The sequence below is a fragment of the Tasmannia lanceolata genome, unplaced genomic scaffold (assembly GCF_043159265.1).
Source record: "Tasmannia lanceolata isolate RefF3 unplaced genomic scaffold, GAP_Taslan_0.1 ptg000008l, whole genome shotgun sequence".
Lineage (NCBI taxonomy): Eukaryota > Viridiplantae > Streptophyta > Magnoliopsida > Canellales > Winteraceae > Tasmannia > Tasmannia lanceolata.
The window spans coordinates 12664820-12726800 of NW_027518685.1; the positions used below are offsets into that span (position 1 = coordinate 12664820).

The 61981-nt window shown below is 37.9% G+C and overlaps 6 protein-coding genes across 40 annotated transcripts in view; 2 read left to right on the forward strand and 4 right to left on the reverse strand.

Annotated features, from left to right (window-relative positions):
• The window catches only part of LOC143884396 (uncharacterized), an 8481-nt gene extending 7547 nt beyond the window's left edge, over positions 1-934 (reverse strand). Inside the window, exon 1 of the mRNA XM_077387932.1 lies at positions 763-934. Within this exon, the coding sequence (XP_077244047.1) occupies positions 763-930 (168 nt within the window). The 5' untranslated portion in view covers positions 931-934. The remainder of the gene's footprint in view (positions 1-762) is intronic.
• A 2987-nt stretch (positions 935-3921) lies between these two features.
• On the reverse strand, positions 3922-12662 carry LOC143884397 (cinnamoyl-CoA reductase-like SNL6). Its single transcript, XM_077387935.1, has 6 exons — positions 11694-12662; positions 10996-11162; positions 8858-9046; positions 7463-7616; positions 5856-6164; positions 3922-4401 (listed from the first exon to the last, which is right to left on the reverse strand). Exons 1-6 carry the CDS (start codon positions 11893-11895, stop codon positions 4031-4033), a joined length of 1392 nt encoding a protein of 463 aa, XP_077244050.1. The 5' UTR covers positions 11896-12662; the 3' UTR covers positions 3922-4030.
• Positions 12663-13165: 503 nt separating this feature from the next.
• Positions 13166-21576, reverse strand: LOC143884398 (proline-rich receptor-like protein kinase PERK8). 5 transcript variants are annotated; one of them, XM_077387939.1, is made up of 10 exons: positions 21371-21576; positions 19546-21237; positions 18873-19289; positions 18578-18664; positions 18383-18453; positions 18181-18257; positions 17881-18028; positions 14549-14710; positions 14266-14461; positions 13166-13775 (listed from the first exon to the last, which is right to left on the reverse strand). In XM_077387939.1, the coding sequence occupies exons 2-9, from the start codon at positions 20750-20752 to the stop codon at positions 14270-14272; spliced, it is 2361 nt and encodes a 786-aa protein (XP_077244054.1). In that variant the 5' UTR covers positions 20753-21237; positions 21371-21576; the 3' UTR covers positions 13166-13775; positions 14266-14269. The 5 variants fall into 5 exon arrangements, with proteins under 5 accessions (XP_077244054.1, XP_077244053.1, XP_077244055.1 ...); XM_077387938.1 differs by lacking the exon at positions 13166-13775 and adding an exon at positions 13793-14066; XM_077387940.1 differs by lacking the exon at positions 13166-13775 and having other exon boundaries at positions 14134-14461; positions 19546-21067; positions 21155-21237.
• A 12341-nt stretch (positions 21577-33917) lies between these two features.
• LOC143883045 (bidirectional sugar transporter SWEET6b-like) lies at positions 33918-38086 on the forward strand. Its single transcript, XM_077386411.1, has 6 exons — positions 33918-34158; positions 34499-34535; positions 35874-36090; positions 36418-36579; positions 36857-36976; positions 37692-38086. The coding sequence occupies exons 1-6, from the start codon at positions 34116-34118 to the stop codon at positions 37866-37868; spliced, it is 756 nt and encodes a 251-aa protein (XP_077242526.1). The 5' UTR covers positions 33918-34115; the 3' UTR covers positions 37869-38086.
• Positions 38087-40639: 2553 nt separating this feature from the next.
• On the reverse strand, positions 40640-51960 carry LOC143884401 (uncharacterized). 30 transcript variants are annotated; one of them, XR_013252841.1, is made up of 9 exons: positions 51181-51960; positions 50803-50864; positions 49975-50565; positions 47691-48973; positions 47312-47373; positions 46859-46955; positions 42805-46762; positions 41850-42708; positions 40640-40858 (listed from the first exon to the last, which is right to left on the reverse strand). XR_013252841.1 is itself a non-coding variant. In XM_077387943.1 (6 exons), exons 2-6 carry the CDS (start codon positions 50809-50811, stop codon positions 40835-40837), a joined length of 528 nt encoding a protein of 175 aa, XP_077244058.1. In that variant the 5' UTR covers positions 50812-50864; positions 50955-51729; the 3' UTR covers positions 40640-40834. The 30 variants fall into 30 exon arrangements, 2 of the variants coding, with proteins under 2 accessions (XP_077244058.1, XP_077244059.1); XR_013252850.1 differs by lacking the exon at positions 47691-48973 and having other exon boundaries at positions 49975-50150; positions 51181-51958; XR_013252847.1 differs by lacking the exon at positions 47691-48973 and having other exon boundaries at positions 49975-50150; positions 50955-51957.
• SWEET4 (Nodulin MtN3 family protein) lies at positions 51873-60708 on the forward strand. 2 transcript variants are annotated; one of them, XM_077387941.1, is made up of 6 exons: positions 51874-52021; positions 54799-54835; positions 55325-55541; positions 56868-57029; positions 59133-59252; positions 60250-60708. In XM_077387941.1, exons 1-6 carry the CDS (start codon positions 51979-51981, stop codon positions 60376-60378), a joined length of 708 nt encoding a protein of 235 aa, XP_077244056.1. In that variant the 5' UTR covers positions 51874-51978; the 3' UTR covers positions 60379-60708. The 2 variants fall into 2 exon arrangements, with proteins under 2 accessions (XP_077244057.1, XP_077244056.1); XM_077387942.1 differs by lacking the exon at positions 59133-59252 and having other exon boundaries at positions 51873-52021.
• The last annotated feature ends 1273 nt before the right edge of the window (positions 60709-61981 follow it).

The window sequence follows — 61981 nt, forward strand, 5'->3', positions numbered from 1 at the left end:
TTGAAGAGAGGCTCATAATTTCAACCAACATTCCTCTCAGTAGTGTTGGGTATATAATATAACCATGGTTTTAAATTTCGACCGAAATCTAAAATTTCGGACCGAAAGATTTCGGTGGGGACCGAAACCGAAATTTGATTTTTTGCCGTTTACCAAAGTTCAGACCGAAATTTCGGTCTGAAATGCCAAAAAGTGTCAAGGCCGAAATTTTGGTCCGGAATTTCGAACCAAATTACCAAATTTCGGACCGAAATTTTGGTTTCAGTGCGGTCCGAAACGGTTACCGAAACCAAAATTTTAAACCATGAATATAACCCATGTATGTTCTCGTATAAGCCCAATAAGATAATGGACAGGTGTAGTGGGCCTACATGGGCTTTAGTTCATTAACCAGTCATTAATCCTAGTGTATCTCTATATACAGGGCTAGAGGCAACAAACTTGGTATTCCAAACTAGATACCTTGGGTGAGCAACATCTTGCTTGACCTAATTACCTCTAACAAGTAGAGCACATAAAAAAGACCTCTTAGGTTGAAAATTAAAACCCCAAAAGCAAAACCAAAAAAATAACACTACAAAAACTCTGACCAATCCAAATTCCCAGAATTCGTTTGATCACAGACCAAGATGCATAGTAGAGGCCTAAAACTAAAATAACTTAAGCCAAACTCACAAACAACTATTGGGTTTTACTTATATCTCAATGATAAAACATAAAAAACAAAAAACAAAAGAACCCAAGAGAGAGATGACGGATTACAATGTAGCGCTGGTAAAACTTGTGCTTGAAATGATGAATGACATCTGGTCGAGAGGGGATGTGAGGAGGAATTAGAATGTTGGACCAATAACCTGCCCATCGAGGGTCGCTCTCGTAGTCGTATGAAGACGCAACGATCTTCTTTATGTGCTCAGGATCTTCTCCCATTTCACATCTTTCTTTCTAGAGAAATGATATCAACGCAACCATGTTTTAACAATTGATGTGCAACAGACCAGCTGCGAAAACCCTTTTGCGATGGACGCTAGCAATTCCCTTGCACAAAACTAGCTTGTCTTTTCTTATTTTAATTGGCTTGTCATAGCTTTTTGGCTCAACTCGGTCAGGTTCAACCCAAACCCGTTGGGTTCAACCCAAACGTGTTGGGTTTAACCTGAAAAACAGTCGCTTCGAGTTGAGTTCAGCTTGGGGTCGGGTTCAAGGTTGACTTTTCCTAACTTGGGTTGAGTTCAGGTCGGGTTCGGTTTGAGGGATTTGGCAACTCGACCCCAGAAACTCAAATTGGGTCAGTTTGAACTAGGGTTAGGTCGGGTTGAACCTCGTCAGGTTGGAAATCAGGTTAGGTTGGGTTTAGGTTGAGTAAATAGTTCCTCTAGTTGGGTTCAGGTTGGCCTCATCCCAACCCAAGTTGTAACCCTAATATTTGGGAATTGCCATAACAGTTTGACAGCTCTTTAAATAATAAAAGACGAGATGGGTTCTCTTATTCACGGAGGAAAAGAGATCGTTAACCCAATCTCAAGTGAATAACTAACATAGCAGGCCTGCTGCAGACGTATTTCGCACTGACTGGGCAATCATATCCGTCCGATCAGTCGACTATTTTGTCTTATTGAATGGGAACCTTATTGAAAAGTTCAAGGGGCCATTTGGATAAGCAAATTTTAGATTCCATGTTTTAGTTTGAAAACAGTGTAAAAGAGGGTTCATGATCAAGCTACTGTATGGTGTCCTGACAGCGTTTCTTGGATTTTGAGTAAGAAATCTCTCTCCTATCCTGAGATTTCTAAAACCTGGAAAAATATTACGATCTCCTGCTCTCTTGTTACCGGAAAGAAGGGCGAGAAATCCGAAAACGACAGCTGGTCTCTTTCTTCTCTAGTCTCCCATCTACAATTTTGAGAAAATCTAAAATTATAAAATCCGCATAGCCAAACGGCCCCTAAGAGTCTGTATATACCAGAAATTTCCAGGATTGTCTGGTCTGTTAGATTTGCACACAATCAGGGCCCACCATTTGATGTACATCCAAAAGTGAAAGTGAATAGTCTATAATATACACACGGGCAGTGATAAATCGACCCCCATATAGGGCAGTGCTGAGAGAGAGAGAGAGAGAGAGAGAGAGAGAGAGAGAGAGAGAGAGAGAGAGAGAGAGAGATGGGGCTGATTTTAGATATTAGGAGGTCAATTTATCACTGGCCTATACACAAGTGCTTTGTATTCACTATTGAGAATAAGGTAAAGTTTATTTAACTATTAAAAACCTTGTGAATGGAAATTTCTTTATAACTAATGAATACCTTTTCATTTGCAAGTTTAGCTCTAATTTTTCATCATAAACATTTAGTCATAAGAAAAGGTATCTTTGGAATGAATAATGTTTGTGCATAAGCACATGCTATGCACAAACATGTAAATTTCTGTCCAACTTTTTTTTTTTTTTTTTTTTGAATTGGTGACGGCAGCCATGGCCCCTTAAATTTCTCTATAGTTATTAACTGCCTTGTAGATATAATTAAATTTATTTGTAGCTAACTTTCAACAGTGAAAATAATATTTCATGAAATATTAGTATGACCAATTGTGGGAGACAGACTAAGAGAGCATGAAGAGCCCCTAAAAATAGGGGGGAAACCCTTCTGAAGTAATGCATTTTTTCACTATTTTTAAATGATTTCTCATGCTCTCTCAACTCATGCCCTCTCAAGTCTCTCCCCCTCCCACCTTCACAGCCCCTCTTTTACAATTGTGCCCACCAATATTTCATAGAATAATTTTTCATGGTTGCCAAACATACCCTCAGTCTATCTTTTGCATGAATAACTATTAAATACATGTAAATTTCTTTATGATATTGAATAACTTCTAAACCTATGTTAAATAACTACATCCTTGGTCTCTGTTTCATCAATCCTTGTTTAGGGTTCTTCCAAGAAAAGATAAACCATTGATTGTTGTAGTCTTTCATCTTATATGTGGGCTGTTTGTTTGGGATGTGACCAAGATCATGTTGGTTATCTCATGATATTCTACAAGATCAACAGTTATGATCTCACATACATGCCCTCTTTGGGCTCCATTGCACACCTGAAAATTTCCTTTTTACCATCGATTGTAAAAGGGACTTTCTGCATAGACATTCTCATACAAATAATTTTACAAATAGCTTCAAAATCTCCTAAAAGGTAAGACTCAGACAGAAAAAAAATGGAAAACCTAACCATCCAATAGTCCTAATCTACCAATTTTTTGTCAAATTAAAGAAAGAAACAATCCCACTATGATTGGATGATTTTAGAACCATGATCAATGAAGTGCCTTCAGGAGTCTGGCAAAAGAATATAAACCATTGATTTTCATCGGCATTGATCTTACAGATGAGGCGTTCAGATGGCATGGGGCCAAGATCATGTAGGTCGGCTATTGGAGATGCTCAATGGTCTTGATCACACATTTATATTACATGGGACCGAAGGTTAATCACTAGGGTTGTTTTTATTTATTTTGAGAACTGATTGTGAATCCAAAACTGATTATTGGACTAAGTTAAGCCCCTCTTCATTGGGGTTTTGAGAACCGAGTCCAAAACTGATTATGGGAGTCTAAATTGCATTCAATTTTGAGTTCAATAATCAGTTTTGGACTCAAAATCTGTTCTCAAAATCCAAAACGAAGAGGCCCTTAGGCCATGTTTGTTTTAGATTTTAAATTTTGAGTTCAATAATCAATATTGGACTCACAATCGATTATCAAAATCCTAAGGCCCTGTTTGTTTGAGATTATGACAACTGATTGTGAGTGCCAAACCCATTATTGGACTCAGAATTATGTTTAAATTGGGGTCAAATAATCGGTTTGGCACTCACAATCGGTTGTCATAATCTTAAATGAACAGGGCCTAAATGTAATTTTGAGTCCACTAATCAGTTTTGAATTAACAATCGATTCTCAAAATCCGAAACAGAGCACATTTTTCGGTTCAATCATGTTAGCCCATAGAGCGTCCAAATTGAGATGATCATAATTACAAAGATGAAATTCGCTCTAGAGAAATTCTGTAGGAAGCTTCATGATCCATCCCATTCCTTCCCCAAAAGCTTCCGAACACGAGCTCTCCCCTTTCCGACAATTCGAGCCACACTTTCTCAGCTTCCTCTATAGGACATGTACAACCACGACAAGCATCTGAAAGAATCCCTCCTATTTGAATCTCTACAAGATCGCTGTTATATACATCTTTCCTCTCTTTTATCTCACGTGTCTTCTTTCTCTTACTGAATTTCTTCAAGATGAGGATCTTAAATTTTCTCATCAATTTGTGAGGGAATTCGAGCAAGACGAGAAGAAGGATCTGGATGATGAGGCATGGACAACAACAACATACCACGATGCAATCTGCAGCCAATAAGTTGGGGTCTTCCATGGAACTTAAAATGTTATGAAAATGAGGAGATGAAGAGGGAGGCAAAAGAATAAAAGATGATGCTGTATACTTGTATCTTTGAGAAAGCCCTTTCTTGGAGTATGAAGAGGTTTCTTGTTTTGGAAGGAAATATTAAGGGTGACGGAAGAAGCATAGACTTCAAACTTTGGAAGGGAAAAACTTCAAAGAGGAGTATGACTTGTAACTGCAACCATAAATGAGGAGTAGACCTTTTGTGATACCCGGATAATCAGAAGAAGAATGATATATCCGGGTAAATCATCTAAATAGAATGATCCTAACCCTCTTATATAAAGATGTTTCTCTAATGTGCAGTCCCTCCACCGATCGAAGGGTTAGGATCACCCTATGGAAATGATTTTCAGGTTACAGCATATTTACATTGTGGCCCAACAAATGAACGGTTTGGATCATCCTATGAAGTGGGCCCAATGTACTTCTTGAAAAGGGATTTGCTAGTGTCCATCGCAGAAGGCATTTCACGGATGGGCTGTTGCATGTGAGAGCAGCATCTGGCTCACTTTATAGCAGATTTTGTTTTTTTTGTTGCGGTCGGAACAAGCAGAAGTTTCAATCCTATTGACATAGTAACTGGAAGTGGAATAATAGGTATGATCCATGCATATTAATATATGGGTTGCATAAACAAATCAACACATGCAACGGCCCATCCGCGAAATGCCCTCTGCAATGGATGCTAGCAAATCCTGTATGATAAATGACAACTGGCAAAATTTTGGGTCCCAAAAGGCATAGGGGGCGATATAGTTCAAAAAATAAAAAATAGAAAAGGCAAAGGGAGCAAGTACGTGAAATCAAGACCTTTGATCTCGAGAACACTACAAGATGACACACATGATCTTGGTCCCATTCCAATAATCAATGGTAAAAGTGTTAAAGTATAAAAGATTAATTAACGCCTTCTGCAACAGCTTAAGCTTTTGGAGTAATTGGTAGCTTCACATGGTATTAGAACCAGGTCCAGATTTCAAAACTCCTTGATATCAAAATTCAACATCTAATGACTAACCCAAAAGAGGGGCCACATGTGCCATGTGTAGGCCAACACTAAAAAGAGGGGCCACATGTGGGGCGAGGGTTAAAGTATGAAAGATTAAATAATGCTTTCTCGAGTGGCTCAAGCTTTTGGAGTAATTGGTAGTTTCACAAAAGGGGCTAGGAACATCTGATGGAGGTGTTCTCTTGGCTTTTGGCCTGATTTGGGTGTCGGATCACTGAAATGATCATGTGAAGAAGTGGGAACCACCAGATGGATGGTCCAGAATCCAGATAAATCAAAAGTGGGACCATAGATCCAAAACCCATCATAATATTAACAGACTATAAATCTAAGGTGAATATCAAAATCCAAAATTACCAAATCATAGATGGTACTTTCACTTACTGCAAGATAAACGAGGAGAGGCGAAAGACATCAACTTGGCAAGCTTTGCATTACTAAGAATGCAATCTCCTTCTACTTGTTCCTCTTCTTCTTGGTGTATCACATTTCTACCTTCTGTCAATACACCATGCATTCGCAGTCCACTCTCTAGTTCAGTGACTTCATCTTCTCTTCTTACTACTCCGTCAAAGCATAGATATCTTCCACAAGCTCCATGATCAATAGCTTCGTACACACGGACGTGTGCGTCTGCAACTTTTTTCACATCCGCAGTGGCCAGGACTCCCCGTTGCAACATGATTCTCCAACCTACATATGAATTCCAAATGAAATAAGGCCCTGTTTGGATTGCAAGAAAATCATTAATGATGGAATTTTTTTTCTTGGAAATTTTTTTTGTTCCCTAAATTTAGAAGGAAATGATACGATTTCCGTTACTTTAGAGAAATATTATCAGGGATTTGGCAATTTCGTGGAAAGCCATTTTGCAGCTGACTTTTGCACAAGGAACAGGCACGCCTAAGAAGAAGTAAATGAAAAAGACAAAATCTGCCGTAAATTGTTGGGGTTCCACCCAAAAGCAAATAGTCCCACATGGATAAGTGAACTGGATGGGGATGGGTTATAAGGATGGGTTATAAGGGAACGGGCATCCTCTCTCTCTCTCTCTCTCTCTCTCTCTCTCTCTCTCTCTCTCAGCTAGCTTTTTAGGGGTGGGTTCTACCCTGTTAAGTTACCTACAGTGAGCGGTTTCACGAAATTGCCTAGCAAATCCCTATCAGCGATTAAATTGAATGTCCCTCTAAGTAAAAATTGATCAGGGTTAGTTCAAGTTAACCTTTTGTGTGTAAAAAAAGGAACTTTTAGAAATATTTTCCTTTCCAAGCTTTTGCAGAAAATTCCTGCAATCCAAACGGGGCCTAAGAGAATGATTTGCTAACTATAGTTACAAAACATTGAGTGGTCAAGATAATTTTGTAAGAGCTCGTATTTTAAAAAAAATGCCCACAGATCCTTATTTTTTGAAGTATTTTCTGATCAGCATTGAATATTATCACGTGAAAATACTCTTCAGTCAAAGTCTAAAAACATTTTTGTGGAATTTTTTATTCTTAGGGCATGTTTGGCTAAGCCGTAAATTACTTTTATGGAAATTTTCGTGGCTCACTTTTTCAGGATAGAACAGCCGAGATTTTATATGGTGGCGGACCTTTAGATGAAAGGTCGGAGAGAGAAAACCCCCCACGGTTGATTTTTATCCAACAAAAGCCCCCATTTTTTCTTTTGTTGGATTAAAAATCATAGGTGCCGAGTTTTCTCTCTCTCCTCTCTTGTTTCCACACGGTTGGCTACCATTAATTTCTCAGGACAGCCACCTCTTAGCAGATTTTGTCTTATTCATTTTATTCATCCGTGATGGCTGTTTTCTCATGAAAAAGGGATCCGCGAAATGACTTTTTGCGAAATTGCCTAGCAAATCCCTTGAAGATAAATCATGTTTAACTTCAAAACAACTTGCATATAATAATAATAAGATCATATGCAAAAAAATTGAAAGCATCCAAAAGAGGTTCTATGTTGGGCGCCTGAATGTGACCGGTTTTTACCTTTAAGATAGGGAATGGATGCTGCGGCATCAGCAGATGTAACCTTGGGAAAAATGAGAAGGGCGGGGCAAATAGTAACCAGCTTCACTTTCATTTGGTCTGATTTTCTCCAAGCAACCTTCTCTGCCATCGTCTTACCCAAGGCAAGCCAAAGCTGCTCTCCCAAGAAACAGGCTCCATTTCAAATGACAAAGCAAAAAATAACTTCTAATCTTCATTTCATTAGCCTTCTAAATGATCCAAATAGAAACCATTAACACGGAATTTCCAATTTTTATGTGTAAGTTTCACATTTGTGACCAGTTCCTGAAATTATCAGGTGTGGGGCCCAATCAACCAAGTTGGTGGTGATCACACATTAAAAGATTAACTTTGCATCCAAAAATCAATTTTAGACTAAAAATCCCAAGGCCCTGTTTTGCTGTTGTCTTGAATTTGATTCCAAAACTGATTATTGGACTTAGATTAAAGTTTAAATTTGATTCTAGTAATCAGTTTTGGACTCAGATTAAGTTTCACATTTTAGGTTACATTTGTTCTCTAAAAGAGGTCGGCAAAGCCTCCTTTCACGACTCTCGCACGCAAGCACGCAGGAGAGGTTTGTTTCCTGCTTGGGGATAACCATTAGCATTGAGATCAATCACCACACCACCTCTATCATACATTTGACATTACACGACGCGAGAGCGCATGGTCAACACACACCTACAGCGCCTACGTTCCGCTTGCAGCCAATACAACCATCAACGCTAGTGAGACGGAGCAACATCCTCGCTAGTTAAATACCTGTCTTTTATCTTTTCTATTTTGTTTGATTTTTTAAAGTTAGTGCGGTAAAACGACCAATTATATACCATCGCAAAAGGCATTTCGCAGATGATCTGTCCCATGTAAGACCAGCCACACAGGCTCACTTTTCAGCAGCTTTTGTCTTGATTCATAAGGTGACATGCGACAGACCATCTGTGAAATGCCTTTTGCGATGGACGCTAGCAAATCCCTTTCTAATATTATTATAATCATTATTTGCAAATAATATTTGAGTTCGAAACTATTTGCATATAAGATTAGGGAAGTGATATACTTGCCCCCTTTTCTATCCTGGTGCACTCCCTATAGTGTATTTTTTTGTAAGGGAGAAGGGCGGAGGCACATATAGCATGAGGGGGGCCATGGCCCGCCAATGACTTGCAAAATCTATTTTATATTGCATGCGTGTACATGCATGCATAGCTAGTTTAGTGGCCATGGCCCACCTATTGACCAATATTAGCCTGGCCCCCCAAGTGTAAATTCCTGGCTCCTCCCCTGGAGGGGGTGAATATATCATTTTCCTAAGTTTATATTGAATTAATTTTTAGAGGTATGAATGAAGAACCTAAAACAATTTTATACCTTGTTATCTCTACAAAATTGTTCGTCGCTCCAGCAATTCTCGTCCACCACTCTGGCAACAACGCCATTATTCTGCCAAATAGAAGCGAGCAAAGAGGAAGTAAGAATGCATCTTTTCACACAGGCCGCCTGCCCGCAAGCTTCGATCACATTCTCCGCTCCTTCTGCTTCCATCAATGCCATCCGTTCCTAAACAGCCATTAGTGTAGCAGTAAAATTAGGAGGAGAGAAATATAGATTCTAATTCCTTAACTTTTTCTCCTGATTTGAAAGGAAAGTCCCGTCCAACACGCCTTTCATTTGGAAAATTTACGGCTCAAAAGGACTGACATGTAAATTTTTATTTTTATTTTTCCCACCTTTTTCGCATCCCTAATGCATAATAAATACAATATATCAGGGGAAACTTAGGTGGTCATCGAGGTTAGTGCATTAAAACCTTATAAATGTAAATTTCTATCTAGCTATTAAATATTTTATACATGTAAATTTTTCAATAGTTATTAGATGTAAATTTCATTGAACCTATTAAGTACCTTAAATTTTTACTGTATCAAAATTTAGTTAAGTAGCACTTAAACATTTTCAAAAGACACTGCGGGGCCCACTTCATAGGTGATCCATCCAAACTGTTCATTTGATGGGGGCTGTACCCCAAAAATCATTTCCATAGGATGTTCCATAAATCGGAGGGGGTTAGGAACATCGTATGGAAATAATTTTCTGGGTGCAACCTAGGGCTGGCAATTTCACCCGAAAAAGAGGGGATCCGCCCCGCCCCGCCCCGTTTGGGTCGGGGATTCCCCGATTTGATAGGGGGAAGGGGAATTTAAAAATTCCCCGGTGCGGGGAGGGGAAGGGGAAGGGGATGTAGTTGTCCCCTCCCCTCCCCGCCCCGCCCCGCCCCTCCCCGCTCGCCCCGTTAATCAATGCCATTTTTTTGTATATTTTTAAGTGTTTTTTTTTTAGGAAAACTACTAGAAACTCTGTGGATCGGCTACAAGATTCCCCCAAACATAAACTTAGCTTGTCTTTTCCTTTTAATTAGCTTCTGAGAGCATTTTAGGAACTATAATAACCTTTTGACAGATGTTGAAATAATTAAGACAAGCTGAGTGTATGCCATTATCAAAAAATCGTAGTGCCAACATTGGTGGCGAAAATAAAATAATAAATTGCATTTTTATTTTGGTTAGGGACTTAGGGTTTCCTTAATTCCTTCCCACGAAAGAAACATTGCTCAGGTTAGGGACACAGTTCAATATTTGCATTTTGGTGATTCCCAAGCCTCTAAACATTGCTCAGGCATCTATTTGGGTTTATAACGCCTGTTGGTGCAACTGCTGCGAGGGCACTCAAGAGTCAAGTTAGTACTTCAAGGGATTTTGCTATCTTCTGAAGAGTAAGAAATATATCTCCTTCGTCTACAAGTATGTTAGTTTATAACATTTTTATATATTGAAATTGCATCAAGTTGATTAGGGACACCCATCATCAGTGTATCAATGACTAAAGAGGGGGTGATGTTGGAGCGGGGCGGGGCGGGGATTTTGTCCCCGAAGGATGCTGGGAGGGGAAGGGGATTAGATATTCCCCGCGGGGAGGGGAGGGGGATTCCCCATCATCCCCGCAGAGGGGAGGGGAAGGGGAGGGGGGGAATTCCCCGCAAAGGGGAAGGGGTAGGGGACCTCAACATCCGGCCCCGACCCGCCCCGTTGCCAGCCCTAGTGCAACCTATTTAATTACGCTGTGGCCCAGCAAATGAACGGTTTGGATCATCCTATGAAGTGGGGCCCACAGTATATTTTGAAAGTTATGTGCTATTTAACTAAATTTTGATGCAGTAAAAATGTAAGGTACTTAAAAATTTTGAAAGATACTGGACTTCACTTGCACACACCATATGCAATCTCGATAAAGAAAGAACATAGATTTTATAATCCAGGATTGTAAAATCCTGGATTTTGTAAGCTATAAAGCCTGGGATGTGCATTTTCAGGATTGTAAAATCCAGGTTTTTAAATTCTAGGTTTTAGTTTATAAAATTCAGGCTTTAGATTGTAAAATCTAGGATTTTACAATCCTGGATTATAAAATCCATATATCCAAACGGCCCTTTTGAAGCATAGAAAACTAACCGAATATCCAGAAATGCCTTTAGGATCAATAAAGGAAGAGGTGTGGAAAACTGCATGACAACCTCTAAATGCTTCGCAAAGGCTACTCAAATCCCCCATCTTTGCTATTACCACACTCTCCACCCTCTTTATCCATTCTCCCCTCCCTCTCAAATCCTCCAAATCCTCTGCTCCAAAACTCACAAATATGAGAAGAAAATAAAAAAAGGGAAAAATATAGTTACACCCCTCAACTTTCTAACATTTTCAACTCTAACCCCGACTTTTAAAAGTCACCAACTACACCCCCGAGGTTCAATTTGCATGAGGTAGACACCTCTTTTGAAACACTATCGATGCTCATGAAGACCCCATGCCCCCTCCAAACCCCATACCTGAATCCAAACGCTACCAAAAACACAGTGGGCCTACATTGTTTGGATGATCCAAAGCGTTTATTTGATGAGCCCTGACATAGATAGGGTGTACCCAAAATATCAGCTCCATAGGATCATCCTAGCCCTTCGATCTGTGGACGAACCGTCAACCGAAGGGGTCTACCTTATACAAATTGAAACCTCAAGGGGTGAAGTTAGTGACTTTAAAAGTCAGGATTATGGTTGAAAATGTCAGAAACTTGAGGGGCTGTATCTGTATTTTTCCCAATAAAAAACCATCCATCCAGAGAGAGAGAGAGAGAGAGAGAGAGAGAGAGAGACCTGGGTTTTGGAGGATAAGTCGGACTCTGTATCCACGGGCCAAAAGTTGCTCAACAATGCAAATGCTCAAGTAGGAATTGGCACTTGTAACACACACTAGCTTCGTTTCATTTGTGCTCAGATTACAAGAAAAAGGTTGAAGGGTAAATGGGGTTAGGAGGGTTGGTCTCGAAATTACAACCTCGCCTCTCCAACTCTGCATCCTTGCGTTTTGATTTCTCTCTCAATGTGACTCTCCTACTTCTCTTGCTAATTTTAATGGAGAAAAGAGGAAGGTTGGCACGTGAGGTAGGTGAAGAAGAGTAGATACGTAGAAAATCCAAGCATGAATATGTTGGATTGGTCCTCTCACAGAAGTGGTCATTCAGTGGGCCCCATTATTATGATGCAATAGAGCTTAGACTAACTCTTTTTCTTTTCTTGTTTTCTCTGGAGAATTCTAAACTCACTGGAGACCTCACAAAAAACAGTTAGCACGCGTCAACAAAGTGCACTTAATACTCTTTGACTTGCAGCTCTGGTGACGTGCAGCCAATGAGGCAATCGGGGAGCCTTTTTAGCTGATTTTTGGAAGGGCGCCCTTGAGTTTAGCATACTGCTTTGTTTAATTGTTCATTGGTGGAATCATCTTTATCACAGGACAATCGTTAACCCTACTATAATGTGATTTAGAAGTTGTTGAGCAGTCCATCCAGAGATGGGCCCACGTACCTACACGGCTACAACACCAACTCAAATGCAAACTCTACAAGAGTTTTAATTAGAATGGGATATAAGATTCCTACTTGGAATAGGAAGTGATAGGGAAATATCGAGGAACAAAATTAGGAGTGATTTATCGAGGACAACATCTCCCACACACCCTGGGCAATAATTCATGAAAATGACCAAAATACCCTAATTCACAGAAAATAACAAAAATACAATTATCTCATGGAAAATTAATCAAAATATCCCTACCTCGAAGAAAATATCCAAAATACCCTTACGCAAAGTTTGTGTATCCATGATGAATTTGAAAAAAATAGAAAAAAATGAGAAAATTAAAAAAAATACTTTAAAAATATATAAAAAAAAAAAAAAACAAGAAAATCCTATTTAATAAGAAATAATACTCATATAAAATAAACAAAAAATATAACTATCTCATAGCAAATGGCCAAAAACACATATCTCATAAACAATGGCCAAAATATCCACATTTCATCTTTGTTCCTTCAGGACCACCTCGGTTCTGTTTTTACATATATATATATATATATATATATAATCTGTTGCCCTTTTCAAAAAAAAAATATCCACATTTCATGGAAAATTGACCAAAAATATCCCTATCTCAAAGAAATTATCAAAATACCCCTACACAAAGTTTGTGCATCCACAGTGAATTTTAAAAAATTTTAAAAATGAGAAAAAAAGAAGAAGAAAAACTCAAAAGCACCCTTATTTTATAAGAAATCACAAAAATATCCATATCTCAAAGAAAATGACCAAAGTACCCATATCTTATAGCAACTGACCAAAAAACATATATCTCATCAAAAACAAAAATAAAATACCTCTACTACTTGTAGTTCAAAATCAATTTTATCATCCAAATATGATTTTGTTCCAAAAAAGAGACAAATTAATTTTTTTATGTAAGTTACGAAATATGATTCTGATTACAAAGAACTAGAAATAGAATAAAAATCAGAATCAATATTCAGAATAAAAAACAGAATCATAATAATAGTCAAACACACCTTTGGATTGCATAGCTAAAAAATAAACCATTTAAACCAAGTATTTAACGACTTCTTTTTCCAATAAATCCGGATCGCTGCATGCTGATATAATGTGCAGGAAAGGAATCAGGAATTAAACCATCTAAGGTGAAGTTTACCACATCAATGATTCAGATCAATTCTAAATAGCCCCATACATAAAATAGAAACAAAGAAGTATCATAATACAATGAATCCAGGATGCGAGTGATCATTCCCTTATATGTAGTTGGGTTCGAATTTTGAACTCAGTTCACATGGACGAATATTTTGATTCTCAATAAAAGTCTACATCATAAGTGGAAATGTCCATATCCTGATATTACATTTTCTAGAATTCAGTATACTAGAGAGTTGAAAGTTGAAACCACTTTAACCTCAAGAAGAACAATACAATAACACCAGAAAAGGTGAAAGATATATTGAGATGATTGAAGTAAAAACTACCTTTTTTATGAAGTACGTAAAAACAACTATTGAGAAGGTCATTTTGACATTTCAAAGCCTATGTCTATCAATTTATCAGGTAAGGGGACGTTTCGCATCATGAAAATCCGCAAACACATGTTAGCTCTACGTGGGTTTAGCAATAGGACAGTTCTTGGACCTGAACAAAACTTTAAAAGAATGAAAAATTTAAGATATAAAACGTAATTTTTTTTGGGCATTTGAAAAATCAAAAGAAAGTGTTATTGACAGATCAGAAAATAACAAGAAAAAATGCATCTGTAAAAGGATTCCCATCAATTAAGGAACGAAAATTGAAAAAAAAAAATGTGTAACATTATGTAAAGAGTGAATTGAACCTGGTTACAATTCCCTGTCAACTCTCCAGCCAGTTTGGCTCAAATCAGTGCTGTAATCTTGACTACCAAACGCCATTCTCTGAAACAATCTAATTTCAGCAGATTGCTCTGCTGAATTGAAGAGTTCACTTTGACCAGGTCTGATACCATTGTTTAGATCCTGGGAGTCAGATATACCACTTAGGGTTCTCACCACCTAAGAACAAAATTTGCAATGCATTATTTATTTATTTATTTTCTTCCCATCTCAGGACATGTATAATCTATTGTACTTTGAAATTACCTGCACCATTCGAGGTCTCTTAGCAGCAGAATGCCGGACACATGCTGCAGCTGCCTCGATCATCAAAAACATTTCACTCTCAATATAGTTCTTTTCGAGCCTTGGGTCAATTAAACCTTCAAAGCCTCCATTATCCAGAACCTGGCCCAGCAATGGTCTAGCCTGCAAGATAAGGTTGGCAATTCGATCAGGACTATGTCAATATGTTTCATGAATTCCATCTCTTAGTGGGTAGTAGAGTATGTTTTAGCACAGCAATAATCCGTAATTTTATTAGGCCCTGTTCGTTTGGCATAGTGACAACCTATTGTGAGCCCCAAACCGATTATTGGACTCAACCTTGAGAGGTCTGGGGCTCACAATCGGTTGTCATAATCCCAAACGAACAGGGCCTAAAAGCATTGTGGTCTTTTTTGATAAAGTGAAACATAAATAAAGAATAAATCCAAAACTTATACAGAACAGAAATGTTGAATACATGATTAGTAAGGGTTAAAATGGCAGGTGGTTGATCAAGCCCATCTACACTGAGATTCACAGTACCAGCTGAAAGTTTCATCTTACTTTAACTACTGAGCTCATCCTCAGTTAGACACCTGATTAAATGGGAGGCTTTATTGCAATGTTTAGATAAGAATTTACATAAAAAAAAAATTCATAATATATAGTTTCAAAGAGATGAGAATCTACATAAAGATTTCATTTTGTCATAATATATGCTTTCAAAAAATCAAATGTTCAATTAACTTGGTGGTAAATAGACAATGACAGGTGCAACAACTGTATGTCCCGGAGGACCCGAACCACTACTAATATAGTAGCTAATTATGTCACTTGTCATCCTGAAGAAAGTGACCTGAATTATTTTTTTTTGGTAAGTAGAACTGCATTAGAAATTGTAAGAAAGGTGTAGAAAAACCTGAAAAGTGAATACATTGAAGAACTCCCGACAATATTCCCCAGATCACCCTCATTATCGGAGAGATTGTAGAATCAAAGAGGACCTAGGAATCTTTATATGAATTAGTTCAGTCTCTTCCTCATTAAATGCTATTTGTTTCTCTATACCCTACTCTTGAATTGCCATTCTGTAGGCTCCACAAAATCACTTTTTATATACATGAGCTTTCCATTTAGTTAAAGAAACAATTTGTCTTCATTCTTTTTTCCTTGTTCTAATAGGTAATAAGAGATTTTTTTTCTAATTTTACGCACAGCTTTATGTGGATACATACATGAAACAGATCATCATGCATGGAAGGAGTAAAAAGGAAGGGCCAACAATCGCCTGAAAATTTGAAGCCATGATGATATCATCCAACGGGTCCAAATTGTCTGTACAGCATAGGACCTGGAGAAGCCAATCACGTTTTGTTTGCTAGTAATCATGGGTAGTATTTCAAAAGCTTAAGAGTTGGTTTAGGCCCCCAGGCATGACTATATGGGCAAAAATAGGGCAGCAACTTAGCTTTTCATACTTTAGGGATCCTTTATGACTTTGTTTAGTCTGAAGTTGGCTGTCTATATATTCAATTTCAGGGGAATTTTAGTAATTTTTAGTTTATGCTAGTGTTAGAAGTGGTCGTGCTATATAACGGGGGTTTTGGTCCTTCTGACCAAACCCATATAAATATGAATTGTTATCTGTATTTTTTTATGATAATTCTTTATTTCTTAAGTTCTTCATATTAAAGATAGATTTTACATGGTATCAGAATGAAAAGATCAAGATCCAAGGTCGCCCATCTCCAACAAGGTACATTTCTATTTCTTCTTCCTCTAGTTCATTAATCACTCTTAAAAGTTCTCTCATCTCTCTTTCATTCTTCACACCTCTTTCATTACACAACCAAATCCCCCATGTTCTTTCTTTTGTTTGGCTTTAAACTCACTCCTCATTTCCATCCACACCACAGTTACAAAATTTGCCAATTCTATGAAAGTCGAAAAAATAAACTGCGAATTTGTTGTATGGCATTTCAAAGTCTAAAAAATATGAGATTAATTGAATAAAACATGGATTTTTTTATTAAATTACAAATTTTCTGATTAAATCATGACTTTTAAATAAAATAGGTGAACTTTGAGTTAAAAGAAAAAAGAAAGAAAAGAACAACATAGCTTTAAACCTTGAGACTGCCCCTATTGTGAGCCCAAACATACTGCTTTTCCTTCAACATTTTGCCTGAAAATCCATTGTTGTTGTCCAGGCTACAAAGCTGCCAGAGGCCTGACACCAGCATTGCGACCTCCGTCATCAGCACATGACGGCAACCACGATTGGCACGACCTTCATCTTCGAGCTTTTGCTGGGCGACTCAGGTTTGACACCCTACCAGGCTACCACCATCACCATTGTAGCGACTTAACGAGGAAGGGATAAAGCTTGCAGGGGTTATCTTCCCGTTAGAGGTTCTTTGTAGTTTGGATTTGTGTGTGTGTGTGTAACAGACAGATGGGTTTGAAAGGCAGTGTTAGGGATGCGTGAAGAGGAAATATAACTAATTAAACAAAGAGGACTTATGTTCTTTCAAAAAACATGAGTGCTTAAAATACCCTTCAAACTTCTATAAATGAGTAAAACCAATAAAAAATAAGGTCAACAAGGCAAAACATCAAAATAGAACAGTTGGAGGGGCATCAAAGGGCAGCCCAGTGCACGAGGAATTGACAACTAAAATAGAACACCCACCGGAACGAAATTGACAACTAAAATAAGCAATCTTACGATAAATACATAAGCCACAGCCAACAGACTACAATCAGAAGAATTGATTTGATGAAAAGATGGGGACTTAGAATCCATGAGAAGAAATGGAGAAAAGGAAGCCTAAGAATACGGGGGATGTAGAAATATGAAATGTTGATCCAGATTTGTTACACTCTTTCGCCATTGTACAATTCCCATTGATTGGGAAATAATGCTATCCTTTAATGTTATTAAATTTAACAAATGCATAACATTCATTTTGTGCAATATTTACCATTTGCCTCATTTCCTCATAATTTGAAAATTACACATTCAGTTAGAACCAAGGTTTTAAATTTCGGTTTCGGTACTACTTTCGGACCCCACTGAAATCCGAAATTCTGAACCGAAATTCCAAAATTTCGGACCGATATTACCTAAATTTCCAAAATTTTGGACCGAAATTCCGAAAAATTTAAAACCATTGTTAGAACTTAGGACTCGTGTATGAGTCCAATATGTAGATTATTGCCAATTTCATCTGGCCAATAAAACCCCAAAAGTGGGAGGTTTCAGGCTGAAATGAGATGTTGAAATGAAAATTAATGACTTGAACAAAGGGTTACATAGGAAAAGAGCTTACCCATTCAACGAGACTCTCATCACCCAAGGGTTGGGATGCATCAACAGGCTTGCGTCCAGTAATAAGTTCCAACAGCACAACTCCAAAAGAGTAAACATCAGACTTGTCGGTCAACTTTCCACTTGAGGCATACTCCGGAGCCAAATATCTGGATGACAATACCATTTCATTTGTCAGATCTTTATAGGAACATAACATATCAATTGATTATGTTCTGAAAGAATCTATTTCAAGTAAGTGCTCATACAAGGACTATGCTCAAAATTTTAGCAGATTCCCTAATTAAGCATAGTTCCCTACCCAAAGGTTCCCATTACACGTGTAGATACATGTGTGAAAGAATCCAGGGCCAATTTTGCTAGCCCAAAATCTGACACCTATTACATCAAAAATGATTTCAACATTAAAAACTAGAATTATTAGCATATAGAAAAATAAGATAATGATGGAATTGTAACATAAAGTAATCAGCAAAGTGCAGTTTTCAAAATGTTGGAAATACCCGAGCTTCAAAGTTGTTATCTAAAAGAATGTTCGATGACTTGATATCTCTGTGAATAATTCGAGGATGGCCTGATATATGCAACAACAAAAGAAAAACAGAAACCAAAAGCTTAGTAATAAACAACAAAAGGCAAATGGTAATATAAAAAGGAGAATTGTATCAAAATAACTAATACAAAAGACAAAAAATTACAGTCTTCATGCAGGTATGCTATTCCACGAGCTGCACCGGCAGCAACCTTAACCCGGGTTGCCCAGTCCATAACCGGCCTTTCTTCCCCTGCAAAATGCAGAACAAGGATTAACATACCTATCCCTTGGATCCCTCGATATAAAAAACTAGACCTTCACTCCCGCATACAACTAAAACTTTGCGAAGAGAAATGCAAGAGATCCGCATACAACTAAAACTTTGCTAAGAGATATCCAAGAGATTAGTGATTGCATGTTTGTGAAGCAAGCCAAGCAAAGCTGAAAAAGTATCTTACCATGAAGATGATAAAAGAGCGTATTGTTTGGGACATACTCATATACAAGCAATCGTTGATGCTCAGATATGCAGTATCCGACAAGTGAAACCAAATGACGATGGTGTATGTGACCAATAATCTCAACTTCTGCTCTAAACTCACGCTCCCCCTGACCACCACCAACTTTGAGCTGTTTCACAGCCACTTCTCTTCCATCTGATAGGTATCCTTTGTACACACAACCAAATCCACCTTCACCCAAAAGATTGTGCTCTGAAAACATGTTTGTGGCATGCAATAGCTCTTCATATGTGAACCATGATCTTGAATTGAAGCCACCTTGATCTGACAGTGACAGCACATGTGAGAATCCACTGCTGCCTGAGCCACTTCCTATAAGAGGAGCCGATGACAGAGTCTTTGAATTGGATAAATCTGAAGAAGGAAAGCAAGCCCCAATGAGTTAGACTGTAAGGACACCCTTATCAATAACCCATGGTACATTGACTGTAAAATGCAAGTTGAAAAATAAAAGGCTGCTAATAAGCAATACTAGGCAGTTTGTAGTTTCAAATTCAAAAATGGAAGCACAATAAGCTCATAAGAGAACCATTCAGTAAAAAAAAAAAAAAAGGAAGCCCATAAGAGAACAGCATCATAAAAGAGCAATAGAAGAGTGCCTGTGTACTACCTGAAATCTGGGAAGAAGTGAGCTGTGTAAGGATAGTATGGCCTCCATGAAATCCAGCCGCCTTTCTCTTTCGCTTCGCACGCAAACACACTGCGAATCCGATGGCACAGAGCAGTACAAGACCTACTACTACAGAACCAATTGTCGCCGCAATTCTAGTCCCACTCCCACCATTTGATGGGGAGCTTGTGTCTCCAGGTGCTGGCGTTGTGATTGATGGCGTTTGGGGGGTAAGACCGTTACCAGGTGGAGTAGCAGGAGAAGGCGGGGATGGACTAGAGGGAGTTCCGCTGGTGGATGGATTACTTGAAGGAGAAAGTGGGGATGGAATAGAGGGAGTTGCGCTGGAGGATGGATTACTTGAAGGAGAAGGTGGGGATGGAATAGAGGGAGTTCCGCCGATGGATGAATTAGTTGAAGGAGGAGGAGAGAGCAAAGGCGGTGGGTGATTTCTAGATGGGGGAACTGATACTTGTGTGGGAGAAATTGGAGGGGATGGAGGTGCTAGTTGAGAACCAGGTGGAGTTGGGGCTGGTTGAATAGGTGGAGGTGGATTTTCAGATGGTTTTTTCGATGGTGGTGGTGGAGAATTGGAAGAAGGTGGGTGTGAAGTAGTAATGGGAGGGGGAGGAGGCCGAGGAGGGGAGGCAAGTGGTGGAGACGGTGGTGAAGGTAAGACCGCTGCTGGAGGAGGGGAACGAGGTGGAGGTGGTGATGAATTTGGTGAGGAAACCTTGGGAGGAATATCAGTGGGAGGTGGAGGAGGTGCTAATTGTGGTGGGGGTGAAGATACAGGAGGGGGTGCTAATTGTGGTGGGCGTGAAGATACAGGAGGGGGTGCTAATTGTGGTGGGGGTGATGTTGAAACTGAGGGAGGGGAAAGAAGAGGACGTGGAGGCGGGGAAACTTCGGGTGGAGGAGAGGTTGGGGGTGAAGCAGAAAGAAGAGGAGATGGGGGAGGCGGGGAGAGTGGCGGAGGAGCCTCCGAAACAGCAGGGGGAGGGGATTGAGGAGGTGGGGGTGGAGATGAATTGGTAGAATTTGAAGAAGTTGGTGGATCAGAAGTTGATTTGGGTTGTGATTGTGTGGTGGGTGGGTAGGCTGGTGAAGGATCTGAAACAGGAAGTGGGGATGGTGGTGGGGAAGTATCCAAAGGTGGAGTAATTGGAGCAGGACTAGAAAGCGGTGTAGGTGATGAAGCTGCCATATTCACCCAATTTCGCCCTCGATCAAAACCAAAATCTCCAAACTTTCTAGAGCAATAGCACAATTACCAAGCTTTCTTAGTAAGAAACAACAATAAAAGCTTCATTGACTAGAACCCAATCACCAAAATCTCCAAAGGTTACAGACCAAAGCCCGGATCACCAAATTGCCTAATAAAAAACCCCAAATTTCAGTTCCTCTCCTAATTTCAAAACGGAAAACTTCTGGAGCAAAACACAAATCACGGAACTCTTTCCTGAGCAGAACCCAAATCGCCAAGTACACCTTTAGTAACACCCCAAATCACTGAGAATTCCTTTAGCAAAACCCAAATCACCCAACACTGTTCTCAGTAAGGAAGAAACAAAATCTCCCAAAACGCCAAATCCCTAACTCAACTTACCACAATCCTTCCGAGCAAATGGAATCAGAAAACACTTTTCTCAGTAAAACCCCACTTTTGACAAATCCCCAAAAGAACTAAATCTGCAGCCAAAGAGAAACCAAAAAAAACAAAAACTCAAAAGCTTCTAAATCACTCTAACCAAATGCAGCATGCCATTATCAGCAAAAAGAGCATGTGCCAGAATCCATAGTAAAAAATAAAAAATAAACTCGCCTCTTCCTCTCTATAAATGGCTATCTTTTACTTGTTCATGGACTGAAGCCCTCACCGTCATGTTTGAACTCTCGAATCCAAGTAAACGTGAGAGCGACTCACACGAGAACATCTCCATGAGAATACTTAGCATACCATCATCCAATCATACGATCATAGATGAAGATAAGTTGTGTGTGCTGCATTTTGAGTGGGGTGTTTTTGCAAAAGAAGACATGTACTTGTACTTTCAAGTTTAACAATTTGCAAATATAGTCATGTGAATTTTTCAAATCAGGTGATTCCAAATTACCCGCGGTTGAATTTTCTTAATCATAAAAGGACCAAAATATTATAAGTGAAAAATGAAAATTATCTTGTAAAAAGACCAAAATACCCTGATGCCAACTGATATTATTTTATAGAAGAGAAAAGTACGAAATGGGGCACATGTTTCGAGGAATTACGGATTTCGCGCACCTTTTAAAACAAGAATGACACGCAGACGATTCTTCAAAATCGTGTGGGAAAACGACCCCAATACCTAGGGCTGCAACTCGGGTCGGGCGGGTCGGGTTTTGAAGATCCCAACCCTACCCGAGAAATATCTTGGGTCGGGTTTTTCCCCTGAAAAACGACGATTCCCAAACCCGGCCCTACCCATGATAAATCCAGGGTCGGGTCGGGTCATGTTTTTTTACGTTGACGCAATTTTTTAAGGAAAACTCTTGTTTGGAATGACAACTCAACTCAACTCATAGAAGTAGAAAACTCAAGCATGGCAAACTCTTTAGTGCATTAACTAATAACTAGTCCAAAGAGAATAAATTGATGCATTACCAAATGAAAATGATTATACTCATATGAGATAAACAACAAACTATTTAGTGCATTAACTATTTAGTCGAAACTTGAAACCCTAGAGCTAAAGGGGGAAACAAACAGAAGATGGAAAGAGTCATTGTGATTGTGTGCGTGTGTGAGTTTTACTTTTAAGTTTTCACTTTTAAAATAACAAAGTTTTAATAAAAAAAATGCATTCTATAACTTAAGAAACTCAGGTCGGGTCGGGTTGGGCCCCTTCAAACCCGGCTCGACCCGTTCATGCGGGCTTTTGGATAGTAGACCCAGCTCGACCTGAATCCCGAGAAACATGAACCCAACCCAAGCTATTTTTGGGTCGGGTCAATGCGGGTCGGGTTAAACCCGACCCAAGTTGCAGCCCTACCAATACATTACCCTTCTGACATCATCAGGACCAAGATGGAGTCCTTGTCTGCTGGTCCTCATCATTCACCTTTTTAGTATTTTACTATTTTTTTGGAGAGAAAACTTCCGTATTTAATGCATCTCATCACAATTACGTTTGGCGCACCACACGAGGCTTCTTTTGGTTCGTCTCAATGAGTATTTGAACCAATAGAAGCTTGGGTTTGTTTGGATCTTGGCCATCGGAAATAACGGCAGACGAAAGGATGCTTGACACGTCGTAAAAAAAAAATTCGAACGGTGGCGCCTTTATTGAGAGCTGATTTGGGTCGGATTTGAGAGAGAGAAAGAAGAGAAACTTTTCTGACCGGCAACGTTATTGAATACGTCTCTTTTGGCTTAGAATTTTTTCACTTCTCTTTTGGTCCTCATTTCTCTTTTGGCTTATAATACCGCCTCTCTGTATGAGATTCTGCCGACGTACCCCATTATTTACGCTGGCGTACCCCTGAATTTCGCCTGCGTACACCCTATTTCCGTCGGTGTACCCATTATTTTCGTCGGCGTACCCCTGAATTCCGCCGGCGTACACCCTATTTCCGCCTGCGTATCCCATTATTTACGCCGGCGTACGCATTATTTATGCCGGCGTACCCCTTAATATTCCGGCGGCATTCTCAGCCTAAAGAGACGTGAGAAATAATAAAATATTCAATAACGTCGTCTTTCTAAGCCAAAAGAGACGTATTCAATAACGTTAACGTTATAAGCCAAAAGAAAAGTGAAAAGATTATAAGCCAAAAGAGACATATTCAATCATGTTACCATTTTAAGCCAAAAGAGAAGTGACAAAAAATTATAACCCAAAAGAGACATATTCAATAACGTTACCGTTATAAGCCAAAAGAGAAGTGATGACCAAATGAGAAGTGAAAAGATTCTAAGCCAAAAGAGAAGTGAGAAAAGATTCTAATCCAAAAGAGACGTATTCAATAACGTTACCATTCTAAGCCAAAAGAGAAGTAGGGACCAAAAGAGAAGTGAGAAGATTCTAAGCCAAAAGAGACGTATTAAATAACGTTATCGTTCTAAGCCAAAAAAGAAGTAAGAAAATATAATGATTGACTTTGGATTGTCAGTGTTCCAAAAAGTTTTCCGACACGTGTCAAGCATCCATCATTCTCTAGTTATTTCCGACGGCCAAGATAGAAATGAACCCGAGGTTTTGTCAGTTCAAATACATATTCAAACGAACCAAAAGAAGCCTCGTGAAGCGCGCCAATTTAATAGGCAGTAATGGAAAATGAGGACTCTGTCGATGTCAGAAGGGTATCAGGGTCTTTTTACCACCCGATTTTGAAGAATCGCCCGTGTTTCGTTCTTGTTTTAAAAGGTACCGAAACCATAAGTCCTCGAAACATATGCCGCATTCCATACTTTTCTCTTTATAGAATGGGCCGCATCAACTTAACTCAAAACCATGCCTCCGGGGGTGATCCCACTATCTCCACCTATCCCATGTATAAGGTGGGCCCACCATTATCTTCTGCTGAGGTGGGCCTTATTTTTTACACCTCATGCATTGCATGAGCTAAGAATTCTAGTCTATATAAAGCTGATATTCCCACACCTGGATTCAAATCACATAATTGCCTATCATGGGTATGTTAGTCTTTTTACAAGGTAATTTTTGTCTTTTCACAGCTAATTTCACAGCTAGGGCCATTTTAATCTTTCTATAAGTATTTTGGTCAGAAATTGCTGGCAATTACTGATTTGAAAAATTCACTCAAATGGTATAAATCTATGTGCAAATTGTAAAACTAGAACACTTTTTACATTTAAAGCGAAGTAGGAGACTTTTTTTTCAAAAAACCCTTTTGAGTTTTGTCCATCTCTCTCTCTCTCGTTCTAACGAAAGTATAATTCCTTGTTGGACTTTGATTTCCAACCGGGATGCTGACTAAAATATATGTGCAGAACATACTAAGAAATGTTACTTTATAATATACAATGCTTGATTTTCTTCTCATCTTCCTGGCAAGGGAATTTTCAACCCTGGATCTCGGTCTCTATTTATTTTTTTGGGAGATTTGAGCCACTGCTCCCTTGTCTGATACATTTACAGTGGACCTCACCCACCTTTTCCTACCCTGGCTGCAAGTGACGAATATCATAACCGTCCAAATTTATTGGGCCCACAATAGACTCTCCGTACCTCTAAAATGATATTGCCACTCCAATCCACATTTGTAATGATACTCACTTTTACTTCTAGCCGTTCATTTTGTGACCCATTGATTGAATGTATGGGATTGTTCTATAGTACGATTTTCGGCCAATAGCTAATTGATTGGTGGGTGTAGATCAATGTTGGGTATGTGAATTTTGTACAATGGGATTGGTGGATACAACACCCAAATGAAATCGGTGTTGTGTGGTGACTATGAAGGTTAGAGATGCGTATATAACCTTTATTTGCACAGGGTATAAATGTACATCTTGGAGCATGTGAGGTGCCCATGTTTTAAAAAGCCCACCCATGTGACCCTTCAATACTATTTTTTTCCGGCTAGCGAATGTCAATCCCCTCATTCTCATATTTTTATGTAAAAAGACACTGTTTGTTATGCTCTTTCGTAAGACTCGCTTTTTTGGGACCCCATGAACAATGTGGAGGATCTGATGATTTAGTGGTAGCCACACGCTTGGCCTGCCAACTGAAAATTTGTTTTGTAAGCTATGGGATGCCATTGAGTACTTTAAAAAAAAAAAAAAAAAACCTATGAAGAACTGAAGAAGTTAAAGAGATAAAAGGTAGCACTCCCAAACTCCAAGAGTAAAATAGAGGTGGAAGGAAAGGAATATAAATTCCTATTTCTTTACTTTCCTTTTACTCTTTATCCAACCTGAAAGTCAAATATTAAAAAAAGTAGGGGTCTAACTTGGGCCGGGCCGGGAATGGTTAAGCTTTTGCCTCTCTTTTAATGGTTTCTGTGAGAAAGGTTCACTGCTTGAGGATAAATTCACCCCTTTAACGTTTTTCTTTGCCTTTAAAACTTAACGGATAACGTTAAAGGTGGTGTGGGGGAATCACTTCCCAAAATGAATTGGAATCAACCTAAAACCGACCAGATTTTAAAGTAAAAGCTTAACCCGAATTCTAAAAACTTGCCCTGAGTTGCCCTAAAAAGGCTTGCATTAGAAAATTCACACCCGACAATGGCTGTCATGTGAATAGTAAATGACAACTAAACAATGCTAGGAAAAAAAAATGTCCTTTTTCATTGAATTCCCCAATTTTTTGTGCAACCAAACAGACCCTTCTGGTTTTGCCAAGAAAAGATGAACAATTGATTCGCGTAGCCCTTTACCTTTTGGAAGGGATGTCCATTCGGCATTAGACTAGGACAATTTAGGTCGCTTCGTGATGCCCGACAAGATCAATGGTCTTAAATATAAACCCATGTGAGTGACCATAAAATTGATCCCTAATTATGATTGATCTTGATACTTGATAGTGACTGTTAGATCTCGTTTTCAAATAGGTGAGAATTAGATTTGATTACCTTAGTCCTGCATATAAGCTCTATACAGAGAATCAGTATATCGCCCAAGATTTTCTTGGGCTTCGATACTCAAAAAGTTTTAAGCTGATGATCTCGTCCTTAAAATTACAAAAGAACTTGGTGTATGAACCATCTCCAGTGTCCAAATAGTGTAGATTGTGATTGATCCGGATCATCCATAGGTGAAAAAACGCCATCAATCAAATGGATAGAAGGCTTGGGATCATATGTGATCTTGATGCAATTTATCCTCCTAGAAAAGTAGACCCTCGACTAGGTGTAGGTCATAGGATATGTACCCTTATCACTCAACGAAAATGGTTTATATACTATGATTCAGTGTAGCTTATAGGCACTTTCATTTTGATTATGATCAAAGGGGAAGATTATTTTTTTAATATAATATGAAGATCAAATCGCAGTCTTATGATAAGAACATGAGATTATTTATTTACTTTTTGGAAATGGCAGGAATTTTATTAAGAAGCCGAGCCACGACGGAGAAGTTCATGAAGATAAGAAAATAAGGTCAACAAACACACAGAATAAGAACATCGACAATCAAGAGGGTCTGCTTCTCCATTGACCGATCTCGGGACGTGAAGAAAACGAACCAGGTGCCCCTCCAACTGATCCAAGATCTCGTCAATAAATTGAGAAATTCTCCAAAGATGAGGCGACCTCTCATCTAGCCACTTAATCACATTAAGGGAATCTCCCACCACAATGAGAGAATGCTTATCATTATCTGCCAAAATTTTGATCCCCTGAAGAATAACTCACACTTCCGCCTCGTTTGAATCCTTGATACCAGTTGGCTGAGAAAGACCCATCCGGAGGGCCCAAGAATATGAGATCTTTTTTCGATCAATTCCTTTGTCCCTCAATAGGGGGAAAAATAGAAAAAACAAAAGTGATATATCTGCCGCTTTTGATTACTTGAGACACCTAACAGCAGTGTACGTTACAATCAGCACTATTGAATCCTTCTGATGTGAATTACATCAGGCCCTCTGCAGTCATTGATGCACTGCTGTTGGGTGTCCTAAGTAATCAAAAGGGGTGGGTATATCACTTCCCTAAAAATTACGGAAATGATTTCAGCGCTCCATTGTTATGATAAACATGCACTCCACTTGTTTGTCGTGGTCTTTAAGAGCTTTTTGAAAACCGTAATATTCCTCTGACAGCCATTTAAATACTACAAGATAAAAATTAGAGCGCCTGCTATCAAAACATTGTAGTGCAGAAGTCTTATCTGGATTCTAGGGTCTACTTATTTATTTTCTTTAATTCTTTATTTGAATTACGTGCACAAAACTGTAAACATTCCGATCATCAAACCTCCTTTTTTTTTTTTTTTCTCTTTTCGCCTAGAATGGTCCCCCTTCCTTTATTATTCCAAATAAAGCGGTAGGGCCACTGATTTGATTTCGCATCACTCAGTGACCTCAAATCCTTCTAAATACAGTGGAAAGAGAGCTTCTAGGAAGACGCCCGTTTACATTATGGTGTGAATCTTGACCGTCGGATCAAAAGTTTGACATGGATGGGATATCCCCCACCAAAATGTCACATAGTGGACAGCTTTACATCACAATTTGATCCTGATTGGGTGTTGATGATGATGATTACGACTCCCTTAGAGAACCTTCACACATAATTTCCATACAACTCGTGACCGTGAATCTTACGAGTAAACGAGGGCGATGTGAGGGAGTCATTACTTGATGCTCCACCAAAAAGAAGAGACAAAAAGAAAATCAAAGGGTGCACTACTTCCCATTGGAGGAAAGGAGATTTTATGCATGGTGGACTTAGTATATCAAGTGGTGAGAGGGGGGACTGGGGGGTGGGAGAGGCAGAGAATTGGGAGTACATGAGTGAGGAGAGAGTGAGAAGTAGCTAAAAAAATAGGTATTTTCAACAACTTTGCACCATCCCCTCACTCATGCCCCTCTCAATTCTCTCTCTCTCTCTCTTGCTGTTTGGATACGCAAATTTTAGAATCTGGAATTTCTTCAAAATTGTAGATGAGAGACGAGAAGAAGTGGACTAGCTGTTGTTTTCTGACTTCTCGCCCTTCTTTCCCTCGGCAAGAGAGTAGCAGATCATCCCATGTTTCCAGGTTTTAGAAATCTAATGATGCGGAAGAGATTTCTAAAACCTGAATTTCTTACTTAAAATCCAAGAAACACTGTCAGGGCAGCATTCAACAGCTTGATCATGAACCCTCTTTTACACTGTTGTCAAACTAAAAACCTAGATTCTAAAATCCGCGTATCCAGACGGCCCTGACTCTCCTACTCTCTCTATGAATAAAAATCTATGGCTTCCAAACATGGCCTCAAGGTAAGAGTTCATTTTGAGAATTACAACCTGTTCGTCTTGGATTTTGAGTCAAATAATGATATGGTAACCGAGTTGGAAACAGAACATGGAATCGAACAAATAGGATCTTAGTGTCTTTTTCTCTTAAAATGGCAAATCTACCCTTCCTATCTATGCCAGCACTATTTTGAGTCCAATAATCATTTTTATACTCAAAATTGATTCTTAAAATCCAAAACATACAGCGCCTTAATTTTGAGTGCAATGATCAGGTTTTAGACCCAAAAACAATTCTCAAAATCCCAAATAAACAGAGCCTAAAATACTCCCAAGAATCTCCGACAGACATACGAGACAAACACCGACCCTTCTCTCTGGCATTTGTTGAAAAATTAATCCTTGTTAATGAAGGCATCTACGTCATTCTCATCGTTTGTTTTTATGATCAAAACAGAAGCTTCTTTTAAAAAGAGTTTCTGCTGACAGATCGGGTTGTTTGGTAGAATTCGGAAAATGAAGAAGCATTGAGACGGTGACACCGACTCATGCAGAAATAAGAACCGCGAGAATGGCACAGCATATAGATTGGGTGCCTTTTTGAGTTTTTTCAATGTGTACTTCATATACACTCACCCAAAGACTTCCATAAAACCTGGCTCCAATTTGGACACTATTTGGACCTCCAATTTCAGGCACCCAACACAGGTCATTAGGATTGGGATTCATTCTCCAACTACCCAACATAATAAATAAATAATATAATGTGAGGAAAATCCAATTCCCTCTTTCAATTGATATGGAGTAGAAAAAAAAAAAAAAAAACCCAGTGCTTTTGGCCCTCTTTTGGATTTTAGGAACTGATTGGGAGTCTAAAACTGATTGTCAGGCTCAAATTAAGGTTTAGGCCCTGTTTTTTTTTTTTTTTTGTTGGATTTTCAGAACCGACTATGAGCCCAAAAGTGACTAGTGGACTCAAATTTACATTTAATTTTGAGTGGAACAATCCGTTTTGGATTCACAGTCGGTTCCAAAATCCAAAACAAAGAGCGCATTGATGCTGAGTCCAATAGTCAGTTTTGGACTCACAAATTTGGTTTTTGAGAACCAATTATGAATCCAAAACTGATTATTGGACTCACATTTACATTTAATTTTGAGTCGAATGATCAGTTTTGGAGTCACAATTGGTTCACAAAATCCAAACCAAACAGAGCCTTAGGCCCTATTCGTTTGAGATTGTGAAAGTCGATTGTGAGGCCCCCGATTATTGGACCAAAATTGCATTTAATTTTGGTCCGATAATTGGTTTGGGGCCTCAGCATCGGCTGTCACAATCCAAAACGAACAGGGCCTTGGTCTAGGCTTAGGCTTAGCCTGTTTGGTTGCCAAAGGCAAAAAGATCATTCTCTGCCGGTATTTCAACATGTGCTTATGAATTATTTATTTTCCTATGCCAACATTACTATGTGATATATTGAATATCATATGGTCAGATGTAGATCCCATAGGTTGCCAATTTTTGCTTGGATATTCATAAGTTATCCACGTTAAAAATGCCCAACAAAACATTCAAATGCCTTAACAGTTAACACCTTCTCATATTCTCATTTGGATCGTTTAACCAAATTCAATCTGTATTTATCTAAATAATTCCTAAAGCATAGTGATCTAGAAACAGTACAATCCTGCATTGTACAGCCATGTCCAGATACTCAAGGAGATAATCAACGGCTCTTGGCAGATACCATCTGATCGAGGTATTATCAGCAAACTTGTGTTATCAGAAATCCATTTGACATGGGAACCGGGGACCCATGGTGGTGCCATGGGTCCAGTAAACGGATTCAGTTATTCATTTGGTGAAGTCCATACAATGTATGACCGCCCATCCAGAGCTCGAGACCTTGGTGTTTTATCCATCTAATTACTTGAATACAAACCAGTGGATGACGGTAACTATACAAAACGAAGGGCGGTGATAAATTTTGGTGGGCCCAACAATTAATTTGTTTAACTCTTTGAACATGGTAGGCCCCACCCATTTTTTTCAAGATGGAATGGACTTGTGTACTATAGGCCCACACTATAGGTTGATCCAAACCGTCGATTTGATGGGCCACAAAGTAAATAGGTTGTGCTCAAAGATTCATTTTCCTAGGATGATCCTAGCCCTCCTATCTATAGAAACTGCATATTATGGAAATGATTTTTGGGGCACAACCTATTTACATTGTGGCCCATCAAATGGTTTAGATCATCATATGATGTGGCTGTACCAAAAACATCACTTTCAAGGTTGATCCAAACCGTCGATTTGATGGAAGAAGTCATGCTCAACTCCTAAACTTCGAATCGCCAATACTAAAACATCACTTTCAAGTGCACATGCAGCTACTGCATCGATATCCTTCCCTTCTCTAAACTCATTACACTGCACCAAAAAAGGTTTAGAAGAATGAAAAGCTAAAGAAGAAGAAACATAGAAGAGATGAATTGCCAACTTGAAGTGAAAATGAAAAAGATATGTGCAGTTACCCACACGTGCTGCCCCCCAAATTAGTTCCTTAAGTCCTGAAATGCTATCAAAATCTTTAAATGGAATATAACAACTTTTATTTTAAAAATTGATACAGATATCTTTGATAGACAACAAAGAGATCGGTTAGTCAATAAAGAAATTAAAGTAGTTTATGTAACGAATATACCAACTGTAGAGGACTCTAACCCATTAAAATCTTACATGAATCATGTGTGAGAGAGAGAGAGGGGGTGGAAATAACATACCATTATTATTTATGGGACTGTGTTTCGCGAAGGTATTGAGATGATCTGTTTATGAATAAAATAAACAATTTATTATTGAAATATATCTTAATCTCAGATTTAATAAAGAAATATAATCGAATGTCATATTTAATTGGAAAAACAATAAATTGAAAGAAGATAATTTTTGGAGGAATATCTAGGAAGAGAAATGAGTTCCTGCGCGCTGGGGAGCTTAACTGCACTTAAGTGGTTTATAAAGCCTCCCATTGGTTCCTTTCTTGTGGACTCCACGTCATTAAATAATTCCCCTAATTTATAGCGTTTTTTATCTTTGGAAAGTTGAAGAGATCTCACTAGGGGGTGGGGTGGGGTGGGGGAGGAATTTAAGTGATTTTTGGCGTACTTCAAAAGTTACGCGTTAGTAGAGAGCGTCTTTTTTCGCGAACTCCAAAATATTTCGTTAGTCGCAAGTCTCCAAAAAACAAGGACTTTCGCGTAGGCGGGTCTTAATGTTCACGACTACACGTGAAAGTGTAAGCACTGAGTTCGCCTAGGTGTAACTTTAAAAAGTCACGCTCGTCTGTCTTTCTTCCTTCGTCGTTTCGCCTCTCTCCTCTCTCCTCTACAATGACATCCACATATCAAGCAACTCTCTCTCTCTCTCTCTCTCTCTCTCTCTCTCTCTCTCTCCTTTTGCCCTCCCTTTTTCAATAAAATTTCTATCTAGGGTTTTGGCCCTTTTGGGTTTTAGAGACAGATTGAAGCTGAAATTTTTCCCCCTTCTTGAGAAGGGTTCTTGCTATAGGTTGTTGAAAACGAACCCACTTACCAAATGATATTCTCCTAATCTGTTGTAGTGTGCTTTTCCTTGTGCAACCCATTTTACATCTCCCTCCCTCCCTAGCCATTTTTCAAGGCCAAAACCCATTTTCCGTGATTTTTCTTGTTTCTTTGGTTCTCTTTTTTATGTCTGTTTTTAGGTTTGAGAGGGTTTGGGATTTGGAGAAAATATGGCTGTTTTGCTTTTCATTCTCCCTCTCCCTCTCCCATAAGGATTTTGGGTTTTCAGAAAACATGGCTATTTTGCTTTTCATTTCCCTCCCTTGCTCTGTATTTGCCTATCTTTTAACCCTCTCTGTAAATCTGTGTGGGTTAGAGAGGGTTTTTTATATCTCTTTTCTTATGTAAGATCAAGACCCGTGCTTCTTTAGATCTGATCTATCTGGCATACATGGAACTTTTTTGGACGAGAGCTATTGTTCTTTTTCCCCTAACCCATCTCAATTCTTTAATTTGTGTAAAATCTTATCTATCTGGCCCACAAATCCACAGGATCATATTAAAAATTGATTATTAAAGCTCTAGGTCTTCAAATTCATATATGTGTTGATGACAAAGGTGCAATCTTAATGCCCGTGTGACTCTAAAAAGTCCTTGCTAGAGTCCCCAGAATCCAAGTGTCCGCACATTAAAGTCCAAGTCCCCGAAGAGTCATGGACAATTTGTTAAAGTTCATTGGGGTCTTAAAATCCCCCACGACTAAACCCCCCTTGAAGAATTCTCCTAATTTATAGCGTTTTTGCTCTTTGTAAAGTTGAAGAGACGTGTGTGAAGGGATGGGAAAAAAAAGGGATGAATTCCTAATGACACGTAGGAAATTTGTTGCCACGTAGATTTGAGGAAGGGGAGGGCTGCCACATGAGCGGTGAACAGTAAACCTCCCTTCCTCTTTATTATATATAGATTCATTGTGAGCGAAAATCATCTCCATATGATGATCCTTACTCTTTGACCTATAGAGGCTGCTTAGAGGGTTTGGATCATCCCATGGAGTTGATTTTTTGGGCAAGGCCTATTTACGTTGGGGACCAACAAATGAGCGGTTTAGATTTTTGAATCAGGTGGGCCCATTTTATTTTATTTTGAAAAAATAAATACTCATTTTATGATGAGCACCTTCTTCGAAGATCTAGACCATTCATTGTTGGGTCCCACCAAGGGTTTATGCTCAAAAAGAGAGGAGAGAGACTTGTGAGAACAAGTACAAGTGAGGCCTGGTTCAAAGTTCTTAAGAATTCACTTGTTAGGCTCCACCAAAGGCTCATATGAGAGAGAAAGAGAGAGTGTGAGTTTGTAGTTTGTACTAGTATGAGAGAGCTGGCTGGTGACTGTACGGCCCACACCATAGGATGATCCAAACTATCCATTTGATGGGCAACAATGTAAATTGGTTGTGCCCCAAAAAAATCATTTCCGTAGGATGATCCCAACCCTCGGATCTATAGAGGTTTCCATATTATACAGTTTCTCTATAAATTGGAGGGCTAGGATCATCCTCTTGGTTTCCATTCCAGTTATAGGAGAGTCAGAAGTGGATGTCAATTCCGTCTCCTGATTCCCACAATCCAAATGCAACCTCAGGATGGCCGTTTGGAACTGCCAACTAGTAGTGTATACAGCCAATCACAGGGGTTCATTCCCCCAATGATTTTGTCATTTTTAAAAAAGGAGTGGCATTATTGTCAGGAAGAAAAATTCTCAAAGTGATGTTACACACGTGGCGCAATATGGGCTCCTATTGCAATCCTCCTTTGAAGTGGTGCGTGACACTAGTTGATAAGTAGAAGTAAGAGGGCAAATATGTAAATGAATTAACTGCCTAAACCCGTTTCAGCGCACTCCGCATGCATGCAAGCAGAATAGGGATTCGTAGCCCAGTCTCGTCTTGCCAGATGAGAATAGAGGATAAACCCGAACTCAATATCTTACCGGAAATATTTGATTCCTATCCAATTAGTTTTCCCATTCTCTCTTCACCTCAGATACATCTCCTCCTCTTTTAATTTTCTCTCACTAGATTTCAGATCCGATTTCCGTATAGCCGATAAAAGATGGTGAGCGCAGACACAGCTCGGAATATCGTCGGTATTATCGGTTCGTAAAACGCTTAACCCTAACTCCAAACATCTGCTCTTTAGTTTCTTTTTTTAATCCATCTTTTTTCTTTTTGTTCCTCTCTTGTGATTTGATTTTGCTAGGATTCTTGATCTTGTTTATGATCTGATCATATCTTTGTTTGTTACAGATCTTTGAATCTTTTTTCAATTTCCTTTTCTTTTTTTGTAGTTTTGATTTATGATTTTAATTTTAAAGATTCTAATCTCTAATGTTTTTCTCTCTGATCTTCTTCGTGGGAATCTTTTTTCAATTCATTTGGGTTTTTTTTTTTATTATCTTTCTTCTGTGATTTAGTTTGCTGAATTTTGCATTGCAGGAAACATCATATCTTTCTGCTTATTTATCTCTCCTGCGTAAGTTCCTTTTACTCTTTCTTGAAATGTTGAATGGTTACAATAGTAGGGAACCAAATCCATAGCTCCAACCATTGTTGAAGCTGGTTCCATCTTTTCTTGTTCAAGATGCTTCTATAGATCGGATGGTTAGGATCAACCTATGAAAATGATTTTTGGGGCACAACGTACCTATTTAGGTTGTGTCCCATCTTATGGACGGTTGCATCATCCTATGGTGTGTCCCTGTAAATTAATCAGACATAATTCCTCAATGAGAAAAATTACCATAGAAATAATTTTCCATAAGAGATATTTTCTTGCAATCCAACCAAGTTTGGAATTTCTTAGAAAATTTAGAAACGAAAAATATTCCTACAATTTCTTACTTTATTTATCTATGAAGAAAAGATAACTCAAACAGACTCTATTTAATTTATTTTAGAGGGATTTTCAATTTATTTAATTCCTAAAATGATTTTTTTTTGTTGGAGGTTTTTTGACGAGAATATTGGATGAGATAATATTGTTGCTTATGGAAGGGAAATCAAAAAACGCTAAAACTGATTAAATGGGTTTGGGGGTAAATTTGCCATTTTAAATTTTTTTAACAGAGAAAATTGAAGTTGGTGAGTTTTAGGGACCTTTTAGCAAATATTTTCTAAAAGTATGACTGTTCAGCTAATATGCTTTTTTAGGGACTAATAAGCAATTATTTTGCCATGTAGGGACTAATCATCAAAAATCGCTAAATAATATTTTATAAATGTAAATTTCTTTATAGCAATTAAACACCAAACAAAATTTGCAACTACAGTGAAGGTGGCTCTCTAGACCTCTTACATGTCAAAAGTACATAATTGCAGCGTTGAATTTGTGGAACAGAGAAATTTATGCTCTCAATTATAGCCTTCTCTATTTTTAGTTTATAAGAATATAGAGATCATTTTTTCACGATTCATGCATACTGCTTGTTGTTTTCTTGTAATGAAAAAGGAAATATCCAAGAGTTTTTTTATCAAAAATAAAACTGCGATAGTTTTTAGTATGTGAAAGTTTATAGCTAAACAAAGTTGGGCAATAAGTCATGATCTTAGAAATGATTGAAAAGCATTTTCATTTTGTATAGGGATCTTTAAGCAGCATTTTTTCAGAAAGTTAAATTTTTTGTTCATTTCGTGATCTTCAATTACTAATTGAGAAACACTTTATAGATCAGGGGTTTACAGGACATATCCCAATAAAGAAAAGAGGCTATCCTTCCTCTTTTTTGCTTTATCCAATACCATCCACCTTTCATTATTTTTAGTTATGACCTCACCACCCCACCAAAAAAAAAGCTCATGAAATTTGTTGCAGGCCAACGTTCTACAAGATATGGAAGAAAGGATCTGTGGAGCAATTCTCGCCAATTCCATACTTGGCGACTCTTCTCAATTGCATGTTGTGGGTTTTCTATGGGCTTCCCATTGTACACCCCAATAGCCTCCTCGTTGTCACCATCAATGGAACAGGCTTTGTCCTAGAGGCCATCTACCTTTCCATGTACTTCCTATACTCCACCAAAGAGCAAAGGGTAATTAATCTTGCCAATTACCAATTATATTTCTTCGCTATTTATATATGTTTGAAAATCTCCAAATGACTATTGCTGTAAGGTAAAAACTATTAAAACTAGTAAGCCTGGTAATACAATGCATCCCGGATGAGTTTTTTATACATAGAAACAAGTCCTTTTTACTAGTGGCTAGTCTTGTCTGACTAAAATCTGTACAACTTTTGTTGGGGGAACATCCAACTAATGCTGAATGTGTAGTGGTGTTGCGAGTTTTTGGCCATGAAGAAGTTCATAATCTTTTTGGCTTTATAAAATGATGTTTCGTTTTTCTTTTCTTTTTTTCAGCTGAGAGCCCTGAAATTTCTGGTGGCCGAATTGGTGTTCATGGTTATAGTAGTTATTGTTGTGCTTACTACCGCTCATACCCACAGCAAGCGAACATTGATAGTCGGAGTTTTGTGTGTCATCTTCGGCGCTTGCATGTACGCATCGCCACTCTCGGTCATGGTTAGTAGGCAATCCCTCACTGTTCTTCTCATCCTCATATTATTAAATTAAATTGAATATGTTTTCTTTTCCACTGTGATATGAATTGTTAATTAATGAGCACTACATTTACATTTTTTCTTTCATTAGTCATAAATTCATAATAATATAGAATTTTTTGGTATGTTTTTCTATAAATGTTGAGAATATGGGTGCATGAAGCTTTTTAAATTTCACATTTCCATTGAGTAACACTTCAGTTTTAGTGACCTTTTCTTCTCTTTTTGTGTTGTTGCAGAAACTGGTTATAGAGACAAAGAGTGTGAAATACATGCCGTTTTATCTTTCCCTTGCTAATTTCCTTAATGGCATCTGTTGGACGGCTTACGCCCTTATCCGTTTTGACATCTTCATCACGGTAACTATATCTTTTGGATAAAAACTAAAGTTGGAAAGAATGACTTCTATAATTAGCTTCTCGATCTATTAAACACTTCTATGATTGGCTGTTGATAGTTACTTGGGAAGGGAAGTGATCAATTCCCCCCTTTTCTTCCCTGGCCCAGCCCCCTCTAGCGTATTTATGACTACTGTTTTACACTTCAACGGAGCCAGGGGAAGAAATCGGGGCGAATATATCATTTCCCTTTGGAAATTATAAATTTATAACAGCTTTTAATGACTAATAGAAAATGTGTAAATTAAAGAGTGCCATTATTAAGGCAAGGGAATGCGGGATGTGATGTCCCTGATTTGTTATAGGGGATGTATACAGTCAATGTTCCACGAGATGAACGGTTTGAACCATTTGTACAGTTTTTTCTCTCAATCAAAAGCTGTTGCAGATCATAAATTTTGCAACCCACCTTCTATTTTTTTTGGTGGGTAAGCTGGGGTTTGGCGGGTTAATAAAATAAAGGAAAGATAGAACATTACTGGTTATAATCACCAGCCCACCTTCTTCGAATAGAAGTGCTACTCCATATGAATGAATAAGACAAATTCAGCTACGAGGTGGCTCTTCTCTCTTTGAAAAAAGTGGGACGAATGGTTTAATTATGTGCAATATTGCCTAGGCACTCTTGTATGTATAATGCTAATTAGAATTTAATCTGTTTTACTGCTTCATGTAGATTCCGAATGGATTGGGAGCACTTTTTGGTGCGGTGCAGTTGATTCTGTACGGGTGCTACTACAGATCAACACCAGAGGACGATGAGAAGCCCAAGGCAGAGGTGCAGCTGCCGACGACCATCTCCAGTCGCCCACCTGGTGGTAGAGCTGATGGTCACACCGGCGCCCTTCGATAGATTGATTTCTTTAACTAGACCGCTGTGTGCCTTTCTGCTTTGCTTGTTGAAATTCATCTCCTCTCTTCGTACTTATAAGCGTTTTGGCGTTACTTTCCTTTTTCTGTTGAGTAGAGATTAGACTGCCTTTAATAGTCGTTGTTTTATTTGTGGAAGTTCAATTTTGTTGTGGTACTTTCAGTTCATCAAGAAACAGCCCAAATTGGTATCTGCTAGCCCATCTTCTCCTTCATGTTTGGGAAATTATGCATGCTTTAGTTGTTAATGTCAAGCAAAGGTTGCTTGAAGCATTACGCCTTAGGTATCTAGTTTGGAATACATAGTTCGTTGCCTATATATATATATATATACACAAACACGCACTAGGGTTATTGACTGGTTAATGGACTCTAGCCCATGTAGGCCTACTACACCATTCCATTATCTTATTGGACTTATATTAAAACATATATGGGTTATACTATATACCCAACATTTGTTTCATTTTCTTTTGAACAGTTAGGTTTGTAGAGCGTTGTGTTTATAGAGGGTGTTTTAAGAGGTGGATGCGGGTGAAAACACGGCCATAGCAAATCCTATTTGACTCCGCATGATGTTGCCTAGTATAATTGGGTTGACGCGACGAAGTAGTACTCCTAGAATCAAAGGAGTTTTGGTGGGCTTCACTGTATTTTCCAAAAAAAAATACTGGATTCCATATAAAGTGTCTTTTTTTTAATCACTTGGGGCCACCTTGTTGGAAGATCCAAACCATTCATTTGTCGGTCCCCAACGTAAATAGGCCTTACCTATAAAATCATCTCCATAGGATAATCGTACCCCTCGGATCTATCCATAGACAGAAACTAACACCCTACGGCTCTGTTCACTTGCATTATCAGAAAATCGAATCCCAGGGAAACATCTTTTTTTTTTTCCCGAGAAGGCTAGAATAGTTCACTTGTTTTCCCGAGAAACTAACAAGATGAGAAACTAACAAGATGAGGTGGAAAATGTCAAAAAAATGACATGGAAAATGCCACAAATGACGTGGAAAAGACTCTTTTCCCGCAAGTGTGAGAAACCAAATCCTACTATTTTGATGAGATTTGGTTTCCCACTCTTTTGCCACAAATGTGAGAAAGCAAATCCCACTCTTTTGCCACAAATATTTCCCACCAATGTTTAATTGGCAAGTGAACAGGCGCGGGAAACCTTTTCCTGCACAGTTTCTCGGGATTTCTTTCCATTTTGCTACGTCAGTTTCTCAAGCATTTTTTTCTTGGGATTTCTTTTCCTTTCTCGGGAAAACAACTGAATGGAGACTACGGGAAAGATGCTTGGGGAAAGGCCTATTTACATTAGGGCCTACCAAATGAACCGTTTGAATTTTAGAAGAATGTGGGCCCAATGAATTTTCTAATAAAGATCTAAATCATTCAATTGTTGGCGTCCAACATAAATACGCCGTACTCTAAAAATCATCTCCATTGGATGATCTAACCCACTAATCTGTGCATAAACTATGCAATCAAGAAATATCTATGAACAGGAAGGTTAGGATCATCTTACACCATATAAAAAGGGAAATGATTTCAGCACAAACATGTTTTGATACAAGACGCTCTTGTTTCTTGTCTTTTAGCATTTATTGTCAGTAACTGCTTTTTGGGAACAGTAAAAGCACTTTTACAGCTCTTTAAATATAAAAGACAAGAAACATAACTATTACCCTAAATCCGTAATTGCTCGAAACTATTACCCGCATTCCGTAATTTTCTCTTTTACTTCTCTTGATAAGCATGCCGGATGAATTGATCTAATACACTTGGTTAAGTAATGAGTAACCTTCGTTTAGAATTTTTATTTTGTTTTTCGGCATATGCAAATGGTCAATGAAAGTGTTGGTGTTGTGGACCCTCATTGGCTCCCGGCCATAAAATTAAGTACAAAATATAACTTAATATAGCAGCGTAAACCAATATATGGCCCACTAAATGAATGGTCAAGATCATCATGGCTTCTCAACTATATGGCCCACTAAATGAATGGTCAAGATCATGCTTCCATTTTTAATACTGTACCATCCATTTTGAGGCCCACGGACATGGCTTACATAAGTCGAGGCTCAATAATTGAACGATTTGGATAATCCAAAAATATGGGCATTTAAAGCACAAAGAGAGAGAGATATGTTGAAGATGAAATTGATGTTGAATCAGGAATACAGACCTCATAAAAAGTATAAACAAAATACAGAAATAAATCTTCCAAATAGAAAAATTCAAACATGTTAAGAAACAGAATTAGTGGTTCATTAAATGTAAATCTAGTGAAAGAGATTTTTTATTTTATTTTTTTCGTTTTGATAGGTAAGATGGGGTTTGGCGGGGACCCCTACCGGTTTATTAAATGAAAAGAAAGATGTTACATTTAAGTATGAAAGCGCATCCCTATCACTCCAACGAGCCAAAGATACTAGTGACCTATGAACAAACCGACGGTGAAGAGGCATATTTTTTTTTGAAAGTTGACAAAATGTACATATTTATACTATGAGAATTACTGTGAAGAGGCATATTTCAAGCGCATCAGATTAACTCTGGATGCCAAATCAAGGAGCCAGATACGCCCCTTTTCCATATGGCTAGAGATAGGGTGGAAATGCCAGTCTAGGCAGATAACTTGACACCCCTAAAGCATACAGAAATTCGATGGTCGAACAAATAAATAAATAAATAAAACAGATGCAAGGGGTTGGTCTTGTTTGCAGAGAAAAAGAAAGTCAGAAGAACACTCTATAAACCTCATTTTCCTTTATTTAATTGTACAAAATTATATATTCTAACAACCAAACATCTAAATCTTAATTTTCTATATACCTAATGATACCTTGAAACATAAGTAGAAATATTGCTTTTTGGCCACTTGCCGGCCCACCATAACATACTTTGCAGGATTGGATGGTCGACCTGAGCTCAGTTCATTTAGTGCGCCATACTTGGTTTACCCTGTTCCATCGCCAAGAGATCAGATAATAATGATGGAAGGAGGACCAAAGCAGGAGAATAAATCGCAAAAAAAAAAACAAAAACAATCAAATATGCTTAAGGCCTCGTATCCCATTTACCATTGAAAACAAGATTATCACTAAGAAAGGTTGTGAGAAATGGAGACTGAGGGAATCAGAACTGTTTGACAATACGCAACAGAGGCAAGGAAAAAAAAAAATCAAACAGGTTGGAAAACCTTAAAAATAAACATAAAATGAATTCCATCCCAAACATCCCTTCCAACGATCCTAAGCAATCACGCATACCCCAAGTACGCATTAAACACCTTGCAAAAGAAAACAGGCTGCTTCATCCCAATTCAGCCAAAAATCCAAATGAAACTGAACAAATCTTACATTTAAAAAAGCTGGAAAAAGAAAAACTTCTTTTAATTCTATCGTGCCAGAAAATGCTAATCTACTCAGAAAACACTAATCTAGTCTAGTTATTTTGGAGTGTTTTGGGGAATGGGGACTCATTTGTTTCGTGAGCATTGTATATATCATTATCACAAATATGTTACCAATGTGGCTTTGGGGGGTAATGTGGCTTTTGGGGTATTTGAGAGTGGATACAATGATATCATCTTTCTCCAGTCCTATTAATATTGTTTAAGAGGCATTGAGTAGATATCATTCAAAAAAAAAAAAAAGAGGCATTGAGAAGAAGGGAGAGGGGGAAATAACATATAACAGGGTATCAGTAACTAATTTGAATTACATGCAAAAAACAGAGTTGCTACATATCAGAGGTCTTTCAACACAACAAAAAACAACACTACACAACTTCCCCAGTAACATTTTAATAAGGAAAATGAGATTACAAGATGTGTGTGTGTGTGTGTGTGTGTTAGATATATGTATCTGAGAGAGAGACAGTGAGAGAGAGAGCTCAGTGTGTAAGAAATTATGAGAAAAAATGAACAGCATCAAGTTTGACTGGATGTTACCTTAAAAAAATAGGAATATTCACTGAAAGATCTGAACTCTAGTTCATTTGGTGCTCTAGTTGCAATATTCAACCCAAACACAGAACCCAATTGCTCGAGAGATTGTGAACAGTTTTCCAGCCACGATGTGGAGTGGCCTGCTCGCAAATCCCATGACCTTTCTACCTTTAAATATGCTGAGATTAAATTTAACAATAAACCTGCTTATGAATTTTTGAAAGGTAAACTGGAAATGGCATAAATGCATGGACAAAGGCGAAGTAATGTGGGGGAGTCTGGAATCGTAAAGAGAAATAGCAACCCAATTCTACATATAGTATGCGCATGTTTTCTTTGAGAGGATTATGAGACAACTATTCCCAAAGTCCTTTCTATGAAACTGGTGGCGGTACTTCTCAAACCATTAGAGTTTGTGACATACAAAACGTACATAATGCATGATGTAAATAAACTCAAAGTACAGCAGGTTTATTTCCTTCAGTGTTCTCAAAAAACATTCGATTGGTGAGCCAGATTCTTTATGTTGATGCAGCAAACATGACGGCCACAGTAATTAAACCTTTTAATCCATTATCTCCTTGCCTAAAAATCCTGAAAACATAGAAATCAATTTCTAAATACACATAATGAGAGTTCTATATGAATGAAAGGCCTCAGAGCCTGATCAAGGTTGGCCAATGATGGAGTTGTAACCCAATTGATCCAAAGACGACTCTAATTGTATAAGAAACAATATGAGAACCCAAATCGCCATCCTCATGGGGACTGAAATGGGTGTTCCACATGAAAGTACTGATTTCAAAAATCTGGACTAAACAGTCACTGGAATGATCAACTGAATAGGCAAATCAGCATTTAACTGACACAAAATATAAATAAGCTAATGTAAGGATTGAAAACATCTATGAGAAAAATAGTGCAAGGGTAAAAAATATAAGGAACTGTCATCACATACCATTTGGAAAAGAAGTATTTCAAAGACGGCAAAAAACACCGTGACGGCATACCACTAATTAAGGTTTTCCAACCTGTTTGATTTTTTTTTCCTTGCCTCTGTTGCGTGTTGTCAAACAGTTCTGATTCCCTCAGTCTCCATTTCTCAAAACCTTTCTTAGTGATAATCTTGTTTTCAATGGTAAATGGGATACGAGGCCTTAAGCATATTTGATTGTTTTTTTTTTTGCGATTTATTCTCCTGCTTTGGTCCTCCTTCCATCATTATTATCTGATCTTGTGGCGATGGAACAGGGTAAACCAAGTATGGCGCACTAAACAATGTAATCCCGAAGGTCACATTGTTTGGATTACCTTAACCATCCGATCAATGGGCTTCACTATTTTCCCACCATCAATCAGATTATGGCCAATTAAGGTGCCCCTAGCCTACTAAACAATGTACCATATTATGTCATATCTGTAATTTTTCTCATGACTGAATGGTTTAGATCATCTAATTAGTGTCTTCCGTCAGCCATTGGATGTCCAGAGTGAACCAATGTTGGAGAAGTATCTGAATTGGCCATAGGTGGGACCCACCTATTTGTAATGGAAGTGTGTCTCAAATTCTCAATGTATTACACAAACATCGAACCTAATGTATTATTTTCCCTAGGAAAACAAAACTTCGAGCAAATCAAACCACGATAAGGAAAACCATAAAAAGAACAAAGGAAAAAAAGAAGCATAAAGGGCTCATTTGGATACATGAATTTTATAATTCAGGATTGTAAAATCCTGGATCTTACAATCCTGAAAATGTACATCCTGGATTTAGCTTATAAAATTCAGGATTATAAAATCCTTGTATCCAAACAGTCATAAAGTCTAGGAAGCTTATAGAAGCAATGAAAACACTGATAGCTGCAAAAGTTAATTATTTTCAGATAATCATATTTAAATGGTTTTGAAGTTTAATGCGAGGGGCGCCCTTAGAGAGATGGGGTGAAAGGGCGCCCTTATGGTTGTGCATTTATAATGAGTGCAGCCAATGGGGGCGCCCTTTCACCCAATTTCTGCAAGGGTACCTTCAGTTTAGAATACATCTTAAAATAATTTTAGAAATGATTTGGTGAAATGACTTGAAAAGAGAGATGAAAGTGGTAGTGAAAGGGAGAAGGTTATGGTTAGGGCTTTCATTACCAATGATGCCGATGATATTACGAGCTAAGTCAGCACTAACCATCTTTGATAGCTTAGACAGAGAGAGAGAAAGGGAAGGAGAGAGATATAAAGGAGATGAAAATGTAGATAAAACTAGAGAGAGATGAAATTGTGAGAGAAAAATGAGAGGAATAGCAGAATAGAGATAAAAGGGGAGTTAAAGAGATTTCCATGTGGAGCCACAAATATTTGTGAGAGAGCGCTGATGGCGCGACCCACAAAACAAGGGTTAAGTTACGTTGACCTCCAAGTTAAAGGGTCAAGGCTCAGCGATTATTTACCCTCCACGTCTTTAATCTACGTCTCTCTGTCTCTCTCTCTCTCTAAACTTAAAACCCATTTCTTACCAAAACCCTAATCCTCCCGAACCCTAATGTTACGTCTTCTTTTCTTCTTCTTTATTTAATTTTCTTTCAAATTCTCGTTGAATTCTTCTGTATTTTTTTGAGTTATTTTTGTGGTCTGAAGGTCAACAGTTCCCTTTGGAATTTTCATGGATTTCTTCTGTATTTTTTGGGTTATTTCTAGGGTTTGAAAGTGATCAAGGTTGCACGAAAACTCCACACATTTACTAAATGCTAGGCTTCTCTTTAACTGATTGGTTTGTTATTGAACTTGGTTCTGAATGTTATGATTTGTTCTACTGTCCTTTTAGATTGGCTTTTTATTTATTTATTTATTTCAATTCTCAGAGTTCAGAGTAAAAGTGCAAGGTATCTGGCATTGGAATTTTTCTTTCACTGTAATGAGCAAGGTAATAACTAATAACTATTGCATAATAAGTAATAACTTTCAATTTTCAATTTGAGAGGGTGTCTATTCCTGATTAATTTCAACATCAATTTCATCTTCAACATGTCTCTGTCTTTGTTCTTTAAATGTCGCTGTATTCGTATGAGATTTGATTTCTTTTTAATTCAAATGAACAAAGTTTTTTTTTTTTTTTTTTAATCTTTTTTTCCCTTCATTTGTTTGCAATCATTTTCTTCATTCATATAGAAGTTTCATTTTGTGTTTACAAATTATTTTCCATGCTTTCAGGAGTTTGAGGCAAGGAGAAACATTGATTAGAAAATTGAATTCTCTATTTTTTTTCAGGATTTTGAGGCAAGGAGTTACATGGAGTAGAACATAAAATGAATTCCATCCCAAACATCCCTTCTAACGATCCTAAGCAATCACGCATACCCCAAGTACGCATTAAACACCTTGCAAAAGAAAACAGGCTGCTTCATCCCAATTCAGCCAAAAATCCAAATGAAACTGAACAAATCTTACATTTAAAAAAGCTGGAAAAAGAAAAACTTCTTTTAATTCTATCGTGCCAGAAAATGCTAATCTACTCAGAAAACACTAATCTAGTCTAGTTATTTCGGAGTGTTTTGGGGAATGGGGACTCATTTGTTTCGTGAGCATTGTATATATCATTATCACAAATATGTTACCAATGTGGCTTTGGGGGGTAATGTGGCTTTTGGGGTATTTGAGTGTGGACACAATGATATCATCTTTCTCCAGTCTTATTAATATTGTTTAAGAGGCACTGAGTAGATATCATTCAAAAAAAGAGAGAGGCATTGATAAGAAGGGAGAGGGGGAAATAACATATAACAGGATATCGGTAACTAATTTGAATTACATGCAAAAAACAGAGTTGCTACATATCAGAGGTCTTTCAACACAACAAAAAACAACACTACACAACTTCTCCAGTAACATTTTAATAAGGAAAATGAGATTACAAGATGTGTGTGTGTGTGTGTGTGTGAGTGTGTGTGTGTTAGATATATGTATCTGAGAGAGAGAGAGAGAGAGAGAGAGAGAGAGAGAGAGAGCTCAGTGTGTAAGAAATTATGAGAAAAAATGAACAGCATCAAGTTTGACTGGATGTTACCTTAAAAAAATAGGAATATTCACTGAAAGATCTGAACTCTAGTTCATTTGGTGCTCTAGTTGCAATATTCAACCCAAACACAGAACCCAATTGCTCGAGAGATTGTGAACAGTTTTCCAGCCACGATGTGGAGTGGCCTGCTCGCAAATCCCATGACCTTTCTACCTTTAAATATGCTGAGATTAAATTTAACAATAAACCTGCTTATGAATTTTTGAAAGGTAAACTGGAAATGGCATAAATGCATGGACAAAGGCGAAGTAATGTGGGGGAGTCTGGAATCGTAAAGAGAAATAGCAACCCAATTCTACATATAGTATGCGCATGTTTTCTTTGAGAGGATTATGAGACAACTATTCCCAAAGTCCTTTCTATGAAACTGGTGGCGGTACTTCTCAAACCATTAGAGTTTGTGACATACAAAACGTACATAATGCATGATGTAAATAAACTCAAAGTACAGCAGGTTTATTTCCTTCAGTGTTCTCAAAAAACATTCGATTGGTGAGCCAGATTCTTTATGTTGATGCAGCAAACATGACGGCCACAGTAATTAAACCTTTTAATCCATTATCTCCTGGCCTAAAAATCCTGAAAACATAGAAATCAATTTCTAAATACACATAATGAGAGTTCTATATGAATGAAAGGCCTCAGAGCCTGATCAAGGTTGGCCAATGATGGAGTTGTAACCCAATTGATCCAAAGACGACTCTAATTGTATAAGAAACAATATGAGAACCCAAATCGCCATCCTCATGGGGACTGAAGTGGGTGTTCCACATGAAAGTACTGATTTCAAAAATCTGGACTAAACAGTCACTGGAATGATCAACTGAATAGGCAAATCAGCATTTAACTGACACAAAATATAAATAAGCTAATGTAAGGATTGAAAACATCTATGAGAAAAATAGTGCAAGGGTAAAAAATATAAGGAACTGTCATCACATACCATTTGCAAAAGAAGTATTTCAAAGACGGCAAAAAACACCGTGACGGCATACCACTAATTAAACCTTCTACTCCATGTAACTCCTTGCCTCAAAATCCTGAAAAAAATAGAGAATTCAATTTTCTAATCAATGTTTCTCCTTGCCTCAAACTCCTGAAAGCATGGAAAATAATTTGTAAACACAAAATGAAACTTCTATATGAATGAAGAAAATGATTGCATGTCTTCAAACAAATGAAGGGAAAAAAAGAATAAAAAAAAAAAAAAAAACTTTGTTCATTTGAATTAAAAAGAAATCAAATCTCATACGAATACGAATACAGCGACATTTAAAGAACAAAGACAGAGACATGTTGAAGATGAAATTGATGTTGAAATTAATCAGGAATAGACACCCTCTCAAATTGAAAATTGAAAGTTATTACTTATTATGCAATAGTTATTAGTTATTACCTTGCTCATTACAGTGAAAGAAAAATTCCAATGCCAGATACCTTGCACTTTTACTCTGAACTCTGAGAATTGAAATAAATAAATAAATAAAAAGTCAATCTAAAAGGACAGTAGAACAAATCATAACATTCATAACCAAGTTCAATAACAAACCAATCAGTTAAAGAGAAGTCTAGCATTTAGTAAATGTGTGGAGTTTTCGTGCAACCTTGATCACTTTCAAACCCTAGAAATAACCCAAAAAATACAGAAGAAATCCATGAAAATTCCAAAGGGAACTGTTGACCTTCAGACCACAAAAATAACTCAAAAAAATACAGAAGAATTCAACGAGAATTTGAAAGAAAATTAAATAAAGAAGAAGAAAAGAAGACGTAACATTAGGGTTCGGGAGGATTAGGGTTTTGGGAAGAAATGGGTTTTAAGTTTAGAGAGAGAGAGACAGAGAGACGTAGATTAAAGACGTGGAGGGTAAATAATCGCTGAGCCTTGACCCTTTAACTTGGAGGTCAACCTGGCTTAATCCTTGTTTTGTGGGTCGCGCCATTAGCGCTCTCTCACAAATATTTGTGGCTCCACATGGAAATCTCTTCAACTCCCTTTTATCTCTATTCTGCTATTCATCTCATTTTTCTCTCACAATTTCATCTCTCTCTAGTTTTATCTACATTTTCATCTCCTTCTATATCTCTCTCCTTCCCTTTCTCTCTCTATCTAAGCTATCAAAGATGGTTAGTGCTGACTTAGTTCGTAATATCATCGGCATCATTGGTAATGAAAGCCCTAACCATAACCTTCTCCTTTTCACTACCACTTTCATCTCTCTTTTCAAGTCATTTCACCAAATCATTTCTAAAATTATTTTAAGAGGTATTCTAAACTGAAGGTACCCTTGCAGAAATTGGGTGAAAGGGCGCCCCCATTGGCTGCACTCATTATAAATGCACAACCATAAGGGCGCCCTTTCACCCCATCTCTCTAAGGGCGCCCCTCGCATTAAACTTCAAAACCATTTAAATATGATTATCTGAAAATAATTAACTTTTACAGCTATCAGTGTTTTCATTGCTTCTATAAGCTTCCTAGACTTTATGACTGTTTGGATACAAGGATTTTATAATCCTGAATTTTATAAGCTAAATCCAGGATGTACATTTTCAGGATTGTAAGATCCAGGATTTTACAATCCTGAATTATAAAATTCATGTATCCAAATGAGCCCTTTATGCTTCTTTTTTTCCTTTGTTCTTTTTATGGTTTTCCTTATCGTGGTTTGATTTGCTCGAAGTTTTGTTTTCCTAGGGAAAATAATACATTAGGTTCGATGTTTGTGTAATACATTGAGAATTTGAGACACACTTCCATTACAAATAGGTGGGTCCCACCTATGGCCAATTCAGATACTTCTCCAACATTGGTTCACTCTGGACATCCAATGGCTGACGGAAGACACTAATTAGATGATCTAAACCATTCAGTCATGAGAAAAATTACAGATATGACATAATATGGTACATTGTTTAGTAGGCTAGGGGCACCTTAATTGGCCATAATCTGATTGATGGTGGGAAAATAGTGAAGCCCATTGATCGGATGGTTAAGGTAATCCAAACAATGTGACCTTCGGGATTACATTGTTTAGTGCGCCATACTTGGTTTACCCTGTTCCATCGCCACAAGATCAGATAATAATGATGGAAGGAGGACCAAAGCAGGAGAATAAATCGCAAAAAAAAAAACAATCAAATATGCTTAAGGCCTCGTATCCCATTTACCATTGAAAACAAGATTATCACTAAGAAAGGTTTTGAGAAATGGAGACTGAGGGAATCAGAACTGTTTGACAACACGCAACAGAGGCAAGGAAAAAAAAATCAAACAGGTTGGAAAACCTTAAAAATAAACATAAAATGAATTCCATCCCAAACATCCCTTCCAACGATCCTAAGCAATCACGCATACCCCAAGTACGCATTAAACACCTTGCAAAAGAAAACAGGCTGCTTCATCCCAATTCAGCCAAAAATCCAAATGAAACTGAACAAATCTTACATTTAAAAAAGCTGGAAAAAGAAAAACTTCTTTTAATTCTATCGTGCCATAAAATGCTAATCTACTCAGAAAACACTAATCTAGTCTAGTTATTTCGGAGTGTTTTGGGGAATGGGGACTCATTTGTTTCGTGAGCATTGTATATATCATTATCACAAATATGTTACCAATGTGGCTTTGGGGGGTAATGTGGCTTTTGGGGTATTTGAGTGTGGATACAATGATATCATCTTTCTCCAGTCCTATTAATATTGTTTAAGAGGCATTGAGTAGATATCATTCAAAAAAGAGAGAGGCATTGATAAGAAGGGAGAGGGGGAAATAACATATAACAGGGTATCGGTAACTAATTTGAATTACATGCAAAAAACAGAGTTGCTACATATCAGAGGTCTTTCAACACAACAAAAAACAACACTACACAACTTCTCCAGTAACATTTTAATAAGGAAAATGAGATTACAAGATGTGTGTGTGTGTGTGTGTGAGTGTGTGTGTGTTAGATATATGTATCTGAGAGAGAGAGAGAGAGAGAGAGAGAGAGAGAGAGAGCTCAGTGTGTAAGAAATTATGAGAAAAAATGAACAGCATCAAGTTTGACTGGATGTTACCTTAAAAAAATAGGAATATTCACTGAAAGATCTGAACTCTAGTTCATTTGGTGCTCTAGTTGCAATATTCAACCCAAACACAGAACCCAATTGCTCGAGAGATTGTGAACAGTTTTCCAGCCACGATGTGGAGTGGCCTGCTCGCAAATCCCATGACCTTTCTACCTTTAAATATGCTGAGATTAAATTTAACAATAAACCTGCTTATGAATTTTTGAAAGGTAAACTGGAAATGGCATAAATGCATGGACAAAGGCGAAGTAATGTGGGGGAGTCTGGAATTGTAAAGAGAAATAGCAACCCAATTCTACATATAGTATGCGCATGTTTTCTTTGAGAGGATTATGAGACAACTATTCCCAAAGTCCTTTCTATGAAACTGGTGGCGGTACTTCTCAAACCATTAGAGTTTGTGACATACAAAACGTACATAATGCATGATGTAAATAAACTCAAAGTACAGCAGGTTTATTTCCTTCAGTGTTCTCAAAAAACATTCGATTGGTGAGCCAGATTCTTTATGTTGATGCAGCAAACATGACGGCCACAGTAATTAAACCTTTTAATCCATTATCTCCTTGCCTAAAAATCCTGAAAACATAGAAATCAATTTCTAAATACACATAATGAGAGTTCTATATGAAAAAAAAACTTTGTTCATTTGAATTAAAAAGAAATCAAATCTCATACGAATACAGCGACATTTAAAGAACAAAGACAGAGACATGTTGAAGATGAAATTGATGTTGAAATTAATCAGGAATAGACACCCTCTCAAATTGAAAATTGAAAGTTATTACTTATTATGCAATAGTTATTAGTTATTACCTTGCTCATTACAGTGAAAGTAAAATTCCAATGCCAGATACCTTGCACTTTTACTCTGAACTCTGAGAATTGAAATAAATAAATAAAACAAAGTCAATCTAAAAGGACAGTAGAACAAATCATAACATTCAGAACCAAGTTCAATAACAAACCAATCAGTTAAATAGAAGTCTAGCATTTAGTAAATGTGTGGAGTTTTCGTGCAACCTTGATCACTTTCAAACCCTAGAAATAACCCAAAAAATACAGAAGAAATCCATGAAAATTTCAAAGGGAACTGTTGACCTTCAGACCACAAAAATAACTCAAAAAAATACAGAAGAATTCAACGAGAATTTGAAAGAAAAATAAATAAAGAAGAAGAAAAGAAGACGTAACATTAGGGTTCGGGAGGATTAGGGTTTTGGGAAGAAATGGGTGGCAGGACGCCAGGCTCGAGGAGATGAGCGCCTTGCGGAGGAACGAAACGAGGGATCGCGTTCCGGGGACGACACCCAGCTTCAAAAGAAGGTGCTAGCGCGGAGATTTGATGGCCCAACGATAGCCCAAACCAGCCCAACGTCACCACTAACCCTCTACCGCAGCACGCCGTCCCTCCGCCTGCCAACATCAACGCCATCTTTGACGGCCAGCCCGCCCTGGACTCCCGTCAGTTCATCCACCCATTACCCGCCATAAACACCCTTCAACCTGCCTACCAGCCATCTCCTTCAACCCCATACATCCTCTCTCCGCCCTCCGAGCCGACAGAAAAGGTTGCACTTTATAGAAAGTAGCTAGTCCTGTCCTCGTTAGGGTTAGGGAAGGAACTGATTGCCCTTTTTGCCTTGCCTTTCTGACTCTTCAAAGCCAACTTCTGTTCCAATCCGATCAGTTTAGAGAGAGAGAGAGAGAGACGTAGATTAAAGACGTGGAGGGTAAATAGTGGATGAGCCTTGACCCTTTAAATTGGAGGTCAACGTAACTTAACCCTTGTTTTGTGGGTCGCGCGCCATCAGCGCTCTCTCACAAATATTTGTGGCTCCACATGGAAATCTCTTGAACTCCCCTTTTATCTCTATTCTGCTATTCATCTCATTTTTCTCTCACAATTTCATCTCTCTCTAGTTTTATCTACATTTTCATCTCCTTTATATCTCTCTCCTTCCCTTTCTCTCTCTTTCTAAGCTATCAAAGATGGTTAGTGCTGACTTAGCTCGTAATATCATCGGCATCATTGGTAATGAAAGCCCTAACCATAACCTTTTTCTTTTCACTACCACTTTCATCTCTCTTTTCAAGTCATTTCACCAAATCATTTCTAAAATTATTTTAAGAGGTATTCTAAACTGAAGGTACCCTTGCAAAAATTGGGTGAAAGGGCGCCCTCATCTCTCTAAGGGCGCCCCTCGCATTAAACTTAAAAACCATTTAAATATGATTATCTGAAAATAATTAACTTTTATAGCTATCAGTGTTTTCATTGCTTCTATAAGCTTCCTATACCTTATGACTGTTTGGATACAATTATTTTATAATCCTGAATTTTATAAGCTAAATCCGGGATGTACATTTTCAGGATTGTAAGATCCATGATTTTACAATCCTGAATTATAAAATCCATGTTTCCAAATGACCCCTTTATGCTTCTTCTTTTTTCCTTTGTTCTCTTTATGGTTTTCTTTATCATGGTTTGATTTGCTCGAAGTTTTGTTTTCCTAGGGAAAATAATACGTTAGGTTCGATGTTTGTGTAATACATTGAGAATTTCAGACACACTTCCATTACAAATAGGTGGGTCCCACCTATGGCCAAATTCAGATTCTTCTCCAACATTGGTTCACTCTGGACATCCAATGGCTGACGGAAGACACTAATTGGATGATCTAAACCATTCAGTCATGAGAAAAATTACAGATATGACATAATATGGTACATTATTTAGTAGGCTAGGGGCAACTTAATTGGCCATAATCTGATTGATGGTGGGAAAATAGTGAAGCCCATTGATCGGATGGTTAAGGTAATCCAAACAATGTGACCTTCGGGTCATGTAATCACATTCACTGATTCACAATCGAGTTGTTCACCATGGGGACGGCAATTTCTGATCTACACATGGGCATAGTCTTTCCTCACCTTCTCCATTTAAAATGGATGCACCCAATTTATCCACTTGTGGCTATGAACCCAAGATGGAGTTGAGATTTCAATATCCTCTCCGCCCTTCTTGGTGACCCAGCCAACCCCCCTATTCAGTCAATGGTCATCCGCGAAGGTGATAGACCAATTGCTCAGGTCCCATTTCTTTTCAACCCAAAATAGACGTAAAACAAAATCTAAGCCCATTTTAACACTTAAAAGTGGGTGTAAATTTTGTTTTACGCCCATTTTACATCGAAAGATAGAGAGCCTCCAGAAAAATCCCTTTAGCCTGTTTGGATTGCAGAATTTTTTGGAAAAGTTTAGAAAGGAAAATGTATTTCTAAATTTACGTACTTTTTTACCCACAAAAAGGATAACTTGAACCAACCCTATTTATTTTTTTTATCTAGAGGGACTATCAATTGATTGATGATATCTTTCTACATTAACCATAATCATATAGTTTCCTTTGAAATCGAAGAAAGAAATGATTATCCTGTAAAAAATATTTCTAAAAAATTCCATTAGAAATATTTTTCTTGCAATTCAAACAGGGCATAGCTATCCAAGGATAGCTATAACCCATGCCAGCATGGCCCCATTGGGCGTGGGAGATTTCAATGAATAGTAGATATTAAGGGAAGACACTATTTCAACTGGGGAAATGATATACTCGTTCATTTTTTTTACTTGGGACAGCCCCCTCAAGTGTAAAAGAGTATTTATGAGTATGGTTTTAAATTTCGACCGAAATTCGAAATTTTGGATTTCGGTGAAGACCGAAATCGAAACGTACCGAAACTGAAATTGGCGAAATGTACCAAATTTTGGTCGAACTTACCGAAATTTCGTCGGAAATTTCAGCCCAAAATGCTGACATTTCGGGACTTGCTACCAAATTTCGGCCGAAATTTTGCTTTCGGCGAGGACCAAAATTTAAAATCATGGTCATGAGTAGTCATAAATACACAGAGGTGGCTGTCCCAAGTAAAATAAAAGGGTTGAATATATCATCACTTCCCTTTCAATTGCTTCGCAGAGACAGACATGTTGAGAGTTGGATACAAAGATATCAAATGAGATACATCACACCGGCATGTCCAGGGTCTCATGTGTTGTATTTGAAACGTACGTCTTCCTAATTATATAGCAAATCAAATATATTTAAATTAATCTTATTTTACCGACCAAAAAAAGTTAATCTTATTTCAAATGTGACATTAAGACCACTTTAGAAGCCATTAACTAAAATAGATATAAAGCTACTTGAAACATTATCACGGTATAAGATGCAAATGTAAGATCATATGAAAATTATATTTAGGGCAGTGATAAATCGGCCCCCATATAACGTAAAATGTTAGGCCGTGTGAATAAGTTTTCATGTGCCGTTAAACACCGTACAAGTGTACAACTCACACGCCCTAAAGTTATCCCTTAAAAGGGGTCAATTTAAGATGGGGTCGATACATCACTCCCCTATATTTAAGGGTACATTTATTTCACCTCATATCATAGTTTGGGATTTATTTAGGGCTTATCACTCCCCTATATTTAATGGTACATTTATTTCACCTCATATCATAGTTTGGGATTTATTTTTGGAAATGTTATCGGCACAACCATATTTTGATATTTGCACAAACCTAGCTGTCTTTTCTTCTTTAATTGGCTCCTCATAGCTTTTCGGGAAATATAATAACCTTTTGACAGCTCTTCAAATACTAAAAGACAAGATGATTTGTGAAAATATCAAAATATGGTTGTGCTGATATCATTTACCTTTATATATTCTCTCTTTTACTACTCTTACCCTTAATAAAATTTCACTTGTTTTTTGAATGATTTATTGTACCGCCTGTATTGTTGCAGGAAATGTCATATCCTTTGGCTTATTTCTCTCTCCCGTGTAAGCACCTTTTTCTTCTCTTCATCTCCTCAACATTTAAATGTTCAAACCATGGTGGATCGACTAAATTAATGGCCCAGATCATGCCAACAGCATATGAGTGGGCCCATTCGAGGATTTTTATGTACATTTCTATGATTCCACATCAATAATGAATGCTCTGAATTAAATAGATGAAAATTTGAAAATAAAACTAAGAAAAAATATAAAGTTTGGGGAGAAAAGGAAAAAATAAACTAAATTATACCAATTGCAATTGTTTTGTAAATTTGGAACTCAGGTAGAGATTCTTCAATTTTAACCATAATTTCTTACTTGGGCCAAGTTGAGTAAAATCGGACCTGCATGTCCTTTGCACCTGGCCCACCTTGGACATATGTGTGAGATTCCAATCAGCATTAGTGGGCTTGATCGGACCCATTTATATTTTTAGTAAAAGATATGTACACGTAAAAGGCATTGAAAACGTGTGGATGAGATTGATTGCAGGCCTACATTTATCACGATCATCAAGAAACGAGCGGTGGAGCAGTACTCGCCGGAACCGTACCTGGCGACACTAGTGAATTGCATGTTATGGGTTTTTTATGGGCTCCCAATTGTGCACCCCAACAGCATACTTGTTTCCACCATCAATGGAGTAGGGGTCCTGCTTGAGGCTGTCTACCTCACCATCTTCTTCATTTTCTCCGGCCAAAAACTACGGGTATATGCTTCTTTCCTTTCCAAAGATCATGTGTAGCTTTGTACCCTCTTTGTTTACCTATTGATTTTCCTTTAGTAGCATGCTTGACCCCACTCTTGTAGTGCCATTTTATGAACTGGGCTTCGAACCCTCCTTACAAAAATTATGTTCTCCAGTATGCATTAAAAAGGGAGATTGCAAGTAACCCGTACAGGGTTGGCACGTTGGCTGGAGTCGTGGGTTTGCTGCCCATAGACTCAAGTTCGAATCCCCCGGGTTTAACTGTCTATTTGATGAGCTACAATGTAAATAGGTCGTGCCCCGAAAATCATTTCCATAGGTTGATCCTAGCCATCCGATCTATGGAGGTTTCCCTAATTACTGGATGGTTTGGATCATCTTATGGTGTGGTCTGTACAATACTACTTTTTAAAAAATATTGGACAATACGTGCTTACACCATATAAAAACTCTGCATCTACTTGCCTCTACAAGGTTAGAATCAATTAGTGACGTCCATCGACGTGGACGTCCGACGATCTAATCAGACTGAAATGGATACGGGCACTAAGTTTCATCCGTCAGATCTCTGAGAGATGTACATGCATTTGAAGATTCAATTAGGATATGAGAAATTTCAGATTTACATTTGGAATCTACACATCCGGGAATTTCAGAAATGTCCTATGGTTCGGTATAAATTTTGAGGTTATTTTATAAATTTTCATAGGGAAATGATATGTTCATTCACCGGGCCACCCTTTTGTAGTGTAAGAAGATTAGTCATAAATACGGTAGAGGGGGATGGCCAGGGAAGAAAAGGGAGAGAATATGAACACTTTATTTTTATAACAGGATATAGAATACATTATAAGGGTATTTAAATAAATTTAAGTAAGAAATATGAGCACATTCACTCATCGTGCTATATAGCAATAGTAACATATATTGTACAATATTTTGCAATGATAGTAACACAACTTTTTATTTGGGATTTGCTAGGGTGCATCTTAAAAGGCATTTCGCGGCTGGTCTGTCCGTGAAATGCCTTTTGCGATGGACGCTAGTATTTCCCTTTTTATTTTGTTGAACAAAGCCTTGACCATTGAGCTAGAGGGTCAATCCGTGTTATGTATTTCTTTCTTTTCTTCTTTCTTGATGTCCATGCTATTATTGGCTTTGAAATTTTATCATAAACATTCATTTTTCCTCCAAAATTTGACTATATTTTCCATTATAACGAAGCTTAATTAACGGTTATACTAGTTAATCCCTAACCTGATCTATTTTTATGCTAGTAAAACATATCAACTGAAGTTTTTTTTTTTTTTTTTTTTTTTTTTTCAGATGAAGATGGTGAAGATTCTCCTCGTTGAATTCGCGTTCATGGCTATTGTAATTTCCCTTGTGATGAAATTGGCTTACACTCATGAAAAGCGATCACTAATTGTCGGAGTGTTGAGTGTCATCTTTGGCACCATCATGTATGCTGCACCACTAGGCGTCATGGTAAACTACTCATGCCCTACTTTTCTTCCTACTCTCGCATTCTTATGTTAAAATGAAATATAATTTCCTTTGGGAGATGATTTCTTCGCCCCTGGGATAATGCGCCCCCTCTTTTAACGTGAATTGTTGGACTTTAACGCTTTTTTACGTAAAAATAATGTTAAAAGGGGGGCGCATTATCCTAAGGGGGGGCGAAAAAATCATCGCCCTTTTTCTTTTTGCTTTTGAATGGCAAAGAATTATATTAATAAATTAAAGAATGAAACGTGGGAAGCAGCTCCGGGATTGAGCTGAACATGAACAAGGCAACCCAAAAAGAAAAAGAACAAAAATGCCAAACCCATACTCTTACATTCTAATAAATGGATTATTAGCATTTAATTATTTTTAGGGGCCATTAATTAGAAATGTCGATAAAACAAATAATTTCTATGATGTTTCATCTTAAACATATGTCATTGTTTGATTATTTCAAACTTCTCTATTAGATTTTAGGGATTTGATAGGGACCATCGTTGAAAGGCATTTCACGGCTGACTGTTGCATTTCAGAGCAGCCACATAAGCTCACTTTTCAGAAGATTTTGTCTAGTTCATTTACGCCCCGTTTCGATACCAAGAAGGGACCATCGTTGAAAGGCATTTCACGGCTGACTGTTGCATTTCAGAGCAGCCACATAAGCTCACTTTTCAGAAGATTTTGTCTTATTCATTTACGTCCCGTTTCGATACCAAGAAGGGACCATCGTTGAAAGGCATTTTATGGCTGGCTGTTTAATGTCAGAGCAGCCACACAGGCTCACTTTTCAAAAGATTTTGTCTTATTCATTTACGGCCCGTATGGATACCGAGAATATTTAGATTTGGATTTTTCACATTTGCAGCCCTTTTTGTGTTATGATTTGGATCCGGATCAAATCATTTGATTTTCAAATCAGCGACTAACAGTGAAAAAATCAAATTTCCAAATATGGTGTGGAAATAAGTAATTGGAAATCCACAAGTCAAGTAGTTTCCTTCATCCTCTTTGCTCCTCAACCTCTCCCCTCCATTAGGAAGTACCCCACTTCCCTCTCTGTCTCCCTCACCATGTGCTGTCGGATCTATTCATTTTGTATTCAAGACTCAATTCCAAATCCAAAAACAAAATATGAGCTTTCCAAATGGGCCCTTAATTCATCTGAGGTGGCTGCTCTCAAATGCAACAACCAGCTGCGAAATGCCTTTTTACAATGCTCCCTAGCAAATCCCTAGATATTAGGGCTGCAACAGGGTCAGGTTTTGCAAAACCCTAGCCCAACCCTAGCTGCCATTATCTTAGCCCTGACCCTGAGTCAGGGCCGAAAATCCTCAACCCAATGCCCGCCCTACAGAGTTTAGCCCAAATCTTGCCTGCCCTAATTGGCCCTGATTGGGCAGGGCCGGGCTGGGCAATTATACATGTTTTCGGTCTGTTTTATTGTCAAAAATCAAAATACTTCCACACAATCTATTATTCTATTTGATATATAATTTTTGGTGATAAATACATAACCAAAACCCAATAGATGGAGAAATGAAAAACAGAAAGGCTCAAGGGTGGGCCGTGGGTAAAGTGTAACCAGGGTCGGGTCGGGTCGGGTCGGTCAGGGCAGGCCGGGGTAAAATGTAAAGGGGGTCAGGTTGGGTCGGGTCGGCCCGGGGTATCAACCCTGAACCCGACCCGATCCTGAGTCGGGGCCAAAAAAATGTACCCAAACCCGCCCTCATGGTCAGATTTTCCAACCCTGACCCTGTTCGGGCTCAGGGTGGGTCAGGGCTCAAACTTGCACCCCTACTAGGTATTAATGTCAATTACAGAAATTTTAATAAAAAGATGGGTGGCGATATTAAAACAAAGGGGTTTTTAATGCTTGAGAATTTATCAGTGTATTTGGATGTAGAGTAAATTGTAATTTATGTGAATGTGGGCGTTTTGAAATTGCATAGGCGTGAAACAAATTAATTTTATGCCCATCTTAAAGTTGAAAATGGGTTTTAAAATTTGGTTTCCGTCTGTTTTACCTTGAAAGAAACGGAACCTAAAGACATTGATCATTTTTTTTTTTTTTTTGCATCCATGCAGAAAATGGTTATAAAGACGAAGAGTGTAAAATACATGCCGTTCTCTCTCTCCCTCCTTAGCTTCCTCAATGGAATTTGTTGGTCAAGTTACGCACTCATCCGTTTCGACTTCTTCGTGGTGGTAAGTAATTAAAATGCAATTTGGGTTGATTAATTAATGTATTAAATATAATGAGAAAACTTGGTTTGCCAACATCCCAAATTTATTTAAAGACTTTATAAATATAAATTTCTTTGTAGCTATTAAATACCTTTTCATGTAAATTTATATTGTTACCAAGGGATACCATTTCGCGGCTCACTTTTGCAGGAGACGACGCTCACTTTTTAGCAGATTTTGTCTGCAAAAGTGAGCCGCAAAATTTCCGCAAAATTGCCTAGCAAATCCAAATTATTAAATATATGAGAATTTATATGATGCCCGACCGTCAAAAATCAAGGGCGAGGTGGAAACCACCTAGCCCTTGTTACTTTGACGGTCGGGCATCATATAAAAACTCAAAATATATAACACAACAAATAACTATATATCATTGGGGACTCGCTACATGGAAAGCCATTTTGAGGCTCACTTTTTCAGGAGAGAACAGCCACCTTGTAGCATATTTTGTCTTATTCATTTAATTCAACTAGGGTGACTGTTCTCTCCTGGGAAAGTGGCTTTATGCGAAATCGCCTAGCAATTCCCATATTATTATAGACTATTTATGCTATAGTGTAGCCTAAATATGTTCAGAATTTCAGATAGTGCAGTACATGACAACAAAACTTCTCAAAAGGAATAAGGGAAATGATTTATTCACACACTTTTCTTCGTTGGGCCACCCCCTTGTAGTCCAGAACGAGTGTTCATAAATACACTAGAGGAGGGTGGACCGGAGAAGAAAATTGTGCCAATATGTCACTTCCCAAGGAAGTAAACATAATGATTTTTCTTTTGTGATCCGGTTTATGAAAAGTCACCTATTAATCAGTAAAGTGAAGAATAATAAAGGATTTAAAGGGTTATGATTGGCATTGGAGTTAGATGAATTTCAGATATGATCAATTGGAACTTAAATAAGTAACACAAATAACTCCAACTAACTACATTCAATATGTTTACATATTACATGCAGATTCCAAACGGGTTGGGTACATTGCTCGGTTTAGTCCAATTGATCCTCTACGCATGCTACTACAAGTCGACGCCCAAGGGAGATGCGCAGCGAAAAGAGATTTCAATGTCGCCGGTTATGGCCGACTAACATGTTGGGTTGGGTGCAACCGTGTGAATGGATCAAGAAAAGTGCATTGGCCCTAACTGGTTCGGACTTGATGAGAGGGAAATAGGGTTTTGTAGCAATGAATAAATTTTTGCAACAACAACGTAATAAATTGGGTTTTGTAAACTAATTGTATTCCAGTCGAAATAAAGTTTGGTGATACATGTACTTCTCAAACAAAAAGAGTACCTAGATCTAGGCTTTAGTTTGAGAGATACTCTTAAGATATATGATTGTACTTTAATTTTTTGTATGCAATTGTGTTGTTCAAACTTCAAAGAGCCTTTGGAATGATAAATTTAATTTATGCTAGTTTGAAATGAAATCTAGCTAATAATGAAATAAGATTATAATCAACAAGCTATTTAATTATGCAACTAAGGGATATCATTCTTGCATGCGTGTTATTATGTTGTTAACCATACCATATCTGTCGGCCGATCCAGAGCCTAGCCGTTCATCTTCCGTTGCCGACGCTGTTTCTTTTCGTGCGAACGAACAAAGTTTTGTTGGCAAAATTGGAATGGTGGATGAACAAAGTGACTGTCTAGACTCTAGAACAAAGAAAGTGAATAGAAAGAGAGGTAGGCAAGGAAAGGCAAGGCAAGGAGTGAAAGTGTGGCGTAGGCCACACACAACCGATCCTCAAATATGTAACCAGTTTTTTCTTTCCAACAGATACAAATTATCTTTCCAACACATTTCACATGTATTCATATTACTATCATTATGTAATATACAAACTGGAGTAATATACCGCTAATATACTTGTGATTTTGATTTCACTATGTGTTTCGGTTTTGATGGGGATAGAAACATAAGAATTTCAGTTGTTTCATGTCAATTTTGAAGGAATTTTAAAATTTAATGTTGAGTATATTTGCAAACGAGAAACAGATCTTGATTTTAGCAATACGCCCACTCTGTGCTTGCTTTGACCAAGGCAAATATCTCCCCCACATTCGACAAATTGACAGTGCAAATCGGTCTCCAGCATATGCATCCAAGATACAATGACTCCTCCAACACAGGCCTATGAAATGTTTTTTGCATTCGGATAGGAATTTACAACAACAGGAATGTATGACTCATTTGGAGTTTTAGCAATGCGCCCACTATGTGCTTGCTTTTGCCTGTGACACTATTGAAGTACATCTCCTGGGTCCAAAGTTTGTTTCATAATTCTTCCATGTCAGCACTACTAATTGCTAGCATGTTCTTATCAGGGATCAAGTCAGTCAAAGGATTAGGTTCAGACACTTGAGATGATATGTTTTCAAGGATGATCCTATCTTAATAGATTTTTGAGTCACATATGTAATGTTGAATTCTAACAAAAGGACTAGGAACTGTTTAGCCGGTCAAAGTTAGCTTTTCGAATAAATTTCTCTATATGGGTGTAGGCGGTCTGTATATCAGCAGATATCAACAAGTTAACATTAAATGCATTAACCTCCTTGAGGCACAAAGGAGCACTGCACACGCCTTTTTCTAGTCTCCAGGCATGTTTGGGTATACGGCATTGAGTAGGGAGTAGTGGAATGAGTAGTCAATAGGGATGGTGACAAGCATTGGATTTGCCTTG

What these genes read in the sequence shown, in the direction of transcription:
- LOC143883045 (XM_077386411.1), top strand. Translation starts at nt 34,116, where the DNA reads ATGGTGAGCGCAGACACAGCTCGGAATATCGTCGGTATTATCG. An exon ending in GAATATCGTCGGTATTATCG is followed by an intron (nt 34,159 to 34,498) that starts GTTCGTAAAACG and finishes TTTGCATTGCAG; the next exon opens with GAAACATCATATCTTTCTGC. An exon ending in ACTCCACCAAAGAGCAAAGG is followed by an intron (nt 36,091 to 36,417) that starts GTAATTAATCTT and finishes TCTTTTTTTCAG; the next exon opens with CTGAGAGCCCTGAAATTTCT.
- LOC143884401 (XM_077387943.1), bottom strand. An exon ending in AATATTCCTATTTTTTTAAG is followed by an intron (nt 42,015 to 45,903) that starts GTAACATCCAGT and finishes GCATATTTAAAG; the next exon opens with GTAGAAAGGTCATGGGATTT. An exon ending in AATATTCCTATTTTTTTAAG is followed by an intron (nt 40,859 to 41,849) that starts GTAACATCCAGT and finishes GCGATGGAACAG; the next exon opens with GGTAAACCAAGTATGGCGCA.
- LOC143884398 (XM_077387939.1), bottom strand. Translation starts at nt 20,752, where the DNA reads ATGGCAGCTTCATCACCTACACCGCTTTCTAGTCCTGCTCCAATTACT. An exon ending in ATGAGAGTCTCGTTGAATGG is followed by an intron (nt 14,711 to 17,880) that starts GTAAGCTCTTTT and finishes CTTATCTTGCAG; the next exon opens with GCTAGACCATTGCTGGGCCA. An exon ending in AGAGACCTCGAATGGTGCAG is followed by an intron (nt 14,462 to 14,548) that starts GTAATTTCAAAG and finishes TTTTGTTCTTAG; the next exon opens with GTGGTGAGAACCCTAAGTGG.
- LOC143884397 (XM_077387935.1), bottom strand. Translation starts at nt 11,895, where the DNA reads ATGCAGAGTTGGAGAGGCGAGGTTGTAATTTCGAGACCAACCCTCCTA. An exon ending in AAGGCATTTCTGGATATTCG is followed by an intron (nt 9,047 to 10,995) that starts GTTAGTTTTCTA and finishes ATGGCTGTTTAG; the next exon opens with GAACGGATGGCATTGATGGA. An exon ending in ATCCATTCCCTATCTTAAAG is followed by an intron (nt 6,165 to 7,462) that starts GTAAAAACCGGT and finishes ATTCATATGTAG; the next exon opens with GTTGGAGAATCATGTTGCAA.
- SWEET4 (XM_077387941.1), top strand. Translation starts at nt 51,979, where the DNA reads ATGGTTAGTGCTGACTTAGCTCGTAATATCATCGGCATCATTG. An exon ending in TCTCCGGCCAAAAACTACGG is followed by an intron (nt 55,542 to 56,867) that starts GTATATGCTTCT and finishes TTTTTTTTTCAG; the next exon opens with ATGAAGATGGTGAAGATTCT. An exon ending in CTGCACCACTAGGCGTCATG is followed by an intron (nt 57,030 to 59,132) that starts GTAAACTACTCA and finishes GCATCCATGCAG; the next exon opens with AAAATGGTTATAAAGACGAA.